This window comes from Chiloscyllium plagiosum, unplaced genomic scaffold (genome assembly GCF_037043375.1).
Source record: "Chiloscyllium plagiosum isolate Xiang-an unplaced genomic scaffold, Cpla_swu_hap1 HiC_scaffold_9, whole genome shotgun sequence".
NCBI lineage: Eukaryota > Metazoa > Chordata > Chondrichthyes > Orectolobiformes > Hemiscylliidae > Chiloscyllium > Chiloscyllium plagiosum.
In genome coordinates this window covers 34,004,569-34,076,657 of record NW_028270147.1, presented here as the reverse complement: position 1 = coordinate 34,076,657, position 72,089 = coordinate 34,004,569, and the positions used below count along the sequence as shown (strand labels likewise).

General features: G+C 42.0%; 1 protein-coding gene across 1 annotated transcript; it reads left to right on the top strand.

Annotated features, from left to right (window-relative positions):
- Window positions 1-16,993: 16,993 nt before the first annotated feature.
- Window positions 16,994-57,900, top strand: LOC122554261 (monocarboxylate transporter 13). The gene is made up of 6 exons (XM_043699000.2): window positions 16,994-17,078; window positions 41,697-41,854; window positions 43,266-43,532; window positions 46,433-46,576; window positions 51,086-51,889; window positions 54,250-57,900. Exons 3-6 carry the CDS (start codon window positions 43,283-43,285, stop codon window positions 54,468-54,470), a joined length of 1,419 nt encoding a protein of 472 aa, XP_043554935.2. The 5' UTR covers window positions 16,994-17,078; window positions 41,697-41,854; window positions 43,266-43,282; the 3' UTR covers window positions 54,471-57,900.
- Window positions 57,901-72,089: the final 14,189 nt, after the last annotated feature.

Here is a 72,089-nt window from a genome sequence, read left to right as displayed (position 1 = left end):
AATAGAAGTTAACACAGTTTCCAGCCTTAACACAAGAGTCTTCGAGAGCATTTTAAAGTGAATATTTAACAGTGAAATAGTCCTATATGAAGCACAGTCCTCTGGGACCTTCCCTTTTTTCAGAATAAGCAAAATATTGCCTTCCATTAGAGATGGCCAGAGATAATCATGACATTACGAGCCATTGAACATGTTAAGCACTGGGCCTGACAATATGTTTATAAATTCCTTATAGAATTCGCTGGTAAGTCCGTCAGGATCGGGTGCCATTCCACTCTGAAGCTGCTTCACAGCCTCCTGCACCTCTTGCTCTGATAAGGGGCATTGAGAAAAGACTCTTGTTCAGAGGTCACACCTGGGAGCTCCAGATCCTTGAAAAAGGATTGCATCTCGGTCTTCCCCTCCTCACAACCCTCAGATTGGTATAATTCAGAGTAAAATCACCGAAATGCGGCATTCGTCTTTTTGGAATCACATGTTAGGTTCCCAGCCCCTTCCCTAATCAACGTAATGGCTTGATGGGCACTCTTTTTCCTGGTGAGGTATGCTAGGTACTTGCCTGGCTTGTCATCATGCTCATATAACCTTTGTTTTGTGAAAGTAAGCTCCTTCTTTGCTGTCTGCATGGGCACAAAATTCAATGCAGACCGCAGCGCCGTAGTCCTCTGTAGCATGACCAATGAGGGCCTGTCAAAGTAAGCCTTCTCAGCCTCTTTCAACCGTGCTTCAAGGAGACATTGTGACTCACTCTTCTGGCACTTCCTACTGCCAGAGTAGGAAATAACTAAACTCCTCGCATAGGCTTTGGCAGTTTCCCAAATACAGACAGGCTACTAACCAAACCTGAGTTAATGTCTCGGGACACTCGAAATTGCCGAGAGAAGTACTCCACAAACTTATTAGCCTTAAGGATAAAGGGATCCATTTGCCAGTGCCTCAGGCCCCCTGTAAGGTCCTTAATCTTAACCAACAGAAGTGTGATCAGAGATGGTAATATTACCAATCGTACAAGATGCCACCAAGTCCAGGGTTGCCACCGAGTTCAGAAAAAAATCAATACTAGTATGACATCTGTGTGGATTGGAAAAAGATGTAATATCCCTGCCTGTAGGGTAGAGAGACCTCCAGACGTCCACCAACCCTAACTCCACACAACGATCCAATAATTGTTTAGTTTGTACAGAGGGTATTGAGGGGCCTTTGGGCAACCTGTCTACTGTGAGATCCATAAGACAATTAAATTCTCCCCCTGTAATGATATGCCAGGACTCAAGACTGATCAATTTAGAGAATGCATCTACCAGAAATTTGAGGTGATGAGCCAGAGGGCAGTAAACATTTAAAACACTATGTTCTTCCCCGTTTATCAGGGGTTTGAGAATTACAAGACTCCCGTGTGTGTTTTAAAACACTTTAGTAACTTAAATGGGAGATTCTTCCTAACAAATATAGCCACCCCCCTACTTCTGGTATTAAAAGCTGAAAAGTAAACCCAATCAAAACCATTCTGCTGTAGTTTCAAATGCACCCTATCTTCCAAGTGTGTCTCCTATAATAAATCAATATCCATCTTTTCTAAGACTCGCGAGTACCTTATTGCTCTTAATTGATGAGTGACTCCCCTTGATGTTCCAGGTGCACCATTTAATCAATTCACTTGCCATAACTTTCTGCAGTAACATTTAGATTCCAGAGAGGAGGAACTCGAATTACAAATCACCAAGCCTTAGTGTCACAAGATCCATCGAACATAAAAGCTACCTAAACTAAAACCACTACAGTTAACAAACCTACAAAACTATCAAAGACTATATACGACAAAAAACAAAAAGACCCAACATTTAAAGTGCCAATGGTGATGAATAGGGGAACTCACCCCCTGCCCAAAGGAGCCATCTACCCATCTCAAACCCCAACTTCCCACCCTGCTGGCAATACTGCAGCTCGGGCATTTAAATACCTGAACCGGGCATAAACTGCCTGTAAGTAGGCATTTAGCCATCACAACCATTTTTTCTCCTCCTAGCTACAGCGAACCACAAACACAAGCAGAAAAAAAAGAAAGTACACCATGGAATAACAATGTGAACAAAGAAATTATGAAAATAAAACTAAGTACCCTACTCATCCTTCGGTATAACTTAGAAATTGAAGATAAACATCCCAGCCGACCACAAGCATTGTTTAGATCAAATTATTACCAACTAAAAAAAAGGAAAAGCAAGTCCTGATCTGACTTCCTCTTTTTTTAAAGAAGAGACATACTCATACAACATGACTATTTGTACATACTAAATTGTTCAGATTAGGTTAATTTGTCCATAAAATCTTTTGCCTTCTCCAACGTGTCAAAGAGATGTCCAGATCCATCGAAGATGAACTGAAGCACCGCCAGATACCTCAGAGAGTACTGGATCCCAAGTGCCCACAGTCTTTTCTTGATGCTGTCATAGGAATTTATTTTCTGGATCACCACCGCTGAGAAGTCCTGGAAGAATATGATCTTACTAGGGCCTACTTTTACTTTTACTAGGGACTTCAGATCCTTCCCCTGGATTCTGGAAGCTGCCACAATTCTCTCCTTATCTCTAAAGTGATGAAACTGCACCAAGGGAGGACGAGGACTTTGATCCAGATCTGACCTCCGCGCCGTGACCCGGAGAGCTCTCTCAATTTTCAAACATCCCATTCCGGCCTCCAAGTTAAGGAATTTCAGCAACCAGTCCTCAATAAATTCCGCCAGCCACTTATCGTCCTTACTCTCCGGCAGAATACTCTCCAAATATTTTTTCCCCTGCCCCTGTTCTGGAGGTCATCAACCTGATCAAGCAAATGACAGACCTGCTTCTCCAGGGCTTGGACCCTATCCTTGGAGGAACCGGTATCAGCTTCCACCACTGTGACTCTGTGTTCTTTCTCATCCATCCTATTCTCGAGGTCTCCCAACTGCTGTTCATGCAACATGATAGAGACCAGGGCCAGCTTCTCCTCTATCTGCTTCCCCAACATCTCACGAGATTTCACGAGCTCCTCTACCAGGGACTGGTACAAAATCGAGTCCGAGGATCCTGCAGGCTCGGCCGCTGGCCAGGCCTTGAATGTACCTCCTCCCTTCTTCGCCATTCCTGGATGGCAAACAGCGAGGTAAGTTGCTCTCCCTCAGTTTCCTGGGAGTCCACAAACTTTTCAGAATCCTAGGATATTGCGGTGGTCCGGATAGGCCAGGTTAGGACTCTGTCCCGCTTGCGATGTATTGCGGAGCTCTGCAACACGATCTTTCTAGGTCGCCGACATCTTGGATCCTCTCAGGTACTTTTTTAACACTGCCAGTCATCCCTCGCTAATGGTTTTCTGTAACTCTTGCAGTTACACATCTTCTGCAGTTGCCAATTACAACGAGTTCTTGCAGGCTATGCCCAAAGTGTAACAGTTCAATCTTGAGAACATCTTCAGCTTCATAATCTACCACATACACACGTAGATTGGAAAGGCCATATCTTTTTTATTTTTCTGTGTTTTTGATTGTGGGCTGAAATGGAAAAATAACTGGTTTAAAAGTCAAGGATTATTGAAGGATTGCTGCACATTTTAAAGACATCAAATGTTAATACTGCTTTCTCTCCACAAATGCTGGCAGACCTGCTGGGTTTTTCTAGTAATTTCTATTTTTGATTCATTTGTAAGTGAAGTGATAATATGTTGGCACTAGTTCCTTTGTCAATATTAGCTTTTATTGTGTGTCATTCTGCTTTTTCAAGACATATGATGTTAATGATTGTAAAAGCTTCTGATTGCTTTAGAACACAACATGGTGCATAAAGTCAATAATATTGAAAGCTTAGTCATTTCCTACAATTTGTCGTTTGCTTGGTAGACTTTGAACCACACTGGTGTGTTTGCATCTCGGCACCTTCTTATTCCCTTTCCTGTTTGTCAATGTTGGTGACTTGTGCAATTCTGTTTATTATTTATGTTTTGTTGGTCACCAGGGACTTAGAGTAATAGAGTCACAGAGATGTACAGCAAGGAAACAGACCTTTCAGTCCAACCCATCCATGCCGACCAGATATCCCACCTCAATCTAGTCCGATCTGCCAGCACCTGGACCATATCCCTCCAAATCCTTCCTATTAATATCCCCATCCAGATGCCTTTTAAATGTTGCAATTGTGCTAGACTTCACCACTTCCTCTGGCAGCTCATTCCACACATGTGCCACCCTCTGTGTGAAAATGTTGCACCTTGGGTCTCTTTTATATCTTTCCCCTCTTACCTGATACCTATGCCCTCTAGTTCTGGACTCACCCAACCCCAGGGAAAAGATCTTGTCTATTTATCCTGTCCATGCCCATCATGGTTTTATAAACCTCTATAGGGTCACCTTTAGCCTCAGACACTCCAGGGAAAACAGCCCCAGCTTATTCAGCCTCTCCCTATAGCTCAAATCCACCAACCTTGGCATCCTCCTTGTAAATCTTTTCTGAACCCTTTCAAGTTTCACAACATCTTTCCGATAGGAAGGAGACCAGAATTGCATGCAATACTCCAAAAGTGGCCTAACCAATGTCCTGTACAGCCGCAACATGACCTCCCAACTCCTGTACTCAATACTCTGACCAGTAACGGAAAGCGTACCAAATGCCTTCTTCACTATCCTATCTACCTGCGACTCCACTTTCAAGGAGCTATGAACCACCCTCTGTGTGAAACGGTTGCCCCTTAGGTCTCTTTTATATCTTTTCCCTCTCACCGTAAACCTATGCCCTCTAGTTCTGGACTCCCCAACCCAAGGAAAAGACTTTGTCTATTTATCCTATCCACGCCTCTCATGATTTTGTAAACTACTATAAGGTCATCCCTCAACCTCCGACACTCCAGGGAAAACAGCCCCAGCCTGTTCAGCCTCTCCCTATAGCTCAAATCCTCTAACCCTGGCAACATCCTTGTAAATCTTTTCTGAACCCTTTCAAGTTTCACAACATCTTTCCAATAGGAAGGAGACCAGAATTACATGCAATATTCCAACAGTGGCCTAACTAATGTCCTGTACGGCCGCAACATGACCTCCCAATTCCTGTACTCAATACCCTGACCAATAAAGGAATGCATACTAAACGCCTTCTTCACTATCCTATCTACCTGCGACTCCACTTTCAAGGAGCTATGAACCTGCACTCCAAGGTCTCTTTGTTCAGCAACACTCCCTAGGACCTTACCATTAAGTGTATAAGTCCTGCTAAGATTTGCTTTCCCAAAATGCAGCACCTCGCATTTATCTGAATTAAACTCCATCTGCCACTTCTCAGCCCATTGGCCCATCTGGTAAAGATCATGTTGTAATCTGAGGTAACCCTCTTCGCTGTCCACTACACCTCCAATTTTGGTGTCATCTACAAACTTACTAACTGTAACTCTTATGCTTGCATCCAAATCATTTATGTAAATGACAAAAAGTATAGGACCCAGCACCGATCCTTGTGGCACTCCACTGGTCACTGGCCTCCAGTATGAAAAACAATCCTCCACCACCACCCTCTGTCTTCTACCTTTGAGCCAGTTCTGTATCCAAATGGCTAGTTCTCCATGTATTCCATGAGATCTAACCTTGCTAACCAGTCTCCCATGGGGAACCTTGTTGAATGCCTTACTGAAGTCCATATAGATCACATCCACCACTCTTCCCTCATGAATCCTCTGTTTCTTCCTCAAAAAACTCAATCAAGTTTGTGAGACATGATTTCCCACGCACAAAGCCATGTTGACTATCCCTAAGCAGTCCTTGACTTTCCAAATACATATACATCCTGTCCCTCAGGATTGCCTCCAACAACTTGCCCACCACTGAGGTCAGGCTCACCGGTCTATAGTTCCCTGGCTTGTCTTTACCACCCTTCTTAAACAGTGGCACACGTTTGCCAATCTCCAGTCTTCCGGCACCTCACCTGTGACTATAAATGATACAAATATCTCAGCAAGAGGCCCAGCAATCACTTCTGAACCTTCCCACAGAGTTCTCGGGTACAACTGATTAGGTCCTGGGGATTTATCCACCTTTACCCGTTTCAAGACATCCAGCATTTCCTCCTCTGTAATATGGACATTTTGCCAGGAATCACCATCTATTTCCCTACATTCTATATCTTACATATCCTCTTCCACAGTAAATACTGATGCAAAATATTCATTTAGTATCTCGCCCATTTTATGCTGCTCCGCACAAAAGCTGCCTTGCTGATCTTTGAGGGGCCCTATTGTCTCCCTAGTTACCCTTTTGTCCTTAATGTATTTGTAAAACCCCTTTGGATTCTCCTTAATTCTATTTGCCAAAGCTATCTCATGTCCCCCATGTTGCCCTCCTGATTTCCCTCTTAAGTATACTCCCACTTCCTTTATACTCTTCTAAGGATTCACTTGACCTATCCTGTCTATTCCTTACATATGCTTCCTTCTTTTTCTTAACCAAACCCTCAATTTCTTTAGTCATCCAGCATTCCCTATACCTACCAGCCTTTTCTTTCACCCTGACAGGAATATACTTTTTCTGGATTTTTGTTATCTCATTTCTGAAGGCTTCCCATTTTCCAGCCGTCCCTTTACCTGCGAACATCTGCCCCCAGTCAGTGTTTGAAAGTTCTTGCCAGATACCGTCAAAATTAGCCTTCCTCCAATTTAGAACTTCAACTGTTAGATCTTGTCTGTCCTTTTCCATCACTATTTTAAAACGAATAGAATTATGGTCCCTGGCCCCAAAGTGCTTCACCACTGACACCTCAATCACCTGCCCTCCCTTATTTCCTAAGAGTAGGTCAAGATTTGCAACTTTTCTAGTAGGTACATCCACATCCTGTATCAGAAAATTTTCTTGTACATACTTAACAAAATCCTCTCCATCTAAACCCTTAACACTATGGCAGCCCCACACTATTATTCTTACAGATAACTAAATCTCCTTACAAATTTGTTTTTCAATTTCCCCCTGACTGTTAGGCAGTCTGTATGTTTTTTTGGTGGGTTATTATCCTATCCATAGATCTATGCTGCTGATTGTACTCACAGGAACTTAAATGAGGAAAGAACACAGAAAGCTGCAGTAGGGTGTGATGTGTGGGTCTTAGTGCTTAAATCATAATAAAAAAAACTAGCTTCCAAGTTCAGTGGGTAATTAGGAAGGCAAATAGAATGTTGGCCTTAATACAAAATGAATGGGATATAAAAATAGGGAGATCTTGCTAAAACTATACAAGTTTCTAATCAGACCACATTTAGAATACTGTGAACAGTTTTGGTCCCTTTACCCAAGGAAAGGCAGTCCAGTGAAGGTTCATTTGGGTTGAATCTGAATATGGAGGGATTTTCTAATGAGGAGAGGATGAATATGTTGGGCTTGTTACTGCGGTTTAGAAGTATCAGAGAAGACCTTTTTGAAACATATAAGATTCTTCAGGGACTTGACAAGATAGATGAAGACAGGTTGTTTCCTCTTGTGAGAGAGTCTGAGATTAGAAAGCATAATCTCAGAGTAAGGAGTTGCCCATTTAAGACAGGGATGAGGAAGAATTTCCTCTCTCAGAAGGTGGTGAATTTGTGGAGTTCCAAAGGCTGTTGAGGCTGGGTCATTAAATATCTTCCAGGCTGAGATATCTAATCATTAAGGAAATCAAAAAGAGATAAAACAGGAGAACAGAGTTGATGAATGTCAAAGCAGCCATAATCTCATTGAATGACAGAGTGGATTTATTTGATGGGTTGAATACCCTATTTCTGCTCCAATGTCTTACGTTCTTATCAAAGGCAACACAATATCTGTGGCTTCTTTCTACTAGCAACATGGTACTAAACGTAGAGGTGAGGAGCAGTTCAAAATACATGGTATATAGAAACATGAACGAGGAGCAGACGTAGACCACTTACCTGCTCTGACATTTAATAAAGTCACGGCTGACCTGATTCACATTCCTTCTCACCCATCTCTGCTAACATCTCACTCTGTTGCTTATTAAGAATATTACACCCCTGCCTTAAAAATATTCAAAGACTCTGCTTCCACTGCCCTTTGAGTAAGGATCACAAGAGACCTCGCAGCCTAAAACTTCACCTTATCAAGGTTTCTCTGCAGTTCTGCTATCTCAGTTTGCCTTGAATACCAACACAATTACACATCACTGGAGTTGGCCATTTATCATCTGTAATTGCATACTCTAGACAATTGTTCTTTCTATATTATCAAGAACTGTGTTTGGCAGTAAAAAGAAAAGTGAAGTTTCATTTCAAGCATTTTTGGAATTGTCACCTTTGTATTTCCGGGATGGAATTATTTAATTCAGTTGGTTTGGAATGAAATTACTTATTTATGGTGAGAGAAAAAAAATCAAATTTTACTTCTAATACATGTATTTGTAGGGTTTTCTGGGATCTTCTGATGTTTTGAAATTGATGTTCCATACTTCTAATTTTCTGTCAGCAGTTTCCATTGTGCATGATGTAATAAATAGGATACTTTTATATGTGCAAAAATTATAACAACTTGCATTTGTTTGAAGATTTTAACAGAGGAAAACGTCCCATGGAATATGCATATTGCTAATTAGAGAGAGGCTGGGAAGGAAAGTTCTGATAAAGAGATCTGAAAAAGTGTCATGTCAGACTTGAAATATTGTTTCTCTCTCCAGAGATGCTGCCTGCAGAGCCGTTGGGTGAGGCTGGGGTTATTTTCTCTGGAGTGTTGGTGTGACCTTATAGAAGTTTATGAAATCATGAGGGGCAAAGATAGGGTGAGTAGCCAAGGTCTTTTCCCTGGGGTGGGGTGTCCAAAACTAGAGGGCATAGATTTAAAATGAGAGAGGAAAGATTTAAAAGGGACCAAAGGGGTAAATCTTTCACGCAGAGGGTAATGCGTGTATGGAATGAGCTGCCAGAGGAAGTGGTAGAGTCTGGTAAAATTACAACATTTAAAAGGCATCATGATGGATATATGATTAGGAAGGGTTTAGAGGGATATGGGCCAAGTATTGGCAAATGGGACTAGATTCATTTCGGATATCTGGTTAACATGAACGAGACCATAGAGTCTGTTTTCATGCTGCACAGCTCTATGATTCTATGACTCTCAAAATCATTGTTTAGACTAGGTGCATAATGTTCAATACATTCTAAGTTTCAATATCTTTTGAATTGTTTACAGTGTATGAATTAGTGTGAATGTTTTACAAGTAACAGATGTACATCAAAACTCAGCTCAAAGTGAGGAAGAAATCAGTTGTCGATTACAATGAATAATATAGTGATTCACAAGGGAAGTGACTTTGAGATTACTCAATATGTGTGACAGTTTACAGGATTGGGTAAGTTATGGAGGAGGAAGATGGTGATTTAACAGTAATGTCACTGGTCTAGTATCCCAAGACGCTCTGGAATCATGAGTTTAAGTTCAATCCATCACTCTTAATTACCGTTTGAAATAATTGAAAAAATATTCAGCTATAGAAATTAGGGAAAGACAATAAATGCTAGCCATGCCAGTGACACCCCACATTCTACTAAAGAATGAAAAGAAAGTTCCACATCAATTTAAATTATGGTTGATTCATTAAAGAAATGTTATGTTAGACAACACCATAAGTGAAATTATCAGGATCAAGACTATTTTTGAACTGTACCAAATGGTGATAATACTTTTTATGTTTCTCATAATTGGATTCTGCTAATTGCCTATTTCATATAGAGAACTTACTTGAGCTAAAATTTTAAATTGCATAATTTATTTCTAAGTATTTCAAATGGAATTCACATCAAATTTTGTTCTATGATCTTTAAATTGAAAGCATATGTGAACTTTGCAAGCAGTCAGTAGTGATTAATTGAGGCGAAGTGAAGAATTATTTAAATAGTTTAGTTGAGAATTATTTTCCCTGGTACTAAATGGAGCCCGTACTAACCAAATGGCCCTTTAATACTGCTTTATATTTCATTATTAAGGATAATTTACATGTTAATTTTTAAATTTGATGGCTGTATGTACAACATATTCATGTTGTTCACCACATAAGGCTAAATATCCTGAAGTGGCTAATTGCATTTCTAAGCAGTAAATAAACAAGAAGTTAAAATTCCTACTGTACAGTTTGTATTCCCAATTCTCATATTTGCATACTACATGCATGTGTACTTTAATATTTCTGTGCATTTGTGGCAAAATGGTAAAGCAAAATACATATGCTTTTTAATCGTTGTGATTGCTTTCCTTCTTTTGTTATTGAATGCAGGTAAATATTTGATAAGCAAATATACGGATGTATAGTATATTTACTTGTATGCAGTGAGGCTATGTAAGGTGTTTTCTTCTGAGGTTAATGACATGTATTGAAATATTGCTAATAGCCACACCTGCAACTACTAAGCAATTTCTATTACTCAACACTATCATTTATTAAGTGATAAACTGTACAATGCATTTTTCCACTACTGCTGAACTACATGCTTTCATTGTTATAACATATTGAAAAATGGATGCTTAAAGAATCAGATTTAAGGGCATTGTTAGGGACTTACAGGTTAGTGCAACAATTCAAAAATTTTGTGGTCACCATCACTTGTATCAAATTTTACGTGCAGGAATTGAATTTGAATTCTGCAATTGCTAAGGTGGGATTTGAACTCATGTGTGAAATATTCATCTGTCTTTCGATTAGCAAGAAGTAAAACCATTGCCCTCAAGCACCTTCGATTGGTGACAATTATTAATGTTGAATATATCGACTATTTTAACAGGAATCATCACATGATTTTTCGAAAACATATATGTGTTATCACCCATAGATTATGTAATTTATTTCTCTCAAAGGAAATTGTACAATTGTATACTTCAGAGAATTAATTCTGCACAGAGTACAAAAAGGTTCCTTACTTATTGGCATACTGAGCTGAACAAATAGCTTGACCAAGAACATGCAATGCTAAGAGATTGATACTGTGTGTCACTGAGCATTGAATCAATTATATAATCTGATCAGAATAATCCTGGTAGAGTTAGCATTTGTTAAACAGTGCTTGCTTTACTAAATTCACCTGAGAACTTGACTTGTTGAAAAAATTCTCTATCTCAAAGACTGACTTGTCAAAAGACACAAATTATTTTAGAGAGTTTTTACTTTAAGAATGTAAGAATTGAATAGAATGGCTAAATGAGTTATGGCTGTGACATAACCATCGGAGACAAAATGGATGGGAATATCATGTCAGCCAAATAAATTCGATGTATGGAAGAATCCAGCAGCCCATTTGAAAAGTGTTTTTCATATTTTCCAGAAGATCTTCAATCAAAGGGTCAGTAGGTCTGTCTTTTTAATCCTTTGGTTAGCTATTTCAAAGATGGTGTATCATTTGGACAGACTTCAATAATTGTTATTGTTTTATTTTTTAAGACAAAGCTTGTTGTTTACAGAAGTGTCAGATCTAGGTACTATTAATTACCTTCTGAATTGATATTTCTTAAAGTAAACTTTCCCTGTACAAATTGAGCAACAATAAACAGATCAATTGCTTGCTCATGATCGACTCTCAGATTTTCTTCGTGCACGTTCTACTTTAGGTTATAGAAAGTTTAGGTATTTTATGATGAAAGTTAAGAAAAAAAAGAGCTGAAGTCACCTAAATAATGTCATTGTCAGTGTGATTTTGTTCTTGCTACACAGGTCCAGACCAGGGAGCCACCTAATAAGAATCAAAAATAGGAACTCTAACCAATTTTCCCCTCCTGAACCGAGACTACTGCAGTAAATCATGGCAAAATCGACATAATTCATTCAAAACCAAGGTTTCAATTGACTGTATGGCTCAAAGATCATGAGGCCAAATCACCTGGCCTCTGGGTGACTGGGCTAGCATGTGTACTTATATTGTAATTGAGAAGGAACTTTAAACTTCTGAAGGAGAATCCCACCCCTCCCCCCCAACCTCTTAAGGAATGTGTGCTAAGTCTCTCCTTCTGAATTAGAGTTAAAACTTAGGAATCTCCATGGTATTTACCAGGATAGGTCTCCAAGAAATGTGAGACAGATTAAAACCTGCTCTAACACAGACCACCACTAGTCTCCCTGAACTACCTTCATTAATCTTTTGTCTACCCTCTCCAACTCAACTAACATGCTTCCAACTATCACCCCAACAATCTGATTACTCTCCTGACTTGACAAAAACCACTAGACCTCACCCTCCGACCCAGCTCAACAATCTCCCAATCACATATTCAAAACCAACTCAGATCCACCTGAATGCCTAATCAGACCCAACCACCACTCAACCTGACCACATACACACCTCTCCCATCTCACCCACATCACCACTTAATCACTCACTACCCACCTCACCAACATTACCACCTACCCACTCACACTACCCACCTCACTCACATTGCCATCTACCCACCCACATTACCACCTACCTACTCACTCTCTACCCACCTGACCAACATTACCATCTACCCACTCACTCACTAACCACCTCACCAACATTACCACTTACCCATTTACTCACTACCTATCCCACCCCAGATCGCCACCTACCATTCACTCACTGCCCACCTCACCAACATTACCACCGACCCACACACTACCCACCTCATCAACATTACTACTTACCCATTCACTCACCACCTACCTGACCAACATTACCACTTACCCATTTAACTCACTACCCATGCCACCCCAGATCACCACCTACCATTCACCCATTACCCACCTCACCAACATTACCACCTACCCACTCACTCCCTACACACCACACCAACATTACCACCTACCATTTACTCAGTACGCATCCCACCCCAGATCACCACCCACCATTCACTCACTACCCACCTCACCAACATTACCACCTTCCTACACACTACCCACCTCACCAACATTACCACCTACCCACTCACTACCCACATTACCACTTACTCACTCACTTCTCTCACCCCACCCAGATCAATGTCTACCCACTGAATCATTACCCACCTGACCACTATTACCACCTACCCACTCACTCACCATCCACCTCACCAACATTACCGCCTACGCATTCACTCACTACCCATCCCACCCCAGATCACCACCTACCATTCACTCACTACCCACCTCACCAACATTACCACCTACCCATTCACTCACTACCCATCTCACCAACATTACCACCTATGCTTTAACTCACTATCCACCTCACCAATATTACCGCCAATCCATTCACCTACCAACACACTCAGCCAAATATCCATTTCAGCCATGTATCCACCTGCCCAGCTAATACACTTCACCCACTTATCCATTCATTAACCTACTCTTATTCAGAGGAAGACAGTACCTTTGAATACATTTCACAAAATAGCAGCTAATGTCAAACTGGGGCTTATGTTGTGTGCTGATCTTCTTGGCAGGTGTCTGTGTTGATCACTGATCTGAGGGAGGTTTTCTGCATCCGAGATCAGAGGTCTAGCCTGTTTAAACGTAACCAGGGAAGTGGCTAGTTTTCTCCCTGCCCAGGGTTGTTTGCAGTGACTCCAAGACTGATCACAAGACATGGGCTCGTATCTTCTGCAATAATTCAAAACATGATTGTGTTTGTCCTAAGCTGAACGAAGCTTGGAATTTTGATATCAACTAGGAATAGTCCATGAATTGGTTGGTGGCTGCATGTGGATTGTAAATTGTTGGGATGGAGGAGATTACACTGAGTATGAAGGGCATGTCCTTGAAGATAGTTTTAAAGCAATGATAAGAATTTTAAAATGACACCTGGCCGGAAAAGGAACTGGTTAACACACTGATGTGGCTCCACAGGCTGCCTCGGCAGATTAGATTCCCTACTGTATGGAAACAGGCCCTTCGGCCCAACAAGTCCACACCGACCGTCAGAAGAGCAACCCATCCAGACCCATTCCCCTACATTCACCCCAACTAATGCACCTAGCAAATTAACATGGCCAATTCACCTAACTTGTACATCTTTGGACTGTGGGAGGAAACCAGAGCACCCGAAGGAAACCCACACAGACACAGGGAGAATGTGCAAACTCCACAGACAGTTGCCCGAAGCAGGAATTGAAACCGGGTCCCTGGTGCTGTGAGGCAGCAGTGCTAATCACTGGGCCACCCCATGTGAACGTGTTTCCTACAACAGTGACTACATTCCAAAATATGGAGGTGCCAGTGTTGGACTGGGGTGGACAAAGTTAAAGATCACACAACACCAGGTTATAGTCCAACAGGTTTATTTGAAAGTGCGAGATTTTGGAGTGTTGCTCCTTCGTCAGGTAGCTAGTAGGGCAGGTACGTCGGACACAGAATTTATAAGTAAAAGATCAAATTGTCATACAGCTGATGTGATGTATTAGACAAACCTAGATGGCTAAGTCTTTAATCACTTAAAATCATAGAATCACAGAGATGTACAGTACGGAAACAGACCCTTCGGTTCAACTCATCCATGCCGACAAGATATCCCAACCTAATCTAGTCCTATTTGCCAGCAGTTGGCCCATATACCTCTCAACCCTTCCTAGTCATATACCCATCCAGATGTCTTTTAAACAGTGCAATTTTATCAGCGTCCACCACTTCCTCTGGCAGCTCATTCCATACACGTACCACCCTCTGTGTGAAACAGTTGCCCTTTAGGTCTCTTTTATATCTTGCCCCTTTCACCCTAAACCTATGCCCTCTCGTTCTGGACTCCCTCATTCCAGGGAAAAGACTTTGTCTAATTATTCTATCCATGGCCCTCTTGATTTTATAAACATCTATGAGGTCACCCCTCAGCCTCCGACACTCCAGGGAATCTTTTCTGAACCCTTTCAAGTTTCACAACATCCTTCTAATAGGAAGGAGACCAGAAATACACGCAATATTCCAAAATTGGCTTAACCAATGTCCTGTACAGCCACACCATGACCTCTGAACTCCTATACTCAATACTCTGACCAATAAATGAAAGCATACCAAATGTCTTTTTCATTATCCTATCTACCTGCGATTCTACTTTCAAGGAGCTATGAACCAGCACTCCAAGATCTCTTTGTTCAGCAACACTCTCTAGGACTTTACCATTAAGTGTATAAGCCCTGCTAAGATTTGCTTTCCCAAAATGCAGCACCTCGCATTTATCTAAATTAAACTCCCATCTGCCACTCCTCAGCCCATTGGCCCATCTGATCAAGATCTCATTGTAATCGGAGGTAACTTTCTTTGCTGTCCACTACACCTCCAATTTTGGTGTCATCTGCAAACTTACTAACTATACCTCTTATACTCACATCCAAATCATTTACATAAAAGATGAACAGTAGTGGACCTAGCACCGATCCTTGTGGCACTCCACTGGTCACAGGCCTCCAGACTGAAAAACAACCCTCCACCACCACCCTCTGTCTTCTACCTTCGAGCTAGTTCTGTATCCAAATGGCTAGTTCTCCCTGTATTCCATGAGATCTAACCTTGCTAACCAGTCTCCCATGGGGAACCTTGTTGAATGCCTTACTGAAGTCCATATAGATCATGTCCACTGCTCTGCCCCCATCAATCCTCTTTGTTACTTTTTCAAACATCTCAATCAAGTTAGAATGTCGACGCAGGTTTTGACTGATTAATATGTAAATCCCAGAATTTCTTTCAAGTCACAGCCCTGAGATAATTTAAGGTTTCATCAGTGGATTAAAAAAAGGTGACATTTCAGCTCTGACAATGCACTAAAGGTGTGAGGTTAGACTCTGTCTTGCATCCCAACTGGAGTCAGACTGGTTTTATTTCCAAAGCAGAAAATTACAAGATGTCACATTGACTGACTGGCTACAGATTGGACTATAATCTGGTGTTGTGTGATTTTTTTACATTCCAAAAGTACTTCCTTGGCTGTAAGGAGCTTTAGAACAGCCTGAGATTGCAATAGGTGCTATCTAAATGCAATTATTTCTTTATGCATTATATACTTATGATTTTAAAAATAGAAGAAAGAAAAAGAAGAAAAACTGTTAAAATACAATATACAAAGAGTTATGTGGTTCAGTGGGATTCTCTTGAGCAGTAATCATTAAGGAAATTTAGCATGAAAATGGCTCTGAAAGAGATTAAATGCCAAATGGTATGAACTGCAGGATGGGTTGCCAGGGTTAGATTCATCTAATACACAAAGGAATCACAGAATAATAGGACTGTTATGGTGTGTAGCAGGAGGCCATTCGACCCACCATGCTGGTACTAGCTCTCAAACCATTTTGATTTAATGTCAATCTGGGTCTTTCCTCCGTAACCCTGCATATTGCTTCTATTTACATAATCATCTTAACGCCCTTCTGAATGCTTCAATTGAACTTACCTCCACCACATTGTCTGACCCTAACTAATTGCTGCGTGAAAAAGTTTTTTTTTAATCTTGTAATTGCCTCCTTTGCAAAACAGCTTAAATGTCGACGACCTGAAGATGGGCTCATGCCCGAAACGTCGATTCTCCTGCTCCTTGGATGCTGCCTGACCTGCTGCGCTTTTCCAGCAACACATTTTCAGCTCTGATCTCCAGTATCTGCAGTCCTCACTTTCTCCCCCTAAATGTAGACGACCTCTTAAAACATTTACTTCCTTATACTCTGTGCAGACCCCTTAATGATTTTAACAACGTCAATCCAATCTCTTTTCAGTCTGTCCCTACTTCTCTAACCTATCCTCACAGCAGAAATTTCTCACTCTTGCAGACCTCTTTCAGGCACTGTTCAATACATGTAGCACTCGGAACTGCACACAATGTTCCAGCTGAACCCTGACAAGAATTAGGCAAGAATGATGAATGTCTTCACACAGCCAGTTGTTACTATCTGTCTGAGATGATGCTGGAAACAGCTTCAGCAGTAACCTTCAACAGGAAATGTGATATGCAGAGGCAGGGAAAGCTATGAGGAGAGAAGAGAGGGGAGGGGAGGGGTGAGGAGAGGAGAGGAAAGGGGAGGGGAGGGAGTGGGGTCGTGTGACTTGTTTTTTTTCTCCTGAAACTGACTAAATTCAGCAAAGAAACCATTGTGTCAACGCCATGTGAAATGATAAGGAATTTTCAAGCTGGTAAGGCGCTGTGCTGTTGAGATTCGGACGAGAAATAAAAGCAAGCTTTAACTGAATTCGTTCGGGCCGCTAGAATTTGGCACTTTTACAATTAGCCGGCTGATTTTTTTGAAAGAAAGATCTTTTTAGTGCAGGAACAAAATGCTTGCTTCACTGGGGTTGAAATGTCAGAGAGATTGAAGAGTGAGCGAATCTTGGAGAACCAGCTCAGAGGAGTATTTTCTTGTTTAATTACAAACAGCTTGAATTTAAAACCACGCCCTGCAGATGTTGATCATACTCTCAGAGAGAGAAAGAGAGAGAGACACCCGAATCTGTATATATACCAAGAATGGAGAGGACTGAGTCAGAGGGAGTGAGTGAGTGAGTGTATATATATATATACACACACACACACACACACACACAGGATGTAGGCTGCAGGAAATGAATCAACGAGATACAGAGATATCGCAGACCATGGGGGATAGTATCCTCTCTGGGCTGAACAGAGAGACAGAGAAACATTTGTCCAAACTACGAGCAATGGAAAGCTATTTTTATTCCACCACTTTGTTTAAAAAGACTATTTATGAAATGTGGGCATGGGTGACCGTGCCAGTATTTATCGCCTAATCTCTAGTTGCTCAGAAGGTGGTCTGAGCTGCTGCCTTGAACCTGTGCAGTTCATGTGTTCTCAGAGGGGATTTTCCAAGATTTTGACACAGCCATACTGAAAGAATGGTGATATAGTTCCAAGTTAGAGTGGTGTGTGAATTACAGGTGGTGTTCAGCTGCACTTCCAGTTTAATAGAGTGTACAGGTTTGGAGGGTGCTGTCAGAGAAATCTTGGGGAAATGAATGTACTGGTGTTCATCTCAAAGTATGTAAGATGATTTGTTATTGTGGTGCATGCTCCGACCTTTTCTTTGAACAGTAAAGGAATGAAGGGTTATAGTGAGAGGGTGGATAAGTAGACCTTAGGCCATGAAAAGATCAGCCATGATCTTATTGAATGGCAGAGCAGGCTGGAAGGGCCAGACGGGCCTACTCCTGCTCCTGGTTCTTATGTTCTCTGGGCCAGAAGGTCGAGGTTCAGGTCCCACCTGCTGCTAAGGTGTTTCATAACATGTCCAAACAGGTTGGTTAAAAAGAACTACTACAATTCTACTCAAAATGACCTGAACCCAAAATTACAACTCATGCGAGATGACTCAGACCATAATGTGTCGTTTGGAAGTCTTATCAGGTTTTTCCTTGTGGAGTGTTGTTGCAGTACATTTTGTAGATAGTATGTATTGCTGCTACTGTATGTCAGTGGTGAAGGGAGTGATTGATAAAGATAATGGATGGGTGTAATTAAATGGGGGGCTTTGTCTTGGATGACATTGAGCTTCTTGTGTGTATCTTCACCCACCCAGACAAGTGAGGAGATCTCCATCACACTCTTGATCTGTGCCTCGCAGATAGCGGACAAGCATAGTGGAGACAGGAAGTGAGTGCTCATTACTGAATTATTAGCCTCTGACCTTCTTGTAGCCACATTATTTATATCACTGGCCCAGTTCAGCTTCTGGTCATTGGTTTCCCCAGATGTTGACAGTGCTGCTAGTTCTGAAGAATAAGTCTTTTGTACTATTGCTGAAATGTGGTTGGTGCCTATAGTTTTTGCAGTATCCAGTGCTAATTGGTATTATTGTGGAGTGAATTGAGTTGCCTGAAGAGTGGCATCTGTGAGACTGGGATCTTAGGAGGAAACCAAGATGGTTTCATTCACTCAGCACTTCAGACTGAAGATGCTTGCATATGCTTCATTCAGCCTTGTTTGTTTGCTGGGCTGTTCATCGATGAGGATGCTGATATTAGTTTTGGTTATTTAATTTTCCAACACCATTCATGAATAGATGCGAAGCTTGGATCTGTTGGTTGTGGGATCACTCGGCTCTGTCTAATTCACACTGCTTCTTCTGTCTGACACACAAGTAGTCCTGTGTTGTACTTTCATATGATACTTCATGTCTAGATATACCTGATGTTGATTCTGGTGTGGCCTCTTGCATGATTGTTGTACCAGGGTTGATTATAATGTAGAATAGAGTCCTGCGGTTGAATACAATATTGCTTATGTTGATGGCCCACAATATCTCGTGGATGTCTAGGCTTCAGATGCTGGATCTGTTTAAAACGTCTATTCACAGTGGCAGTGTCAGGCATCATGATAGAGGTTCAGAAGTTCATAAGATATAGGAGCAGAGTTAGGCCATTTGGCTCATTGAGTTTGCTCTGCCATTCAATCATAGCTGATATGCTCCTCACCCCCATTTTCCTGTCTTCTCCCCATAACCCATGGAAGCTTTGCCTTACTTACAGAGTGGAAAAAAAGCCATCTGGTTATGGTACATCTTCCTCAGTGACTGAGACACTCATATTTACTGGTGGACATGTAATAGATTCATTGAAAAACACACAATGTAGATTTGCATTTAACACTTTTAAAATCTTACACGAGTGAACTCCAAGTCTGTTTTGTGTGCTTTCTTCATTAGTTTCCGATGGTGCTGCCCTTCACTGCCATCTGCAGTGGAAGCAGGCTGCTGGCCTCTTGGGTTGACCATCGTCTAGTTTTTTGAGGTGAAGAGGGTCCCTGTCAAGCTCATGTTACTACTGTCATGTGTAGGGATGGAAGGTAAAACAAAGTTAAAATTACCCAAGTCCAAATGGCCCAGAGGGCTGTTCTCTCATTAGGGAGCACGACTGGGCGGCAATGGTTTAACCAGAGGGTCAGCATGCCTCAAGAGAGGGGAGAGGCTGAGAAGGAGAATCCTTCATTGTAACCTCAGTCAGTGTGTGAATGTAACCCATGCTGTTGGCAGCACTCTGCATTGCAAACCAGCCATTCAGCCCACAGAGCTAACTGCTATATCAGGAGGGAAGGAGAGAGACAAATGAGTGTTGTTTGAGGTAAGTGGGGGAAGTGTAATGAAAGTTTATGATTGGGGAACTTTGATTCTAAGATAGAGTTAAATGGAGTTTTGGTTATAGTTCTGTGAAGATGACTTTTTTAAAAAATAGGTCATTTTGAACAGCGAGTTCAAAACAACATTTCCAGTCACATATCTGATTTAAGCTGCCCAGTCAGGTTATTGCTGAAGTTTTACTATCTTAGTTTTTTATGACCTACAGAAAGAGAAGCAAGGGAACACAATCAGATTCCATTCTGAAGAAGGAAAGGGTCTATACCACTAGAAGGGCAGTTTTGTTTCAGTATTTTCCGGGCCTTCCGAGCTGGAAAGAAACGAGTTTAACAGTCACAAGTCGAAAGACTGGAAATATCCCTGATCTTTTCTCCAAGCTCAGTGATGAATGGTCAGTGAGTTAACCTGTCTCTCCAAGTCTTTTGGAGAAATAGAGAGACCCGTTTCTGGCAACTTTGCATTAAAGTCATTGAAAGGCAGTGCTCGTGACTTCATCAGTTGAATAATACTATTTAAAGTAAAGACAGGGTGATACTTCACTGGAATTGAGTGTCTGAACAGAGTGCTCCTAAGCAATAGGTTTGCATCTTTTTGCAGTTTGATAAGATGTGTTGACATCATCTTGTGTGTATATTAACTTTTTTAAAAATGTAATGAGGGAATGGCCTAGTGGTATTATTGCTGGACAGTTAATCCAGAGATCCAGATAATGTTCTGGGATTTCAAATCCTGTCACAGCGAATGGTGGAATTTGAAAAAACCCATCTGATTCTCTAATGTCCTTTCGGAAGGAAACTGGCATCCTTACTTTGTCTGCCTACATGTGATTCCAGACCCAAAGCAATGTGGTTGGCTCTTAACTGGGCAATTAGGGATAGACAATTAATGCTGGCCTAGCCAGCGATGCCCCTATCCCATGAAAAAATAAAAACAAATTCAACTCATGAGATCAGGGAGTTGATAATGTCCTAATTGCTGATGTTAAAAGATTTCAAAGATTCTTATTCACTCTCCTGTTAATTGAGCAAGCTTCTCAAACCTGAGAATGTTAGATTTTTTTTGTTTAGATATTTGTTTCTTTCAAATCTCCTGTTTGAGGGAGATCAGGTTGCTGTCTATAGCTTCCCTCCAGGCCAACGAGCAGAAATTGTTGATGGTTTTGGTGTTGAGGCTTCTACTGCTGCTGCCTGGCTAGTTATGCCCAGAGAAAGTGTGTGGTGTCTCTCAACACTTTAAAAATAAAAATGTACAGACAGCAGGGTGTAAACATTTTCTTTGCTATGATTAAATTGAACTTAACAGAGTTGGCTGGCGGGGGGATCTAATGTTTAACATTATGCAAGAAGTTTACGTAATCTTCTGCACAGCTAAACGATGTGAACTGCCTGTACTGTCACTCCATTCTACAAATCAGGGTCAGGAGGAATCCGAGATCCTAATTTCAGATTTATGGCGCTTGTTTTCCATTAGTTCAAAGCTAAGGTCACTTTGCTGCTATGTATGAACATCCGAACATTGAATGGAATCAGTTTGTTTTTGAGGTGGAGCCTGGCATACAATCTTAACATAGGCATATTTGATTTATTACTGTCACGTTTACTGAGGTACAGCGAAAAGTTTTATCTTGCGTGCTTTAGCTGACAGCATTTGCATAAAGTTTAGGTTTACAAGTCCCGGTTCACAGGGTGATTACTATTTCGTATCTAATTTGTGTTTTGTTTCTCGTTCGATTTTTGAAAGCCAATCAAAACCATGAGTAGGCTGGGAGAACTGTCATGTCCTGGCGACACGAGTCTCCACAAGCCAAGTGAACAAGAGAGGGAATTCCAACTGCATTGGTTTGAATGAACTTCATGTTGTGTTGTGTGTTCAAATAGTGGTTTTTGCAAAATGAGCTCACTATTATATATCCTCCATCAGATGGTTAAAGAACCTACATCTCAGCACCCCATAAAATCCTCCTTCGATCACTAGTTGCAGTTCAAGCACTTGCAAACAAGCAAGCATTTAATTTGTCCTTCCTTACAGATTGAATTACTGGCTTTAGTGAGATGCATGGTATGTGGGTGGATGTGCAAGATTATGTTTGGGAAAATGTTCACCTATAGAGGATTTTGTGAACTGTTGAGGCTGATACTTGATCCCCAGTATTTCATATAAGATGTAATGTTGTGCTAGCAGCAGAATCCACAGGTTTCATGCTCAGAGTCATACAGCATAGAAGAGGCCATTTAACCTATCAAGTCTGCACTAATCCCACTTTCCAGCACTTGGCCCATAGCCTTGAATGTTAGACATTTCAAGTGCTCATCCAAGTATTTTAAAAAGTTGAGGTTTTCCGCCTCAACTACCCTCCAAGGCAGTGCCTTCCAGACTCCCACCGCCCTCTGGGTAAAATATGTTTTCCTCAAAGCCCCTGCCAACCTCCCGCCCTTCGCCTTAAAACGATGTCCCCTCATTATTGATCCTTCAAATATGGGGAACAGCTGCTTTCTATCTATCCTGCTGACACCCCTCAGTCTTGTACACCTCTATCAGTTCACCCCATCGGCCGCCTTTGTTCTAAAGAAAGCAATATGGCACGGTGGCTCAGTGGTTAGCGCTGCTGCCTCACAGCACCAAGAACCCGAATTCGATTCCAGCCTCAGGCAACTGTCTGTGGAGTTTGTATAAGTCTCCCCGTGTCTGTGTAGGTTCCCTCTGGGTGCACCGGTTTCCTTCCACAGTCCAAAGATGTGCAGGTCAGATGAATTGGCCATGCTAAATTGCCCATAGTCTTCAGGGATGTGTAGGTTAGGTGCATTAATCAGGGGCAATGTAGAATGGTAGGGTGGAGGAGTGGGTCTGCGTGGGTTGCTCTTTGGAGGGTTGGTGTGGACTCGCTGGGCCGAAGGGCCTGATCCCACACTATAGGGATTCTATGAATTAATTCAAACTGAGCCTATCTAGCCTAACCTCGCAACAAAAATGCAGCAATCCAGGTAACATCCTGAGGGGTCCTCTGTATTTCTTCCAGTGCAATCACATCCTTCTGCAGTGTGGTGACCAGAACTGCACACAGTACTTCAACTGGAGCATAATCAAAGTTTTGTACACCTTCAACATAACCTTCCTGCTCTTATGTTCCATTGCCACGACTGAGAAAGGCAAATGTGTAGTATGCCTTTTTAACTACTCTATTAACTTGTCCTTTGTGGACCTGTGAACAAGCACCCACGATTTCTCCTTTCTTCAGAGCTTGTTGGTGTCCTGCCATTTTGTGAGTACGTTCTTGCCTTGTCCCTTCTTCCAAAATGCATCAGCTCTCACTTTTGAGGATTAAATGCTGCTGATCTGCCCATCATGCATACCCAACTACACCTTCCTGTAACCTAAGACCTTTGTCCTAACTAATAAGCACCTGGCCAATATTTGTATCATCCACCAATGTACTTATCCTCTCTTCTCCCCAACACCACCACTAATACCCTCCCCCACCCCCCCCCCAAAAAAAAAAACCCAAAACATTCTCATCTATATTGTTTAGACGGGACCATCATCCCTGCAACAATCCCTGTGGACGCCAGCCTTGAGTTTCACAAGCTGCCTTCCACCACCGCCCTTTGACTCCTATCAGTAAGCCAATTTTGGATCTAGCTTGCCAAGTTCTCCTGGGCCCCATGTGCCTTAACCATCTTTATCAGTCTCTCACATGTGACCTTGTCAAAAGCTTTGCTGAAAACCGTATAAACGGATTAACCTTGCCGCCCTCACCTACGTACTGTATGCAAAATTCTATCAATTTTGTTAGGCATGACCTCCCGCTGACAAAGCTATGCTGATTATCCCTGTTCAAACCTCGCCTATCAAAGTGCAGATAAATTCTCTCCTTCAGAATTTTCTCCAGCGGTTTCCCTACCATTGAAGTGAGACTCCCTGGTCTGAAATTCCTTGGCTTAACTCTATCACCCTTCTTAAAATGTGGAACCGCATTATCTGTCCTCCAGACCTCTGACACCTCCCCTGAGGCCAAAGAAGAATTAAAAATTTGTGTTAGGGCCCTGTAACCTCCTCTCTCACTCTCACAGCAGTCCGGGATTTAATTCACCTGGACATGTTCACTTTTCAGCCCACCAAAACCTCCAATACTTGGTGACTCCACTCACTGTTGATCTGCTCAAGAATCACACAGTCCCTCTTCCCAAATTCGGAACCTATGTTACAGATTTGAGATTAGATTAGATTCCCTACAGTGTGGAAATAGGCCCTTTGACCCAACAAGTGCACACCGACCCTCTGATGAGTAACCCACCCAGATCCATTTCCCTCTAACAAATGCACTTTACACTATGGGCAATTGAGCATGGCCAATCTACTTGACCTGCACATCTTTGGACTGTGGGAAGAAATATGAACACCTGGAGGAAACCCCCACAGACACGGGGAGAATGTGCGAACTCTACACAGACAGTTGCCCGAGGCTGGAATCGAACCCGTGTCCCTGGTGCTGTGAGACTGCAGTGCTAACCACTGAGCCACTGTGCTGCCCTATGGTTTATTATTTTCACATGTACTGAGATACAGTGAAAAGTATTGTTTTGTGTGCTATCCAGGCAAGCATAAGTACTTCAGGGTAATGATACAATGCAGAATATAGTGTCACAGCTACAGAGAAGGTGTCGAGAAAGATGACCTGTCCTATGCAGAGGAACCTCGATTATCCGAAAATTGGATTATCCAAAGGAGCTCTCAAGGTCCCGATTGAAGCATTACATCAAAGATGTGTTTCCAACAGTGATCGTGTCTTTTGCTTACAGTGATTAAACAGGCACCCTTATCCAAATGACTGTGTCTCTCTCTCTCTCTCTCTCTCTCTCTCTTCCCCCCCCCCCCCCACACACTTTTCCCTGGAGTTCTACAGAGGTGTGTACCCTAAACCCCCCTTCCCCTGATAATCTCTCTAACATTGTCCTGTACAGGGCAAACGTGGAACCTGTCAAAAAGTTGTGTGTGCGCGCGCGCTATTTGGAGACTTACCCCTCAAAAGCAGCAGCTGCTTATTGTTGATGTCCAGTCCAGCTGCCCTGGGGGGGGGGGGCAGCGTTGGATAGGGTTGGAAGGTGAGCTTGAGGGGGGTGGGGGGGCAGAGTTGGACGGGGTTGGGAGCGGTGTTGGACCTGGTTTTTTGGGGGGGGGGGTGCAGGCAGGCAATGTTGGGGGCAAGGTTTCGTGTGCTGTGTCCTGACAGAATTTGATTTGATTTATTGTTGTCACATGTACCTAAGTACAGTGAAAAACTTTGTTTTGCATGCCATCCAGGCAGATCATAATGAACAAAGATATACAGATTGTAGGGTGATAGAACAAGGCATACAAGTGGGTGGGAGGGGTGTTTGATTATAAGACCATAAGACACAGGAGCAGAAATTAGGCCATTCAGCCCATCGAGTATGCTCCACCATTCAATCATGGCTGATAAATTTCTCAACCTCGTTCTCCTGCTTTCTCCCTGTAACCCTTGATAATCAAGAACCTATCTATATCAGTCTTAAACATACTGAATGACCTGGCCTCCACAGCCTTCTGTGGCAGTGAATTCCATAGATTCTCCATTCTTTAGCTGAAGTTTCTCCTTATCTCCATTCTAAAAGGTCTTCCCTTTACTCGAAGGCTGTGCCCTCAGGTCCTAGTCTCTCCTACCAATGGAAACACTTTCCCAGCGTCTACTCTGTCCAGGCCATTCACTATTCTGTAAGTTTCAATTAGATCCACCCTCATCCTTCTAACCTCCATCACATATAGACCCAGACTCCTCAGACATCACACGTAGAATCCCTACACTGTAGAAACAGACCGTTAGGTCAGTCAAGTCCACACCGACACTCCGAAGAGTAACCCACCCAAACCTATTCCCCTACCCTATTACTCTATATTTACCCCTGAGTAATGCACCTAACCTTCACATGGTAAGGTGGTAGTGCAATTTAGCTTGGCCAATTCACCTAGCCTGCACATCTTTGGATTGTGGGTGAAAACCGGATCAGCTGGAGGAAACCCACGCAGACACTGGGAGAATGTGCAAACTCCATACAGTCGCCCTAAGCTGGAATGGAACCTGGGTCCCTGGCGCTGTGAGGCAGCAGTGCTAACCACTGTGTCACCGGGAGTGGGGGAGTCCAGAATTAGAGGGCATAGGTTTAGGGCAAGAGGGGAAAGATATAAAAGGGACCTAAGGGGCAACTTTTTCACACAAAGGGTGGTGCATGTGTGGAATGCGCTGCAGCGCAAGTGGTGGAGGATGGTTCAATTACAGCATTTAATAGGCATCTGGATTGGCATTTGAATAGGAAGGTTTTAGAGGGATATGAGCCAAGTACTAGCAAATAGAACTAGGTTAGGTTTGGATATCTGGTCAGCATGGGCGAGTTGGACTGAAGGGTCTGTTTCCGTGCAGTACATCTCTATGACCATATGTTGTCTGACCAGAGCCTTATAGCGGCCTCAGACATACATCTCTGGGAGATTCAAGATGGTGGCAACCCAGTATGTTTGCCTTGCTGAGCTCTGCACCAGCACCCAGACAATGTGGGACACCCCACCCCAATCCCAAACCCCACCCCCATCACCTAATGTGCTGGAAATAACTTTTTTTTGACCCCTAGAATTGTCTAGTATTAGTTTGAAATTATTAAGAAATGATCAAAGGGAAGGGAACGCGAGGATCACATCAAGCAGGGAACTCCCCCACCTCACAACATCAGACGCACCCATGGCCGCAGCATCAGCCTCCGCGATTGCCCAGGGGACTCCCCCATGGAGCACAACCTGATCTCGGAATTCGTGAAACTCCGAGAGGTGATTGATTCGTCAATGGAGGAGACCCGGGCCAAGCTTGAATTGATCTCCGAGGCATGACCAGGAGATCCAGAGGCTCAGGCAGCGTGTCGGTGGCGGGGGGGAGGGGGCAGAGCAATAGGCCGCGGCAGAATCCTTGGCAGGTCGGGATCCAGGCCTTGAAATGGCAGGTACGGACCTTGGAGGATTAGGTCGATGACCCAAAAATTGAGGTCGTCGGAAGAATATCCATTTGGTGGAGCTTCCTGAACAGGAGGAGGAAGGCCTGCTTGTCAGCTTCTTGGAGCAATGGCTCTCGCAGGTTTTGAAGCTGGAAGTCAAGGTAGGCCGGGTGCAAGTCAAGTGGGCCCACTGGGTCACAGTGTGCAGGCCCGCATCAGACCAGTGCCCCCGCCCAGTCCTAGTATGACCCCAGACATAAACAAGATTTGGACATGCTGGTGTTGGGCTGGGGTGTACAAAGTTAAAAATCACACAGCACCAGGTTATAGTACAACTAGCTTTCTGAGCGCTGCTCCTTCATCAAGTGGTTGTGGAGTATAAGGTCGTAAGACACAGAGTTTATAGCAAAGGTTTACAGTGTGATGTAACTGAAATTATATATTGAAAAAGACTTGGATTGTTTGTTAAGTGTCTCATCTTTTAGAATGACCACGTTGGTTTCAGTTCTTTCATATGTAAGTTGCAAAACCTTTCTTAAAAGTTACATTCTCAAGTGAACTTTAACGATTGGTGTCATGTCAGCCCAGATAATGTATTGAAGGTGTGAGGTGCCCTGTGTGAGGCTGTCTGACTGATCCTAATCTAAAAAACAGATTTACAGAATCTTACGTGGATTCATGCAGTTTTTAAGCAAAGTAAAATGCAATTCTGCAAGTACAAATTCACCCCGCAAACTTATATGTGTGTCGGGGGGTGGGGGAGTTGTGAGTGTCTGTGTGTGTAAAGGGGTATAAGTCTGTGAGAGGGTGTGTGTGGGAGTTTATGTGTGAGCTTATGAAAGAGGGTCTGTAGGAGTGTGTGCGTGTGTGTATATAGTGCAATGAGGTCACCTGTAGTGTTGCCATCATTGTGGGGAATGCTGGTGTAGAGTGCTGAAATGTCCATTGTGATAAAGAGAGGTTCTCACACAGGGCCCCATTACCTGTTATGATGGGGCATTCTGGTGTGTTGCTTTGTGTATCTTCGGAAGGCAGTCGAAGTCGCTAACTTTAGAAGTATGTGGGATGCGGGCACACAGGGAACTCTGAAGGACTGGATCCAAAGTGCTAATCAATGTGTTTAGTTCATGGGTGTGCTCTTGGGTTGGATGGGTTGGTAGTTACATGTAGTGTTCCGGGTTGTTGTCGGTATACTTCCTTGCAGTGGTCCGATCTGTTCTGAATGACGATGGCTCCTACTTTGTCTGTTGGTTTGGTGACAATGTTATGGATGGCATTGCATTGTGATCAGGTGATGTTTTGCTCTACCCTGTGGGTGCGGCTGGCATTTATATATTTCCTGACGATTTGAACATGCATGTCAAGCCCAGGGCAGCGGCCGTCCGGTGGGGTCCAAGTTGACACCTTCTTTGGTCGCTCCTCTATGGATCTCTGTGAATCTCTGTGATGACTGTTCTAGTTCCTCAGTGGGCTCATTGGGATCACTGCTGGCATCTTGAAAGAATTCCCGGAGTCTCATTCATCTGATGAATTCCTCAGTGTCTGCTGCAAGGCCAGTGGCATCCATTTTGATGGTGGGGCAGAAATTGAGACCCTGCTAAGAACCTCAAACTCTTCCGGTTGAAGGATGTGGCCTGATAAGTTGATGATCGACTTCCCCGCAGTGATAATGTTTTCCACTGTCGTGCCAGGGTGGGCCTGGCTACTGCTGGTGATGATGCCAAGTTTCTCCAGTTTCTTGTTCTTGGTGTGCATATACATGGTGTCGTTTTGTTACCTTGCCTGTTTGGCAATGTTCCATAACTGTGCTGCTGTATCATGAGTGCAGGCTGAGAGTGTAGACACCATATTAATTACAAGGTTGTGGCGCCTGCTGTAGAGTTGGTGCACGAGATGATAGGAGTTTCTCTCCATGTAGTGGCAGTCTCTCCACGTAGTCTGTGTCGTAGGTTCATGATGCGCAATCCTTTTGGATCTTTCCTGCGTTTCTGTAGAAACTTGATGTCTGTGTCGATATGTGCGATCTTCTTGGAGATCCTCTCCGCTTTAAGCCGGCACTTAGTGGTATCGATGGTAGTCATGATGTGGATGTGCTGGTGTTGGACTGGGGTGTACAAAGTTTAAAAATCACACAACACCAGGTTATAGTCCAACAGGCTTATTTGGAAGCACTAGCTTTTGGAGTGCTGCTCCTTCAGGTGGTTGTGCAGTTGGACAAGAAGTGGAACCATGGTATTCTCTGCTGATTGAACAAAGAATAGCTGCAGTGGTCACTTGCATGTTTTGCTACAGCATGGTGCAATGATCTAAGCCTCAGCAAAGCCTTGCGTCAGGAGTGCATTGAGATAAAGCCACATCCCAGTGTTGAATAGAATAGCCTTTATTATCATGTGTACCCCTCAATGAGTATAGTGAAAAGTTTATATGTCACCAGTCACAGCGCCGATTTAGATATCTGGGCACTTCTTCTTTTGTTACAAGATTTTGATACAGAAATAAAATGTCCAACATTACAGAAAAGAGTTTGGTGCAGCAGACCACGTTGGCACTTAGCTTCCAGGTCCTGGATCCACACCATGCCAGTTACACAGCATGCTTGGGAGGTCATTGCAGGAGGCCGGGAAGCCGCCATGCCAATGCTGGAAGGTCCCTACAGGAGGAGGCCGTTCCAACAGGCCGGGAGGTCGCTACGCCAATGCTGGTAGGCCACCGTGGAAGGAAGGCTGGGAGAGCACGATTCCAGACTAGGGGTTGTTGCTAAAGGCTGTGGATCGTCACTTGACCGTGGTTGTTTCCAGCTGAAGATACACCCTTTTATTATCACAGCTTAAATATAGCTGTGTTCTATCATGATTTTAAATAAGCTTATAAAGCCCCTTGACACTTAATACTTGGACATGTAATTCATTGTTAAACCTTTAAAAATGATCAACTTTTAAATCATTTTAAATTCTTGCATTTTTAAAAAGACATTTCAATAATTTAACGTTGAATTCCCAGTGATTGTCCCTGGGAAACATTATGATCAAACTAGCTTTAGTTTGGCACCTCCTGCAGGTTGTGTGCAGGCAGTCAGTCCATGTGACATTTTATAAATTCCTTCTTTGGGAATAGAACCAACTTGACTGAAGATTGGGATACAGACAGACTCTAACTTCACCTTTAATGCATTGTCTGAGCTGAGAGGTTACCTGTTTTTAATAAAACCTTAAGTTATCTTGAGAATGTGACTTGAATGAAGTTCTGAGATTTACATATTAATGAATCGAAACCTGCAGTCCATTCTAAAAGATGAAAGACTTAACAGCAGTCTAGGTTTGTTCCATATGTCATATCAGTTGCATGACACTGTGATTTTTTACTATAAATTCTGTGTCTTATGAGCCTGCTCCATAGCTACATGATAAAGGAGCAGCACTCCAAAAGCTAGTACTTCAAAATAAACCTGTTGGACTATAACCTGATATTGTGATTTTTAACTTCAACCACAAGTTGCAAGTGTTCAGTACAAAATAAAGATGCCACACAAGTTAATAATGGGAAGCAGTTTTATGGAGCACTCCCTGGCCTCAGTTTCCCCAGCCTGGTTGAAGCGATCAAAATGAGGTCAATGGATGACAATCTGCACTTAGCAACAGTGCAGATTTGATTGGTGGGCATCATTACGAGCCTCCTAGTTAACAAGGAGGATATCTTCACTACCAATCCCATCGACAGCCCTACAATGCAAATGTAAATGTGTAGTTAAGTTTTATAATTGTATCATTTTTCTCCTTTGGTGTCGCATTTGCTCCCAAGGTGAGATGCTGACTCAGTTGCTGCTGAATACATCCAACATTTCCTGTCTTCATTTCAAATCCTTGACTTGATCAGGTTGGCTCAATTGAAGTGTGTAAGATCTTAAATACTCTTGAGAAGGGGAGACCTGCAAAGGACGCTTCGTCTTTGTCAATCCAAAACTGGGGGAAGGCCGCTGCTTTAAAATTAGGGGTTTTCCTTTTGGATCGGAGATAGGGAAAGAGTTTCGTTGTGAGGACTGTGCAAGTTTGGACCTCTGGCTCAAGGTTGTGGAGGTCATTGATTACCTCTAAGACAAAGGTGGGCAGATTTTTGGTAGGAAATGGAATCCGAGGTTATTGGGGTCAGGTAGGAATGTGTGGTTTGAAACTCAGACAGATGAGTCATGATCTTATTGAATGACAGAGCAGGTTCAAGAGCTAGAATGATCTACAACTTATTGTGTATATTTGCATATGTTGGTAAATATCCAATATTCACACATTCTATTTTTTCGATTAATTAAAAACCTTAGCACAGGTTCCTGAAGATACGTCCTGAACATGCGTAAAGTATTGTTTTTGGAGTTGAATTTCTGACATTCATCTTTTGAAGAAAGAATGTGTGCTGTGAGTTTGTCATTTTGTTTGGGATTGAATTGTTAATGTTGACTTATTTTAATGATTAGGAGAAAGTGAGGACTGCAGATGCTGGAGAGCAGAGTCGCAAGTGTAGTGCTGGAAAAGCACAGCATGTCAGGCAGCATCCGAGGAACAGGAGCATCGACGTTTCGGGCATAAGCCCTTCATCAGAATGTTCATCAACATTCCTAATGAAGGGCTTATGCCCGAAATGTCACTTCTCACTACTTTTTATGATTGGGTATAGTGTAATGAGGTCAGAGAATTCTAGTGCAATTTGTGTTCAAGAGAATGGCATGGCAATGAGCATTTTGAACATATTGAAGGATAATCAAGTCCTGGAAGTTTTGTACAATGGTGTGTATCATTAGTTTCTTTGGTGGGGTAACTCATAAATTCATTGGTAAGTGATTTTAATCAAAGTATTGTTAGAGTTATAAAGCACTTGGAAACAAAGAACTAAGAAAAGAAAGCTTTATATTCATAAATGCATTTCACAACCTCAGACGGATTAATGTAATCTGTAGTTCACAGCCTGAAGCATGCTTACTGGTCCTGAAAATCTTGTCACATTCTCTGAGATGCCCGATCCCGCCAACATGTTCCCGCCTTAACCCTTGGGAGAACTTTACTATAAGCAAAAAGCACTGCCCTGAATATAGCTGTGTCTAGTTCCTGTTTCTTCATCCTTGTCCATATATTTGTGGTTTATGCACCTGAGGCTAAGGAGATTCAGAACTGCTGTTGCTTAAAATGTTATTTTCTAGATATACCCCCTAAGCTAACATTAATTCTTCTGCATCATTGTAATTGTCCTTTTTCAGATCTCCACGTTTCAACCATTAACATTAATGTGCTGGTTGTTGATGATCTTCGAAGGACTGTGTCGTTTTCTCCTACTGATTGTACCTGACAATCATATTGCAGTTCTATGTCTCAAAGCACGAACAGTCCTGGAACAGAGAGCCTCGCCTTACATCATGTCCACTTGGCCAGTCTTTCAATAGTTACTGTTTGTTCAAGCAAACAGCTATCTCTGGTGAGGAAGGGTCCACCTCATCCTTCCACTGAAAGATTGCATTGGCAATCCACCAACACAGTAAATATTCTTTGATTTGATTGAAATGTGCTGGTCTTCCATTGCAAAAGGTTGTCACACAATTGTACAGCACAGAAACAGGCCCTTTGGTCCAACTCATCCGTGCTGAGTAGATATCCTAAACTGATCTAGTACCATTTGCCAGCATTTGGCCCATATTCCTGTAAACCCTTTCTATTCATATACTCATCCAGATGCCTTTTCAATGTTGTAATTGTACCAGCCTCCACCACCTCTGGCAGCTCATTACATACGTGCACCACCCTCTTCATGAAAAAGTTGCCCCTAAGGTCCCTTTTAAATCTTTCTCCTGTCACCTTAAACCTATGCTGTCTAGTTTTGGACTCCCCTACCCTGGGAAAAAGACCTTTGGTTATTCACCCTATCCATGGCCCTCATGATTTTATAAACTTCTATGTGGTCACCCATTAGCCTTCAGTGCTCCAGGGAAAGTAATCCTATTCAGCCTCTCCCTATAACCCAAATCCTCCAATCATGGCAACATTCTTGTAAATCTTTTCTGAACCCTTTCAAGTTTCACAACATTCTTTTTGTATAGGAATTGTCATAGAGTCATTGTCCTTGACTAAGTGTTGCAGGCTCATTATAAGGTCCAGCACTACATACTAAGTGATATACTAAACCTTGGGGCAGCTGCCGCAGAGTCACAATTGGGAAATATTTCATCAGTAGGAGGAAAATACTAGAGTCTATTATATAAAAAAAATGATAACAGAGCACTTGGAAAGCATTAATGGCATTGTACAAAGCCACCTTTGCTTTATGAAAGACAAATCATGCTTAGATCTTCTAGAGTTCTTTGAGGATGTAGCTGGTGAAATAGACAAGGGAGAACCAGTTGATGTGATGTATTTGTATTTTCGGAAGGCTTTTTATAAGCTTCCTTTATAATGGCTAGTGGGGAAAGTTAAAGCATATGGTTTGGTTCAAGAATTGGTTGACAGACAGGAAACAGGGTGGGAGTCAATGAGTCTTTTTCCTAGTAGTAGGCAGTGATGAGTGAGGTACAGCAAAAATCACAACTTGAGCCTCAGCTGTTCATGATATGTAATTATAGACCTGGGTGAGGGAATCAAATGCAAAGTTTCCAAGTTTGCTGATGATGTAAAATTGGATGGGATTGTGAACTGAAAGGAGAAAGTAAGGAGGTTTCAAAGTGGCTTAGACAATTTGAGTGAGCAGATAAACGCATGGCAGGTGCAGCACTACGTGGTTAAAAATATTTTGATGTGAATACAGAAAGGAAGAGTATTATTTAAATTGTGCTGTATTGGGAAATATGAATGTATAAAAGGGATCTAATTGTCCTTGAACAACAGTTAATGCAAGTAGACAGGCAGGTGCAATAATAATTTGAGATGGTAAATGATATATTGGCCTTCATTGCAAGAGGGCTGGAGTTCAGAGGTAGTGATGCCTTACTGGAGTTACACAGTGCATTGGTAAGACCACATGTTGAATATTGCATGCAGTTTTGGTCTTCCTACCCAAGGAAGGATATTCTTTCCACTAAGAGAGTGCAAGGGAGCTTATTGGAACTGTCGTATGAGGAGAGATTGGTTTGATCATGCCTGCATTCACTAGAATTCAGAAAGATGAGTGAGGGTCTGTTAAAACTGTGCAAACTTCAAACAAAGAACTGCAGCTGCTGGAAATCTGGAACAAAAACAAAAATTGCTGGTGAAACTCACCTGGTCTGCCAGCATCTGTGGGGTGAAAGCAGAGTCTGGTGACTCTTCATTAGAACTTGATAGCAGGTTGGAAGAGGTAGTATTTATTGCTGCAGACTAGGTTGGAGGGTTGGGGGAGGGAGGGGGAAGGGAGAAATGTACAGATAGATGGAGTCCACGGAGAGAGATATGAAAGAGGTAAACGATGGGAATATGAATGGTAGGCCACGACTGAGGAGAAGCTGAATGTGTGATAATGAGAGCTGAGGGGAGCAGAGAATGGGTCACTGTGCTGAAAGCAACTCAGATCATAACAGGATTGGGTGTGGGGTGGTTTAAAACAAAAAGGAAGGATGGAATCGAGCTCTATTGAACTCCCATATTGAATCCAAGGGGTTGCAGGGTTCCTACGCGGAAAAGATGATGTCGCATTTTGAGCTTGTGCTACAGCTAGCTGGAACAGTGCAGCAAGCCCAAGACAGAAACGTTGGCACAGGAACATGATCTGTTGTCAGTTTTCATTGTACTCCTGTACCTTTGCACTTGAGTACAGGTGACAACAAAAATAAAAACCAACAAAATTGAGTAGTAAGCAACTGAAATCTTGGGGTCATTTTTGCAGAGAGAATGTAGATGTTCTGCAGAGTGGTTGTCCAACCTTTGTTTTATCTCCCCTGTGTGGAGGAGATAACAACATTGTGAACAGCGAATATAGTGGACTAGATTGAGTGAAGTATAGTTGCTGCTTCATCTGGAAGGTGTGTGTGGAGCCTTGGGTAGTGAGGAGGAAGGAAGTAAAGGGGCAAGTGTTATATCTTTGGTAATTGCATGAGAAGGTGCCATGGGGGTGTAGGGAGGTGTTGGGAATGGAAGAGAAGTGGACCAAGGTGTCCCGGAGGGAGCAGTTCCTGCAGAAGGCTGACAAGGGAAGGGGAATGGGGGATGCAGAACATGTGTCTGGTTGTGGCATCCTGTTGGAGATGAGGGGAAGGGTGATTTACAATACTTTGGATGTGGAGGTTGGTGTGATGGTAATTGAGGACGAGTAGATCCCTATCGTTGTGGGAGGAAAGAGAAAGGGCAAGAGCAGAACTGTGGGAGATGATTGCTTATCAGCTATGTGCGTGAAGGATGTTTTCCCTTGATTGCAGTCTTGGGATATGGTGTAAGCCATTTGGAACTGAGATAAGAGAGGACTTCTTCATTCAAAGAGTAGTGAATCTGTGGAATTCACTATTATAGAAAGGTGAGGAACCCCTCAGACTATATGCCTGACATTGAATATAACTCTAACTATCAAGTGTATTACAATTGAAGTGAGCCACCTAAGAGTAGAACGTGCTGTCTGCTTACAAGTTGAATTTTTATTGCACTTAACTGTAGTTTTCAGCCTGAAATATTTTGTAATGGACTGTCTCACATTTTACAAATAAAGTGCTTTGGAACAAAAGGAAAAGTAGTAAAAAGTTGGAACTCTTTCGCAAACAGCATGTGCATGTATAGATTTAAAATATTGACAGCAAAACCAGAGTGTGTCCCTGGCAGATTCAGCTCACCACTTGCTCCAAAACACCTCCCACTCCAAGACTGGCCACCAACACCTCCACTAGGAGAAAGTGAGGATTGCAGATGCGGGAGATCAGAGTCAAGAGTGTGGTGCTGGGAAAGTACAGGAGGTCAGGCAGCATCCAAGGAGCAGGAGAATCAACGTTTCAGACATAAGCCCTTCATCAGCCCCTTCAACATCTCAAAGCATGAGTCGCAGGCACCAGCTCTATGGGCATTTGCAACTGCCGTCCACCACCCAAAATGACCATTCTGGCACTTCTTCTATGCAACACATTGCACTCTGGAAGTACAGACCTGCACTGCAGTGGGAAAACTTTGTGTAAAGAGACTGGATTTTAGTACACCTCATAGCCTTTTGCTGGCTGCGTTAGCACATATCTGCTTGCTCATAAGCCTTGACTGGCCGTGCTAGATGTTGCAGTCATACAGCCGGGCATCTTGCTTTTCTGTTGAGCAGTCCTCTGTCTAGAGAGTACGCATCTAGCCACAGTGGTGTAATGTGCTATTCTCACATCCTGGTCCACGTTCCAGCAGCGTATGTGGCAAACACAGTGCATATGCAGCAAGCTAGCAGCCATGTAACCGGCTCAAAGTGGAGTATTCATAGATGGGTCCCTCCAGGGAATTCATCAGACAGAGAGGCTCTGACACGGTAAGTCAAGGAAGTCTACCATTCCAGTCCATTCCAGGGCATTGGTCTCAGTTGGATGTCCAATTGCAAATCTTGGTCTGGAGGTTCATTTTCTGCAGTCCAGGGAGTGGGCCATGGTCTGACCAGGGGCTCTGTAACAGTCAGTCTGCATGGCAGATGGGGAAATGAATAGGCATAAGTCAGAGAGCAGGCATTACTTGGCCAGGGTTGACAGATCCTATCAAGCGGGGGAGTGGTCCACTCTCCAGTCTATTAGGTCTGTCCACAAAACCCTATTGGTGGGGGTTGCTAGGGTGGGAGCAGATAAGGGGCAAGTGTAGCTAAAGCCACGATACTGAACCTCAGCAGTTTGAAAGTTAGTCTTTGGGACTGGGCACTGCAGACTCTGGGTAAGAGCACAATGCAATTGTGAAGGGCATGGGGTGCTGCAGGAATTTGTAGGGAACGCATGGGAAGGGTGTAATGCCTGGGTGGCAGAGGGGGTAGGGTGGGGTTCCATCCACCCTGGCTTTAAGAAGGTGGAAAGGTCCGTGACTATTCACCTGATATGCCAGCATCAGGGTGGGAACGGTAGGGCAAATCTCGGCAAATGTAACTGGGTTGGGTGTAGACATTGGGAATTATGAGCTGTATTGGGTTGGCAAGTTGATATGAAAGAGATGGAGTTTTTGACAATTTGAATGTGTATGGGTGGGGGATGGGGTTCAGTGAACAAAGGGGAGCCAGCTAATGTATTCTCCTGTTTCCAAAATGCATTTGATGGTTCACGTTGTTGTCTATGAAGGGATGCACTTCCCACTGAAGGCATTTCAGAGGAGGTTCAGTCCACTGATTCCTGGAAAGAACAGGTTGTTTTATGAGGAAAATGTCTGTGTTCATTTGAGTTTCTAGAATGACAGATTATTCTACTGAAATATATAAAATTCTGAGGAAACGTGATAGGATAGATTGAGAGGATTTATCCCTTCATAGGAGATTTTTGTTTTATGAACCGAGAAGATTCCAGAACTAAGTTTTAGAAAAAGGCTGAATTTTCCTGTCTTGACACAGGGCCCGTTTATATTGTGTGGGCTTTGAAAATGGTGTGTGAAACCCATTCAGGGATTTCCTCCACTGTTCGTTTTGCCAAAATTGTTCTGATGTCACATAAAGGAGTAAGAAAGCAGCTTGACCCAGATGATGTGACAGGTTGCATGGTGGAAGGTAGGAGTCCGGTTAGCATTGGGACTGCAGCAGTGTGGTATGTCAGTTTAGTGGGTTGGACGCCGGGTCAGCTGCTGACCGTTTACTTTTGAAAATTTGATTTAAAGTGAAAACTCAACTGGTATGTTGTTTTGAAGTTAAGTTTCCAGGTTGGGTAAATAAGTAAAATAGCTGAACAGTAATTGATGACTGATTCTGGCTAATCGAGTTCAACCACCTCGATTCCTTTGTCGAACTGAAGTGTTAAGTACTATGGTTCACCAGGTTCTCTAAGCGGACTTATATAAAGTACTCCTGCAGAGTTAGTCTTGAGGATGTAGCAGTATGACCTCAGCTGAGTTAGCCAAAGACAGAGTGAAGTTTTGACTGACTACAGTTGGAAATTTGATTTAAAATGGAAATTCGGTGCAAAGTAGGGAAGAGGTGCTTTAATTACGGTTTACTGCAAGAACTCATAAGACACAGAATTTATAGCAGAAGAAATATCACTGTATGACACTAATCTTCTGCTATAAATTCTGAGACTTTTGATCTTATACTGCACAACCACCTTTTGTGGGTGGCACGGTGGCACAGTGGTTAGCACTGCTGCCTCACAGCGCCAGAGACCCGGGTTCAATTCCTGCCTCAGGCGACTGACTGTGTGGAGTTTGCACGTTCTCCCTGTGTCTGCGTGGGTTTGCTCCGGTTTCCTCCCACAGTCCAAAGATGTGCAGGTCAGGTAAATTGGCCATGCTAAATTGCCCGTAGTGTTAGGTAAGGGGTAAATGTAGGGGTAGGGGTATGGGTGGGTTGCGCTTCGGCGGGGTGGTGTGGACTTGTTGGGCCGAAGGGCCTGTTTCCACACTGTAAGTAATCTAATCTAATCACCTGATGAAGGAGCAGCGCTCTGAAAGCTCGTGCTTCCAATTAAACCTGTTGGACTATAACCTAGTGTTGTGTGATTTTGAACCTGAAATGAGACTAGTAGCAGAGTAACACCACAAACCACAGTGAGGCACAACTGCAGGGAAGGAAGCTGACTGGTGAGTGGAAATCATCACTATTTCCAGTCATTAAAATAAATGTCAAATCTTCAATTTGTTTATATCTTCAATGTTTTATTTATTTTCTTCAAAAAAAGCTTGATACTGTTGATTTTTTTTAATTTTTATTTTTCATTATTAAAAACAAAATATCTGTATGGCCAAGTATAAACAGCAGGGAATCATGATTAGTAAATATTTAAGTTAAATCAAATATGACTGTGATGGCAGGACAGAGTGGACTCATCTGGGCAAGTGGAATGTATTCCATCACAGTCCTGACTTGTGTATTGTGGATGGTAGACTGTCCCTGGGGGAGTCAGGAGATGTGTTACTTGTTGTGGTATTCCTGGCCTCTGATCTGTTATTGTAGCCACTGTGTTCATGTGGCGAGACCAGTTGAGTTTCTGGTCAATGGTAACCACTGGGATGTTGATTGTGCTGGATTCAGTGATGGTGATACCATTTGGATGTCAAAGGGTGGTGGTTAGATTGATCTATATGGACTTCAGTAAGGCGTTTGACAAGGTTCCTCATGGTGGACTGGTTAGTAAGGTTACACCACATGGAATGCAGGGAGAACTAGCCATTTGGATACAGAACTGAATCGAAGGTAGAAGACAGAGGGTAGTGATGCAGGGCAGTTTTTTTCAGACTGGAGATCTGTGACCAGTGGTATGCCACAACAACTGGTGCTTTTGGTCCACTGCTTTTCATCATTTATAAATTATTGATATGAACATAGGAGGTATAGTTAGTAAGTTTTCAGTTGACACCAAAATTGGAGGAGTAGTGGACAGTGAAGAAGGCTTCCTCAGAGTACAACAAGATTTTGACCAGATGGGCCAATGGGCTGGAGAGTGGCAGATGGCGTTTAATTTAGATAAATATGAGGTGCTGCCTTTTGGAAAAGCAAATCAGGGCAAGCCTTATACACTTAATAGTAAGCTCCTGGGGAGTGTTGCTGAACAAAGAGACCTTGAAGAGCAGGTTCATAGCTCTTTGAAAGATGACTCCCAGGTAGACAGGATAGTGAAGGCAGCCATTTTTATGCTTGCTTTTATTGGTCGGTGCATTGAATATAGGGATTGGGATGTCATTTAGCTTTACAGGACATTGGTTAGGTCACTTTTGGAATGCTGGATCCAATTCTGGTCACCCTGCTATAGGAAGGATGTTGTGAAACTTGAAATGGTTTGAAAAGATTTACAAGGATGCTACCAGGGTTGGAGGGTTTGAGCTATAGGGAGAGGCTGAATAGGCTGGGGCTCTTTTCCCTGGAGTGATGGAGGCTGAGGGAGGACTAAATAGAGCTTTATAAAATCATGAGGGTGATTAGCCAAAGTATTTTCCTTGGGGTGGGGGAATCCAAAAGTAGAGGTTAGGGGACAAAGATTTAAAAGGAACTCAAGGGGGCAACCTTTTCACAGAGGGTGGTACATGAATGGAATGAATTGCCAGAGGAAGTGATGGAGGCAAACATCATTACAACATTTCAAAGGCATCTGAATGTTTATATGAACAGGAAAGGTTGAGAGGGATATGGGCTAAATGCTGGCAAATGGGATCAGATTAATTTAGGATATCTGGTTAGCATGGACAAGTTGGACCGAAAGACTTGTTTCCACGCTGTGCAGTTTTATGAATCTATGACTCCTAAGTAGTGGTAGGTCTTTGAACTTGGCTCTCATGCATGAACCCCTTTCAGGATTGGGTTAGGACTGCTTCAGGAGGTCGTAGCCCCCAAGTCCAGTCTCCTACCCACCCACCCAGTGCTGGGAATGGTCTGATGCCTGATTTCTCACCTCAAATATCCAACCCAGCAATTGGAAGGATTTCCTCTCTCAGAAGTTTGTGAAATTTGAAATTTTCTTTCCCAGGATCTGATTAATTGAATATATTTAAGATGAATCGGATTGGTTAATGAACTTTAGTGGAATCAAAGTTTATGGCATATACAATGCAATCAATACTGGAACAGGCTTAACTAGCATTGTGATGCAATCTTTCCGTTAGGCAGCAATTATTTCTATAGTGCTGGTTATCAATTACATTGACCATGAAGGGATAGTACAGGACAACAAAAGGTGGTGCTGTTACACAGGCCTGTATAGAGCTGGTTAGGTGCCACGTGACTGTTACAGTTTATAGCCACAATATATTTCTGCAGCTTGTAAAAGGAAATTGTACTGTGGAGGTGTTTTATTGAAATGATTTGACTCTAAAATAGACATTTTAATGACATTTGTATCTGGCTTCAGGCGAATGTTTGATGTTCTCACCCAATTATGGCAACTATAAACAGTTGATGGTGCTGCTAACAATGGTAAAATATTAACTTAAAGTGCTGTGGTAGATTACACTAATGAATCTGGTTTGAAAGCAGTATCAGGGTGCGGTATCGATTCATTATCAGTATAGTACCAGGAGCTGTTACCTGCTAGTAAACACAGTATAATTTTCTTGTGATTTGTTCTATGCTCCACCCATTACCTCCACCTCTCATTTCCTGTTTCCTACCAGTTTGAGAGGTTTCCACTGAATGTTGTTCATGAGTAGAACACACATCAGACGGACTCAACAGGTATTGAACAGGTTGTTGTCTATGAAGGGATGCACTTCCCACTGAAGACATTTCAGAGGAGGTTCAGTCCACTGATTCCTGGAAAGAACAGGTTGTATTATGAGGAAAATGTCTGTGTTCATTTGAGTTTCTAGAATGATAGACTATTCTATTGAAATATATAAAATTCTGAGGAAATGTGAGAGGATAGATCGAGAGGATCTATCCCTTCATCTGAGAATTTTTTTATAACCTGAGAAGGTTCCAGAACTAAGTTTTAGAAAAAGGTTGAATTTTCCTGTCTTGACACAGGGCTCGTTTATATTGTGTGGGCTTTGAAAATGGTGTGTGAAACCCATTCAGGGATATTGAACAGGCTTGGAACAGAGCCTGTATATAGGAAGTGTAGAATGTAATTTGTAACTATTTTTCTTTTGTGTTTGTTCCAGTGATGTAAATAAAACTGGTGTCACCTTCAGTTTAACAGTGATGACTCTTGACTCCGACTAATGCTCGAGGCTGACACTCCACTATTAAGGAATTATTTCATTCAGCGCTACCATCTTCAAGAAAAGACATTAAACCTTGTCTGCAGCCTCAGTTGGATGTAAGTGATTGCATGATCTTGTTTTGAGAAGAACAAGGAAACTTCTTCTGCTATGATGGTCAGTCCTTCAATTCTTCAGTCCACAGCATTAGAACATTAGAGATTTGGTTATTTATTTTGCTATTGTTTGTGGGCCTTTGTTACATCTAGATTGGCTGCTATCATTCCTATATTGCAATAGTGCCATTTGAAAAAAACACTTCATTGGTTTGGTTAGAAGAGATTTCACATTTTCAGGCTGTCTCAAACCTTGTCACAACCAATCTTTCCTGCAACATAGGCACTCTGCTTGAACCAGACGACCACTTCAATTTGAGTGACTGTTAACAACAGGTAGGTAAGGTGACTGGATACTGCAATGCAATGACTATTTGGGAATGAGTTTAGTTCAGTTGGGTGGATCGTTAGTTTGCAGACCAGTGTGATACCAACAGCATGGCTTCAATTCCCATCACCGGTTTGAGGTAATAATGAAGGACTGTCCTTCTCAACCTCTTCCCTCGCCTGAGATCTGGTGGCCCTCAGGTTAAATCACCACCAGTCACTTCTCTCTAATAAGTAGAGAGCAGCCCCTATGGTCTGGTAAGACTATGGTGACACAACAATGACTATTTAAAGTTATGATGTGGAGGAGCCGGTGTTGGATTGGGGTGGGCAAAGTTAAAAACACCAGGTTATAATCCAACAGGTGTATTTGGAAGCACTAGCTTTTGGAGCACTGCTCCTTCATCTGAAAGCTAGTGTTTCTAAATAAACCTGCTGGACTATAACCCGGTGTTGTGATTTTTAACTATTTAAAGTTAAGAACATGTTAGACTTAACCATTCAGTATATTTATGAAATATTAGTGGTTTTAGAATGTGTAGCTTAATTAAACTGTTGCTGATGTGATTCATGGATTTCTACATTTGGAAGATAGATTCTTGATCAGCTGGGGAGTCGAGGGTTATAGGAAAAGGCAGGAAAGTGGATAGTCATTAAAACCAATTATTTTCTGAATAACTAGCTGTTGGGCCACACTCTGCTCGGCATCTGAACAGGGCTTTTAAAGATTTAAATGTTGCACAGCAACTTGGCAAAATGGAAGGAGGATGTTCTTCAGCAGCATACAGAGTTTTTACATTCAACTTACAACGAAGAAGCAGCAAAACTATTTAAACTATCCAACCCCAGGGAACATGTGTAAATTTGTCGAGTAGCATAATATGATAGTTACGTCTCTGAAAGTCCAGATGATTATTATGTAATTGAAATAAAAGCAAAACAGTGCCTGTTAAAAATCAGTAAAAACCTACAAGATGAGCAGTACATGTGTTAGCAGCTAACAGAGAAATGAGTTTTGTTCGGTATTTCAGCAAAGCCAATTCAACAAAACTGAATAATTACCTTACAAATGTCTTTATTTTATTAGATTCAAAGCAAGCCACAATGTCAAAAGAGCTCGGAGCTGCTAACTCTGCTGTAAAGAAGCCTGTTGACAATCCTCACGCTCCAAAATATACAGATGGTGGCTATGGATGGGTTATATTAGCATCTTGCTTTGTAATAACTGGACTGTCGACATCCTTTGTGAAAACGTTTGGAATCTTTTTTCTTGACATCCAAGAATACTTTGATACACTTGCTTTTAAGGTTTCCTGGATCACTGCAATCACTGTGGCTGTGTTTCATGTGTGTTGTAAGTATCAGTCACTGTTCTTGATAATATAACTTCCCACATACAACCCTCACCTCCTGGATCAGCCACATTTCATTGTGCATATAACCACTCTTCTTAGTTCTGTCAAAGAAAGCGGTTATTCAGACTGTTGTTTCTGTGCCAGCTCTCTGTGAGAGAACTGAAAGAATTGCAGATGCTGGAAATCAGAAACAGAAACAAAAACAAAAATTGCTGGCAAGACTCAGCAGGTCAGGCAGCATCTGTGGAGAGGAATCCGAGTTAACATTTTGGGTTGTGTGACCTGAGGAAGGGTCTCTGTTGCCTAACATTTTAAATCAGCATCTTCTTTTCTAAGTCCTTCAACTTGTAACAGTTTCACCACATCTACTCTCTGCCCTAATGGTTTGGAGCATCTCTGTCAAATCTCCTATCAATCGTCTTCCACAAAGAGAACAATTCCAAGCTCTCCAATTTATCTACATGCCTGAAGCTCGCAGTAATCACCCACTCAGACCTCTCTGCACCTTCTGCAATGCCTTTAGATCCTTTCTAAAGTATGATGTCAATACTCCGGATAAGGCCAAGCCCCTTGTGTTTTGAAATGTTTCACCATAACTTATTTGCAATTGCATTCCATAAATATCGGCACAAAGTACAGGGTGTGCTTTATTATCTTTCTGAATCTGCTCTGCCAATATCAAACATATGTGCAGGTCAGATCACTCTGTTCCTATACCCTTTTTAGAATTGTCCTCTTTATTTTAGGTAGCCTTTCCTATCAAAATACAAACAGAGTTCTCTGCCTTACATTTTATTTTTCCTTTGCCTCATTCCATTATAAGCAATAGGAGTAGAATTAGGCCATTCGGCCCATTGAATGTCCAAATTGGATCATGGCTGATGTGTTTCTCAATGTGATTCCCCGACTAATCCAGAACCTGTCTATCTCTGTCTTAAAAATACACTTTGCCTCCACAGCCCTCTGAGGCCATGAGTTCCACAGATTCATCAGCCTCTGGCTGAAGCAGATCTGTGTTGTCTTGTATATTTATCATTCTCACAGTTCACTTTCCAAGTTCTGTGTCTTTTGCAGATGTTAAAATTGTGCCTGCACACTCAATTCTAGGCCATAGAGTCATACACTTAGAAACTGGTTAATCAGTCCACCATTTCTGTGCTGATCAGCAAACACCAAAATACATTAATCCCATTTACCTGCACTTGATCCATAGCCCACTCTCCCCTGGCATTTTAAGTGCTTGTCCAGATGCTTCTTAAATATTGAGAATACCTGGCTCCACCACCCAGTCAGGCAGCATGTTCCATATTTCTACCACCCTCTAAGAAAGAAAGCATTTCCTCAGCTCTCCTCTCAATCACTTGCTCCTTAGTGAACCTTATGTCCTCTGGTCTTAGACATGTCTGCCATGGGCATGAGATTCACACAATCTGCTCTGTTTATGCCACTCATACTTTTGCATTCCTCAATCAGAACCCTCCTCTGCCTCATGGGAAAGAAAATAATGGAACCCTATCCAGTCTCTCCTTTTAGCTGAGGCTTTCTAACTCAGGCAACCTCTTGGTGAACCTCTCTGCAGCCTCTCCAGTGCAATCACATCTTTCTAGTAATGTGATGACCAGAACTGCACATAGTACTCCATCTGTGGCCTAACCTGTGCTTTATAACATTGTAGCAAGACTTCATGTTCCTTTATTCATCCCATATGTCATCTTTGACAACTTACTTGCCTGTCCTGACACCTTCAGGGATCTATGGACTTGTGTACCAAGCTGCCTTTGTTCCTCCGTAGTCCCTGGGGACCTACCATTCATTGTATATACCCTTCCCTTATTAGACTTCCCAAAATGCATCATCTCATACTTATCATGATTAAATTCCATCTGCAGTCGCTCACCCCAATTTATCATCTAATCAATATTATATTAGCCTAAGACCATCCTCTGCATTAATAACAAGTCCTTCAATTTTCATATCATATGCAAATTTACTAATTATACCTTCTACATTTACATCTAAGTTATTAATGTGCATAACAAACAGCAAAGATCCCAGACCGATCCCTGTGGTGCGCCAATATCACAAGTTTCCGATTACAAAAACAATCCTCCTCCATCACCTTTTGCCTTCTATTTGTAAACTAGTTTTGGATCCAATTTGCCAACGTGCCTGGCCTCTTACCTTTTGGATCAACCTTCCGTATGGGTTATTTAAAATAGGTCAAGAAAAGCAGTGGTCCTTGACCTCTGGTGAACTTCACTATATACCGTCCTTGAACTTGGAAAGCCAATGCTCGCTGTTGCTATCCTTCTCCTGCAATTCAGCCAACTCCACATTTATGCTGCTGCTGTTCTTTTTAATTCTTAGGCCTTAAATTCACACTTAAGGAACATCAGTGATGTGTGAACAAAACTTGGAGCTACAGTTTTGAGTGAGGGCAGCGCGGAATCAATGCTCAGTCCTCTTTCAGTATGTTGGAGACCTTGCAATATTTTCTGGATTCTCAGGATTTTATTCATTGTTTGCTTCCTTGCTTGCATTTGTGCCCCCCAAGTTTCACAATCATTTAAAAATAATACATGTGTGTGCCAGAGAATCAGTGAATGTATGATTGTGATCTAAAAACACTCTTGGTCCTTTGAATTTTTTTTTATAACAGGTGAAGACCAAATTGGAGAGTAAGATTCAACTTTGTGGCTGATGTAGAGAAAAGCACTTTATTCATTCTATGACTATTATTTGATGGTTTCAATCTTGTACTGTCCATTAATTGACACTCAATTATGTTGTTTGCTACTTATGTTAAACTTTATCAATTCTAATCTTTGACCTTTTATTTAAAAAATTGAGGTCAGAAGAGAAGTTGCTGTTTAACTGTGTTTCCTTGTTGTATCTACAGCCCCAATAGCTAGTGCTCTCAGTCTCCTGCTGTCACATCGAGTTATTATCATCGTTGGTGGCATTCTGTCGTCACTGGGACTGCTGCTTGGATCCTTCGGCTTCAGTCTGTGGGCAATGTATCTCACAACAGGTTTTCTCATAGGTAAATAAGTGAGTTAAAGCTACACCTTTGGTACAAGTTGTGGATCCAGGGAGCGAAATTCTATAAAAGGGGCTAATCAGGTGATTAGAGGGAAACATTCAAATGAATCTTTTGGTGTCCTTGAGGTGATTTGGGTCATTGATCTGTAAGTTTGTGGTGACTGATAATTTATATTAATTAAAGTTTATCTTAATTGATCTTGATGAGTGTATTTTTAAATATGGTTGAGTTGTCTGGAATGTAGCTGTGTTTACCCTGCGAGCAATTTTCAGAGGATTCTTGGGTATAGATTAACAAAATTAAATGAAACCCGTGCTTTCAGGAACAAATTAAAAATTAACTTTATTTTCATGGATATGTACGATAGAAGACATGGAGATGATGCCAAACTGTACGAACCTTTGCATACACTGTAGCTAGAATGTTGCATGGGTTTCTTAAGTGAATGTTATGGAGAAAGTGCAGAAGTAATTCATTATGATGATATTAGGGATGAGAGACTTTTACAAAGAGGAATGAAACTTTGTGTCACCAGCTGTAGTGATTGCTAGCACCCAGTGGGGTTATGTATCAAAATAAAATACAGTGGGTGCTGCAAATCTGAAATAAAACAAAAGATGCTGGAAACACTTAGCAGGTCAGGCAGCATCTGTGGCGAGAAGAAGAGTTGATGTGTCAAGTAGCGATGACCTTTTGCCTGCATGATGAGCGGTTTGAAATGTTCATTCTCTTTCTCTCCACTGATATTACTTGACCTGCTGAGTTAAGTACTTTACCCAAAACCTTTGACAAGTTTCCACATAGTAGACTAATTAGTAAAGTTAGGTCACATGGGTTCAAAGTGAGCTTGTCAATTGGATACAAATTAAAGGCATGAGACAAAGAGTGGTGGTGGAGGGTTGCATTTCAGACTGGAAGCTTGTCACTGGCGGTGTTCCACAGGGATTAATTCTGGGTCCTCTTTTTGTTTGTCATTGATGTAAATCATTTGGATAAGAATATAGAAGGCATGGTTAGTAAGTTTGCGGACAACACAAAATTGGTGGCATAATAGACCATGAAGAAGGTTTTCTAAGATTACAATGGACTGAAAAATGGCAGATGGAGATCAATCTGAATAAGTGTGAGGTATTACATTGTGGTATAACAAACAGGGGCAGTATTTATACAAATAATGGTAGGGCGTTGGTTAGTGTTATTGAACAGAGGGACCTGAGGTTGCAGGTACATAATTCTTTGAAGTTTGCATCACATGTAGACAGGATGGTTTAAAAAGGCATGCCTTCATTGCTCAGTCCTTTTAGTATAGGCGTTGGGAAGTCATGTTGGGGTTGTACAGGATGAGGGTGAGGCCTCTTCTGAAATACTGTGTGTCCAGTTCTGGTTGCCTAGTTATAGGAAGGATATTATTAAGCTGGAGAAGGTTCAGAAGAGATATACTAGGATATTGCCTGGTATAGAAGATTTGAGTTATAAAGAAGGGCTGGATGGGATGGGACTTTTTTCACTAGAGCGTAAGAGTTGAAAAGTGACCTCATAGGTTATAAAATAATGAGGGATAGTTGTTTTTTTTCCCTAGGATGGGGGATTTCAAGACTTGGGGCATGTTTATAAGGTGTTACGACACTGGGTAAACCCTCCTGCTTAATTTAAACCGGCAACACAAAAGATTTATCCTGTGTAGTAATCTGTGAAAATTCGAGAGGCCAAGAACAATTTAAAGTGAAAATTAACAACTTTATTTTTTAAAGTATAATTTTATAATTAACTAGCAACTATTTGCAACTCCTTTCTCTAACCTATCTTTTACCTTCCCCTTCTATAATACTAGTCCGATAAAACCCCCGATTAAGATTTACCAAAAATTCAAATTTCAAAACCAGCCCACTGTCAAATCTTCTCTATTATCTTCCTCTGTCGTCTTTTCTTCCTAGGGATTTCTGTTTCACAAGTCACTAATAAAGGTACCTTTAAGAGAGCTATTCTTTGGGCAGTCTGCATGTGTTGGTCGCTTGGCAGTTCTCCCTCAACTGTGTTCACTTTACCCCAGTTTTATACCCCCCCCCCCCCCCTCAAAACATCAGATTGTGCCATTGGCTTTTAATATTGTTAATATACTAAATTCAAACTTGGTTGGAGTTTGGTATTTTTTGGGGTAAAATTTAAACTGATTGGCCTAATTCAAATTTGTTTTTGTCTCCAGGCAACCAGCTATCCTAGCTCCTGGACCAAAAGGTTACATTGTATTTTGTTCAGAACACTTGGTGCTGTCAGGTAGTTCTGCTAGCTTTTAACTCTTAAAGGTTCAGTACTTCATAACAAAGGTGAGCAGAGAGAGATTTTAAAAAGGCAAGAGGGACTTTTTTTTCCCCAGAGGGTGGTTTGCATGTGGTATGAACTTCCTGAGGAAATGGTGGATGTGGGTACAGTTACAACATTTAAAAGACATTTGAATAAGTACATGAATAGGAAAGGTTTGGAGGAATATGGGCCAGGAGCAGGCAAGCAGGACTGGTTTAGATTGGGATTGTGTTCAGCATATCTAATACAGCCATTACCCCGCAATTTAAAAAATTAACATGACGTCTTTTGTAAATAAAGCCAGAAATAACCAGTTCAATCATTCCGACTCCTCATTTCTTTGCAAAGGAGATTTTCATTGCATTCGACTGTGTGATCTTGAATCCCTGGAGCATGTCATGTGCTGCCCCACCCTGCAACTTATTATCAAATTCCACAAAGGCGATGTCATGGCGACCAGGTACAAGGCAGACTTCCCTAAATCTAAGGTTGGACCGAGGGGTCTGTTTCTGTGCTGTATAACCCTATACAGCAAAAAAAGTCCTTCCATCTTCATACTTAGCCATCTTTTCAGTCATACCAGGTCTTGTCACCCAATGATCCTCTGCCCTGCAGCCTCTTTCCTGATCCTTCAATTGTCTACACTGTTCCCACCCACCCCCACCCTGAATACCAATCTCTGTCTCTAGTCATGAGATTCTCTGCACATATTTCTGTCCACATCCCACCTTCGTTCACTAGGCCCCTGACTTGACAGGGTGGATGCTGAGAGGATGTTCCCCTTGTGGGAGAGACTAGAACTGGGCGACACAGTTTAAAGATAAGAAATCTCTCATTCAAGATGGCGATGAGGAGAAATGTTTTCTCTGTGGGTTGTTGGTCTTTGGGGTTCTCTTCCCCCAGAGAGCAACGGAGGCAGAATCATTGAACATTTTTTAAGGCTGAGTTATATTCTTGATTGACAAGAGAATCAAAAAATGTGTTGGGATTAGAAAGTGGAGTCGAGGCAATAACAGGTCAGCCATGATCATTTCAAATGGTAAAGCATGCTTGAGAAGCCAAATGGTCTACCCCGGCTCATAATTTTTATGTTTCTCTGTAGACTAATTAGATGCATTATCCTCATCAAACCTCCATGTTACCTCCTTGAAAACATTCAACCAAATTCATCGGTCATGATCTTCTGTTTACAAATCCATGCTGACAGCTCATGATTAATCTGTACATTTCTAATTGACAAAATGGAATTTTTTTCAACAGTTTTCCCACTACCAAAGTTAGGTTGGAATGGTCTATAATTCCTTCTGTTTTTCCTTTTTTTTGTTTTGGAGCAAGAACACAAAAATAGCAATCCTCCAATTTGCAATTCCATTCGACAAAGAAGATTAGAAAACGCTGGTTAAAATTTCACCTCTTGTTGCTCTTAGAACCCTGGGATATATTCATCGACACCTGGCTTTCAAGGATAATATTTCCTGTGTTGTTATATTTATACTAAGTAATATTTATACTTGAGGAGAAAGTGAGGTCTGCAGATGCTGGAGATCAGAGCTGAAAATGTGTTGCTGGAAAAGCGCAGCAGGTCAGGCAGCATCCAGGGAACAGATTCCTGAAGAAGGGCTTATGCCCGAAACGTCAATTCTCCTGTTCCCTGGATGCTGCCTGACCTGCTGCGCTTTTCCAGCAACACATTTTCAGCAATATTTATACTTGCCCTTAATTAGAATGTTTGAATCCTCCTCCTGTCTTTTGAAGCCAGACAGAAAGTGATTGAGAATCATGCTCACCTTTCACCATGCATATAATAGCTTTTTGATGATTTCTTTAGCATCCTGATAGTCATCATCGATTTGTAAAATATCATTGGAGTTCTCTCCGTTTTATTTGTCAATTTCTTTGCTTCGTTAATTTGTATCATTTCAGCTTCCTAGATAAAGAGGGGTCTAATTTAATGACTTACTTACACAATTAGGGGCGATCAGAAAGTTAGACACACAGGATAGAACAATACTAAAACTCAGATTTTTTCAAAGAGCAATTGGATGCTGTCATAGAAAATTGAAAGGTTTTGCTGAGTAGATGAGTTATGACCAAATCTTCTGTCCAAACTTGATTGATTAATTAACTTTTGAAACTATTTTAACTTTTCTTGATTCATTTCTTTTTCCACTCTAAAAGGTATTTAAAAATGTATTTCTGTTCCTTCAGGTTTGGGTAATGGATTTGCTTGGGTGCCCTCAGTCAGTTTGGTCACACAGTACTTCACAGAACGGAGGCCACTGGCTAATGCCCTTGCCAGTTGTGGAGAATGTGTCTTCACCTTCATCTTCACGCCATTCTACCAGTGGCTTGTTGACCAGATGTCATGGCGACAAGCAATGATGATCATCGCTGGTATCCAGCTGAATCTGTGTGTCTGTGGAGCTCTGATGAGACCGTTACAGTCACAAAAGAAATGTCAGAATAATACATCACCATCTGCTACCACGTCCGGGAACGATTTATGTAGCACAAGTGCAAAACAAAAGAAGGACCTTGCACATTTCTTTGATTTACCTCTTCTGAAACGACCAAAGTTTATCTGTATGATCTTCTTTGGGTTTTTCTCCGTTGTGGGTTTCTTTGTTCCTGCCATCTATTTAATTCCTCATGCTCAAAACATTGGGATTGATGATTTTCAAGCAGCTTTATTGATGTCATACTGGTCAGCCGGTGACTTAATTGGGAGACTTGGGTGTGGTTGGTTGGCCAACTTGCGCCTTATGAAATCAGTCCGCCTGACAGCAATCATGGTTACGATTTTAAGCCTTGCTCTAATGCTCTTCCCCGTTGCTAAGAGTTATCCCCTGCTCGTCACCTTCAGCTGTATTTGTGGGTTCTTCTTTGGGACCATGTTGGCCCTTATTGTCACTCTGCTGACTGATGTGATGGGGGTCGACAAACTGGACAACGCACTCGGGCTGATTATGTTCTTCAGGAGTATTGGGTGCCTTATTGGGCCACCACTGGCAGGTAATGTTCTCCATTAACCGATTCACTGTTTCAATATGTGTCATGATGGAAGGTTAAGTAGGGTGAATGGGAAGTTTCTTTATTGTAGGAAAGTGTGGAGTCATATAATACTAGGAAGGGTCCAAAGCAGATTATTATTTACGTGGAATGAGATTCCAGAAAAATGCAGCGCAGGTGGATCTGGATGCTCTTGTGCAAGAAACATGAAATGTTAGCACACAGGTGCAGCAGATAATCAAGTAAGCAAATGGAATTTTGGCCTTCAATGGAGTTTAAAAGTAGGAAGGTTTTGTTACAACATACAGGGTATTGATAAGGCCATATCCAGAGCACTGTGTACAGTTTTAGACCCTGTATTTAGGAAAGGGCGTACTGGCATGGTAGGCAGTTCAAAAGAAGTTGATACATAAACCAGGTTAGGTTTATTCATTTAGAGGTTTGACAAATGAGGTGATCTTATTGAAACATACAAGATTCCGAGGGATCTTGACAATATAGATGTTGAGAATATGTTTCCACTAGTGGGAGAATCTTGAACTAGGAAACATAAGGAAACACTTACTTGAAACTGAGATGAAAAGGATTTTTTTTCTCCCAGTGGGTAGTGAATTTCTGAAATGTTGTACCCCAGAGAGGCTTGGTCACTGAAAGCCTTTAAAGCAGAAGTGGATTGATTTTTGAAACTGGGGAGTTGAGGGCTCTGAGGAGCTGGCACGAGAGAGGAGTTGTGCCCTTTGGCAGAGCAGTGATGATTTATAGAATGGCGGACAGGTGATAGTGGCAGTGTGGTCTATTCTTGCTCCTGTTTCTTAACGGTCTTGCAGAACCCTGGTATTGACATTGTTAGTTTACACTCTTCTAACCTTTAGCATTCGGATTTTAGTTTTCACCTGGGTTTTAGACCATATTGTTTCAGTATCAACCAACATAGCACAAAATGGTCTTCATTGACCTAATTGGTAATCTTAACTCCATGCAGAGTATTGATGGCTAATATGGATGACTGAAATTGAACATGCTAAAGACCTCACTCGCACAGCTGAAGGGAATTGAGTATTATGGGCTTAGAAAGAGAGGCTTACTGTGATTGGACATGGTTTCTATTAGCTCATTAACAAAACATGTTACGTTGAGAACTTTGTCAAAAACTAATTCAAAAACACATTTTTAAGTGTCTACTCGATGCAATTAAAGTTTCCGTTTTGCGCCTGACAGAAATGAGCCACCATCATTTGAGAGTTGAAATTTTGATTTTCCTGGGCAATAAGACCTTCTGGAATTATGTGCCTGGGGAGGTCGTTCGCATCTGGCTAGAGTGAAAAGAAAATGAAGTCGCAGGTAGATACGATAGTGAAGAAGGTGTTTGGTATGCTTTTCTTTATTGGTCAGAGTATTGAGTACAGGAGTTGGGAGATCATGTTGCAGCTGTACAGGACATTGGTTAGGCCACTGTTGGAATATTGCGTGCAATTCTGGTCTCCTTCTTATCAGAAAGATGTTGTGAAACTTGAAAGGGTTCAGAAAAGATTTACAAGGATGTTGCCAGGGTTGGACGATTTGAGCTACAGGAAGACGCTGAACAGGCTGGGGCTGTTTTCTCTGGAGCGTCGGAGGCTGGGGCTGTTTTCCCTGGAGCGTCGAAGGCTGAGGAGTGACCTTAAAGAGGTTTATAAAATCATGAGGGGCGTGGATAGAATAAATAGACAAAGTCTTTTCCCTGGGATGGGGGAGTCCAGAACCAGAGGGCATAGGTTTAGGGTGAGAGAGGAAAGATATAAAAGAGACCTAAGAGGCAATCTTTTCACGTAGAGGGTGGTACATGTATGGAATGAGCTGCCAGAGGAAGTAATGAAGACTAGTACAATTGCAACATTTAAAAGGCATTTGGATAGATATTTGAATAGGAAGAGTTTGGAGGAATATGGGCCAGGTGCTGGCAGGTGGGACTAGATTTGGTTGGGATATCTGGTCGGCATGGATGAGTTGTACTGAAGGGTCTGTTTCCATGCTGTACATCTCTACGACTCTCAATAGTTGTAATACTTCATAGCGTAAGGTGTAAAATAAAATGGCAGAATGTAAGAAGTTACTTATTACATTTAAAATGTATATCATTTAAATGGCGAGAAACTTCATCATTCTTCAGTGCAGAGTGTACTGGGTATCCAGATGCTTTTTTTAGTTTATATCATCGGGATTTTTGTGCTTTTGATTTATAATGAGCGAGATCTTTAAAAGAATTAGTTCTGTAATTGAGATTGAGATAGATCTAAACAATAATGTTGTCTGCTATAGCTGGTCAAACACAAAGTGGTTTGTTTCAGGTTGGGAGTGACCATATGTGTTTTCTTTTGTTACAGGGTTTCTGGTGGACATTACAGGAGACTATGGTATTGGGTTCTATGTTGCTGGAGGAGGGCTGTTCATTGCAGCTGCCTTCCTCATTTTAGCTGACTACTTCTTGAGTCGTGAGCAGAAATACAACCAAAACACAGTGAAGGAGATGGAAAAGTTTATTTCTGAATGTCGACCCCCAGAAGATGCAGAGAAAGGGAAGCTTGACACCAACCGAACAGAATGAGATCCGGTGAATGAAGTATCTGAAAATAAACTTTTGCAGTGTTTAGAGTTTCCCTTCGGGTGAATCCCTTCATTCGTGGATCTTGCAGGCATGGTGACTGTGTGAAACATTCTTTGTATTAGCACACTTAAGGATGCAAGTTTAGTGCACTGTGACCAATATCAAACGTTCAGATCACTGCAGTGTGTCACTGTTCTTCAGTGAGTGCCAAGCAGGCCAGTTGAAGAAGTCAGGCATTATATTTTCACTAAATTCACGATTAAAGCAAAATATAATTTATTTTAAAAAGATTTGGAGTGAGTTTTTTAAATGCTTTTTGAAAACATTTGAGTAGGCCTGAATACGATGCAGCTACGTTTTTACCACAGAGGCTCTTCTCGTGGTCTAGTTTGTCAGGTGTTTCCAATTCCCACATCATTTCTTAAGTACCTTTTGTTAGTTTATCACTGTCAAACCTTCATATCCTAATAATTGCAAACTCTCAGTAGCTGCAGTAGCCTCTGCAACTAGCACCAGCAGCACTCGTTGAAAGGTAAATTATACAAGTATATTAAGAGCAAAAGAGAGAGAATAGGGCCCCTTAAAGATCAACAAGGTTGTTTATGTGTTGAATCTCAAGAGTTGGGAGAGATACAAAATGAATAGTTTGCATCAGTTTTTACTGTGGAGAAAGAAATGGAGACTAGAACTTGGGGAAATAAATACTGATGTTTTGAAAACGGTTCACATGACAAAAGAAGGAGGTCTTAGAAAACAAAACGGTTGATAAAACTCTGGGACTTGATCAAGTGAATCAAAGGACATTGTGGGAAGATAGGGAAGAAATTCCAGGACCCCTAGCAGAGATATTTGTATCATCTATAACCACGGGTGAGGTGCTGGAGAACTGGAGGGGGGCTACTGTTGTGCCTTTATTTAAGAAAGGATGTAAGGGGAAGCCTGGGCATAGATAAGCTGAATAGCAAGGATCAGTTCCCTGAGGTGGGTGAGTTCAAATCTGGGGGTCTTTTTTAAGGTGAGAGAAGAAAAATTTGAAAAGGACACAAAATATATTATTTTTATATATACACATACACACACACACACACACACACACACACACACACACACATACATATATATGTGGAATGAACTGCCAGTGGAATTGGTAGATCCATGTATAACTATGTTTAACAGACATTTGGATAACAACATGAATAGGGAAGGTTTGGAGGGCTATGGACCAGACTCAGGCACGTGGGACTAATTTTGTTTGGGAACATGTTCGACATGGACGAGTTTGCCCAGGCTGGATGACTCTGACTCTATATCTGATAAGGGTTGTAGTGAGCTGGCAATTCATGTTAAAATTGTACAAGACATTGGTTCGGCCACATTTAGAATACTGTGTACAGTTCTGGTCGCCACATTACCAAAAGGATGGGGATACTTTGGAGAGGGTGCAGAGAAGGTTTAAGAGGATGTTGCCTGATATAGAAGGTGCTAGCTATGAAGAGAGGTTGAGTAGGTTAGGTTTGTTTTCATTAGAAAAAAGGAGATTGAGAGGGGACCTGATTGAGGTTTACAAAATCATGAAGGGTATAGACAGGGTGGATAGAGACAAGCTTTTTCCCAGGGTGAAGGATTGAATAATGAGAGATCACGCTTTCAGGGTGAGAGGTGGAAAGTTTAAGGGGGATACATGTGGCAAGTACTTCACACAGAGAGTGGTGGGCGTTTGGAACGCATTGCCAGAAGAGGTGGTAGAGGCAGGCACGGTAGATTCATTTAAGATGTGTCTGGACAGATGCATGAGTAGGTGGGGAGAAGAGGGATACAGATCCTTAGTAGTTGGGCAACAGGTTTAGACAGTGGATTTGGATCAGCTCGGGCTTGGAAGGCCGAAGGGCCTGTTCCTGGGCTGTACATTTTATTTGTTTGTTTTGTTTTTCTTTGGTTGAGATAGGGATGGGAGGGTTACATTTTACAGGAAAACAAAATCCAGCAATTAGTGCATACAAACCAAGTCATGGAGATGTACAGCACAGAAACAGACCTTTCGTTCTAACTCGTCCATGCCAATCAGATATCCTAAATTAATCTAGTTCTATTTGCCAATATTTGGCCCATATCCCTCTTAAACCCTTCTTACTCATATGCCCATCCAGGTGCCTTTTAAATATTGCAATCGTACTAACCTCCACCACTTACCTGGCAGCTCATTCCATACAGGCACCACCTTCTACATGAAAATGTTGCCTCTTAGGTTCCTTTTAAAAATCTTTCCTCTCTCACCCTAAACCTATACCTGCTGGTTCTGGACTGCCCCACCCCAGGAAAAAGACTATTTACCCTATCCATGTCCCTCATGATTTTATAAACCTCTATAAGGTCACCCCTCGGCCTCTGATGATCCAGGGAAAACAGCCCCAGCCTATTCAGCCTCTCCCTATAGCTCAAACCTTCCAACCTTGGCAACATCCTCGTAAATCGTTTCTGAACCCTTTCAAGTTTCACAATATCCTTCTGATAGGAGGGAGACCAGAAATGCACGTAATATTCCGAAAGTGGCCCAACCAATGTCCTGTACACCCACAACATGGCCTCCCAACTCCTGTACTCAATACTCTGACCAATAAAGGCAAGCATACCAAATGCCTTCACTATCCTATCTACCTGCAACTCCACTTGCAAGGAACTATGAAGCTGCACTCCAAGGTCTCTGTATTCAGCAACACTCCCCAGGACCTTACCATTAATTGTAGAATTCCTACCTTGATTTGTTTTAACTTCGTGGATAAAACCAGAAACCTGAGTTCTGAAGAAGAGTCATCCTGGACTCGAAAGGTTAACTCTGTTTCTGTCCCTACAAATGTTGTCAAGATGTGTTGAGTTTCTCCAGCACTTTGTTTTCATTTCAGCTTTCTAGCATCTGCATTATATTGTCAGATCTTTTGTTTTCAGTTTGCTACAGCAAACACCAAATGCATTGTCCAGTCTGCAACACGCAGTTGCATTAAATAGGTATCAAATACTACCTTACATCATCTTCCCATTGACCTCAATAGTCAACACAGGTTAGTTCAGTACATTGCAGCAATAATTAGTTTCCCTTGAATGCAAGGAGGGCATCATTGACTCTGCATATGACGCCATCAGGACATGGCCTCCAGCTAACCACATTTGTTTGTAGAAAAGGTTACCATAATCACATGATGAGCCCATACATTTATTTCCCCGATGGCAAGTCCTGTTCGAGGGCATGGCACAGGAACAGACCTGCTGAGACTTTAAAAGTGAGAATGTTGTGTTGTCTTCCATGGTGAGTGTGTCTTTAAAAGTCAAATCATTTTTTTCTTGTACCTTGTGACCTGAGTATAAAGGTCTCATAGTTCATCTTGCTCTGAGAATGGAATTTTTGTACTTTTAAAATAAACTGTTAATGTCAGAATATCTATGCCCTTTTTTTATATATTGCAGAAGCTAATGTAATTATAGCTGCATTCAGGTAAAGTGTCCTGCCGGTGGCCAAACTCCCACCATGTTTAGCAGCAGGGGCCATCTGTATATAAAAAATCTCTAATAGCTTGGGGCAGATATTTGAAAAGAAAAACTAATTCAATGCCAACTAAACAATCAGCCATATCCATTCTGGGGAGTACCTATACAGACAGCTGTGGTAAATGTCTCAGGTGAAGGTTGAGCACTTCATGGTAACCTCAGTTATGTGGGAGTTGAACCCACAATGTTGGTATCACTGTGTTGCAGACCAGCCAAGTGAGCCAATGGACCATCCTTTGTGCATTGCCCAGGTCATAGGGATTAATGAGCAAGAAGATAGAGCTAATTCCTTTTGATAAGAATAGAAGTTCTTGTAGACTAAGTATGATTGCCTTAATTTAGAAAAAAATGGTTGGAGTTACAAATACCAGCAAAGTTAAAGTCTATAAGCCCAAATTTAAGCACAGTGAAACCTCTACAGCTTTCTCTTTTTCTGAAAAAAAGACGGCTGATTTCATTTTAAAGAAATGTCAATTGGTTCCAAAAACAGAGCTGAAAGTTTAAAGGCACTTAGAAAAATGTCTCCTACATGTAAAATGCCTTATCTGTGTCCAGACTTCAGTTGGTTCTGCTGCGTTATTTGTTCAAATTAGCCCAAAATTTATAAATGCCCACATGACAACAGCATTCCTTTTTGGCTGTGGATAGGACCTACAAGTGCTATCTGCAAAGGAACAACAGAGAAAAAGACATTGGAAACAAAGCAGAAAAAGGAACACATGTAAAAACAAAACTAGTAAAAGAAGTAAACAAACACAGGGTGGCAAGTTGCTGCCTCACAGGGCAAGGTACACAATGTTTAATTCCAGCCTTGTGCAACTTGTCTGTGTAGAGTTTGCTCATTCTCCCAGTGTTTGCATGGGTTTCCTCTGGATGGGCCAGTTTCCTCCCACGTTCCTGTGCAGGGTAGGTGGATTAGCCATTGGAAATGTAGGGTTACAGGGATAGGATAGGAGGGGTGTCTGGGAGGGATGCCCTTGGAGTGTGTGGACCTATTAGGCCAAATGGCCTACTTCCATACTGTAGGGATTCTACGAGATATGCAAGTCAATTATGGATTGGCTGCATTATTTGGCACCTTCATTGAAATATACTGTTCAAACATCGCTTGCAGTTCTAGTTTACAGAATGGGGAATGAACTTTAAAAATCTTGCTTGACATTGGCAAAGAGGGGTTTCACAAAATGTAATGCATTTTCAGAAAATCTGATTCCAAAGGCCAAGAACCCCAGAACCAAATACAGATGGCCAACAGGCTGGTGTGGCACAACAACACTGGAAGCAAGGAGAGTATTAAAGAGGTGCACATATCAATGAGATTCAGAGCGAAGCAAGCAAAAGGAAATTTTCAGATGATAAACCATCTTTTGAATATTGCCAACTTTACATAATGTCATTGGTGTAAAGCAATAAAAAGCTTCTACAATCATTAATATGCCTTGAAAAGGAGGAATGATACACATTTATTCTAAAATTGACACAGGAGCTAGTGGCAACATGCTACCTCCTTGCAACCTGAAAGACATGTACCTTAGTCCATGGTATAGACTATGAAAGAGTGTATCATAGCATATAATAGATCATCAAGGCCATGCATTGACAGAATCCCACTGCAACTCATCTTGGTGACTCGAAATCCTCTACTTGTTAGGTGTTGATGGTTTAGCAGTGTCAGGACCTCTAGTGTGCACAGACCTTGGTTGTAGTTGCATTCATGAGATTCAAAATATATCCACTCTGGTGGAACAGGCCACTCGTGACAAAATAGAATCAGTCAAGATCTCAAATGCCCATAGACAGATGGATTTGGCCATTAGTAATTTAATGGATTTTTTTCTTAGGATACAGGGACATAATACTTAGCACTGCTCTTTGAAGAGTTAGTATGGAGGAGAAGCTTTGATCAGAACCAGCTAAGATTAGATGAAATACAGGTAATTAGGGGAAATTCTGTAGGTTGACCACCAGAGAGATTGATGTATGTCCTTCGTCTTTTTCAAAAAAAGGCACCAAGTAATCTTAACTACAAAATAATCTGACACTTAAAGTCATAGAGCCATAGAGATGTACAGCATGGAAACAGACCCTTCGGTCCAACCTGTCCATGCCGACCAGATATCCCGACCTGATCTAGTCCCACCTGCCAGCACCCAGCCCACATCCCTCCAAATCCTTCCTATTCATATACCCATCCAAATGCCTCTTAAATGTTACAATTGTACCAATCTCCACCACTTCCTCTGGCAGTCTAGATTAGATTGGTGCTGGAAAAGCACAGCAGGTCAGGCAGCATCCGAGGAGCAGGAAAATTGATGTTTCGGGCAAAAGCCCTTCATTAGGAATAGCTCTATTCCTGATGAAGGGCTTTTGCCCAAAACATCGATTTTTCTGCTCCTTGGATGCTGCCTGACCTGCTGTGCTTTTCCAGTACCACTCTAAATTAGAGTCTGGTTTCCAGCATCTGCAGTTCTTGTTTTTACCCACTTCCTCTGGCAGCTCATTCCATACCCATACCACCTTCTGTGTGAAAAAGTTGCCTCTGAGGTCTCTTTTATATCTTTCCCCTCTAACCCTAAACCTATGCCCTCTAGTTCTGGACTCCCCAACCCCAGGGAAAAGACTTTGCCTATTTACCCTATCCATGTCCCTCATAATTTTATAAACCTCTATAATTAATTCATAATTTTCTGGAACAAGACTTTTTTCAAAGTTAGATGTGAAGCACAGTTACTGACCTAAGTATTTAACAGAAGAATCCCCAACAGTCTACAACATTTAGGACACCATCTGGATGGTACTGTTTCCAATGGTTGATATTTGGACTCTTTGTGAACAAGAATCTATCCCAGCAGCAAATGCATAAAATTGTTGAGAATTGTTGTACCTAATTGTATTTGCATTGCTGATAATGTCACAGAAATGGGGAGGACAGAAGTATTATATGACTAGAACCTTCACCCTCTGATGATAAAAATACAATGACAAGGATTCATATTTGACAGTATGATGTGCCAGGTCAATGTCAGTCAGATGAACCACTTTGTATCCATATATTCTGTCCCATCCACGTAAGTTTGAGGACGTTAAACAAATGTCAACCCCACAAGATAAGAGGATTTGTGGCATGGTCTCAAATTTTTCAGTCTCCTTTGGTCATATATTGAAAACTTCATGAATAAGGTCTCTCCATTGAGATATTTTCTCAAGAAGGATGTTTCCTATGTGTAGCAAAGCAGCCACAAATATGTCGTTGATTCAAATAGGTTCTGTCGTCAAAGTCTTGTATACCTCACTGCATGGTTGAATTTTCCTGAAATGGAAATAGAAATTGAATTATCATTGCCTTTTACACTCTTACACTCAGAAGGAACATTTGAAAAATCTTGCTCAGTAACCAATTCTTTAACCATTCTGAGATACAGAATATTCTTCTTCAAAGACAGATATGATGATCAGGTACAGAACTGTCAAAACTGTGCACTTGACAGAGTGAAAGTTTGAAATCCAGGTGCAAATACTTGAATATAAACAAAGATATCTAAAATAAGCAGCCAGCCCTGATCATACAGAGTCATTGCTAATCACAGAGCTACGTTGCAAAGAAGCAGAAGCCAGATGAGACCAATGTATGGCACACCAGTCATGTACAAAGAGAATAATGAAGAATATTTTGATTGTGCGGTGATATTGAATGACAGCAGCAAAAGAACCAAAATTTCAAACAAATGCAACACCCAATAACATATATCTATCCATACAAGTAGATGATCAGGCTAAGTTTTCAAACATTCAGAGCATCATATTGAAGTCTGAAATGCTGATTTTTTAAATTCTATTTTACCCGAATGTATAATTGTTGAATTGACAATATGCACATATGTACAACCATGGGATAAGTTTTTTAAAGTCTTTAGAAAAAGTGATGTGAATTATATTCCATGATCAGTATGTAAGTATATCTTTAAGAGACATGCCCATGATAACTTCACGGCATCATAGCATGTGACCTGAGGGCATAAATATATCATACTCCATATTATCCCAGGATATCTTGAAGCATGCCACAGTGTTAAAAGCACGCTGCTCAGTTGTAATCTAATAGCTTAATATTAGCCCATCCACTTTTGTGATTGTGAATGTAATTTTTGTGCATAATAACTAACTGTAATAAATATTTATTGTATTGTTCAATACCATGCTGTCCACATCAAATTTCTTGTGTTATAAGAGCCAACATAAGCATTGCTGCATTTTCATCTTTGGATGTTCCCAGGTCAGTGTACCTTTAAGAGGTATGTTCGTGAAATCATCACTGTATCATTGCATGTGATCTGAAAGTATGAGAACCTCAGATTGTACACCCAAGGTCATTTGAAGCCTGACACTATGTGTTAGCAAAAGACTTTATAAAAATCAGAATCATTGTTGGCCTTTTCAAAGTAGGTATTTTGCTTACAGCCTGACACGCAATTTGATAAAGGAGGACTTCACAATGTTTATTAAAGTCTTTAAATTGAGTGACTAACACAATGCATAATATTATGACTATTTGAATTAAAGTGCACTTTGGACTTAACACTGCATATATTTGGCAAAGATGTTGGTCGTGATTCTGAGGGCGTGACTTAGTAAAGGTAATGCTGAGATGATTCATATATTTTTACACTTGCAAAACAACTATTTCTAAGGTTTGACCTGAGAGGAATGTCTCCATCTCTCAATCCTACTTCCTGGTGTTATCTTCAGCTCTTCATCTAAACAGTTGATCTCACAGGAGGCAACAGAGAAATAAATGGTAATTTTATTTATTAACAACTCAATGCAAATAGAACATAGAACATAGAACATAGAAGAATACAGGGCAGTACAGGCCCTTTGGCCCTCGATGTTGCGCCGATCCAAGCCCACCTAACCTATACTAACCCACTATCCTCCATATACCTATCCAATGCCCGCTTAAATGCCCATAAAGAGGGAGAGTCCATCACTGCTACTGGCAGGGCATTCCATGAACTTACGACTCGCTGAGTGAAGAACCTACCCCTAACTTCAGTCCTATATCTACCCCCCCCTTAATTTAAAGCTATGCCCCCTTGTAATACCCGACTCCATACGCGGGAAAAGGTTCACACTGTCAACCCTATCTAACCCCCTAATCATCTTGTACACCTCTATCAAGTCACCCCTAAACCTTCTTTTCTCTAATGAAAACAGCCCCAAGTGTCTCAGTCTTTCCTCATACGATCTTCCTTCCATACCAGGCAACATCCTGGTAAACCTCCTCTGCACCCGTTCCAGTGCCTCCACATCCTTCCTATAGTATGGCGACCAAAACTGCACACAATATTCCAGATGCGGCCGCACCAGAGTCTTATACAACTGCATCATGACCTCAGGACTCCGGAACTCAATTCCTCTACCAATAAAAGCCAGTACGCCATATGCCTTCCTCACCGCACTATTTACCTGGGTGGCAACTTTCAGAGATCTGTGTACATGGACACCAAGATCCCTCTGCTCATCCACACTACCAAGTATCCGACCATTAGCCCAGTACCCCATCTTTTTGTTATTCTTCCCAAAGTGAATCACCTCACACTTAGCTACATTGAATTCCATTTGCCACCTTTCTGCCCAGCTCTGCAGCTTCTCTATTACCTGCTGTAACCTGCCACATCCTTCCTCACTGTCAACAACTCCTCCGACTTTCGTATCATCCGCAAACTTGCTCACCCAACCTTCTAACCCCTCTTCCAGGTCATTTATAAAAATGACAAACAGCAATGGTCCCAAAACAGATCCTTGCGGAACACCGCTAGTGACGGCACTCCATGAAGAAACTTTGCCATCAACTACTACCCTCTGTCTTCTTCCATCCAGCCAATTCCTAATCCAAACCTCCAACTCACCCTCAATGCCATATCTCCGTATTTTCTGCAGTAGCCTACCATGGGGAACCTTATCAAATGCTTTACTAAAATCCATATATACCACATCTACCGCTATCCCCTCATCAATCTCCTTCGTCACCTTTTCAAAGAATTCAATAAGGTTTGTGAGGCACGACCTGCCCTTCACAAAACCATGCTGACTAACCTTGATCACATTATTCCTATCCAGATGTGCATACATCCTATCCCTTACAATTCTCTCTAAGACTTTGCCCACAACAGAAGTGAGACTCACCGGCCTATAGTTACTAGGGTTATCCCTACTCCCCTTTTTGAACAAGGGAACCACATTTGCTATCCTCCAGTCTTCTGGCACTACTCCTGTAGACAAAGAGGACATAAAAATCAAGGCCAATGGCTCTGCAATCTCCTCCCTTGCTTCCCAGAGAATCCTAGGATAAATGCCATCAGGCCCGGGGGACTTATCTATTTTCACCAAATAAAAATATGTTTTATTAGTTGCTCTGGTGGTTGATTTATCTGGTCATTGCATTATTTTATAGAAGTTTATAAGTTAAGATTACTGTTGCAGATAATAAAAGAAACAAATGATCAATGCATTTCCAAGACAAACTTTTGCTCACTAAGGAAACTGAGATAATGCCTTCAATAAAATAAGGAATGAACAATGTTCTTCAAATGCTTTAAGCATTTATCAGCAACATCAGTCTCTGCTCTTATTCAATTTTGTTGCATTTTTCACAGAATGAATTTATGAATAACTCAATCATAATAGCCGGTTGTTTGAATGTGTATTAAGGAATGGATAGGAGTTCACGGTCATTTGATTTTTGGAGTTTACTCTCATGTTAATTGAGGTTGCAGCATGGACAGTTATGTCAATGAGTACAAGCCAGTCAGATGCAGATATTTTTAATCAAATTATGCACAAATGTAATGGACACTTATGGAGCTGTTTGGACTTGAACCCAGACCTTCTAGTCTAGAAGTAGAGTAACAATCACTACACCAGAGAGGCCTTAGTAGGATGTATCATGGACATCATTTGCCCAGTTCTACCTCCTTCCCAAGCCCTACTGCCCCCTCGACCATGACCCCACCCCCCATCACCAAACCATCATCTCCCAGACCATACAGAACCTCATCACCTCAGGAGATCTCCCACCCACAGCTTCCAACCTCATAGTCCGGGAACCCCGCACTGCCGGTTCTACCTCCTTCCCAAGATCCACAAGCCTGACCAATCTGGCCGACCCATTGTCTCAGCATGCTCCTGCCCCACCGAACTCATCTCTACCTACCTCAACACTATCCTATCCCCTCCATTCCAGGAACTCCCCACATACGTTCGAGACACCACCCACGCCCTCCACCTCCTCCAAGACTTCCATTTCCCCGGCCCCCAACACCTCATCTTCACCATGGATATCCAATCCCTCTACACCTCCATTCGCCATGACCAGGGCCTCCAAACCCTCCGTCTTTTCCTCTCCAGACGTCCCCAACAGTACCCTTCCACCAACACTCTCATTCGTTTGGCCGAACTGGTCCTCACCCTTAACAATTACTCCTTTGAATCTTCCCACTTCCTCCAGACCAAAGGGGTAGCCATGGGCACACGTATGGGCCCCAGCTATGCCTGTCTCTTTGTTGGCTACGTAGAGCAGTTGATCTTCCGTAATTACACTGGCACCACTCCCCACCTCTTCCTCTGCTACATTGATGACTGCATTGGCGCCACCTCGTGCTCCCGCGAGGAGGTTGAGCAATTCATCAACTTCACCAACACATTCCACCCTGACCTTAAATTTACCTGGACATCTCTGACACCTCCCTCCCCTTCCTGGACCTCTCCATCTCCATCAGTGACGACCGACTTGACACTGACATTTTTTCAAACCCACCGACTCTCACAGCTACCTGGATTACACCTCTTCCCACCCTACCTCTTGTAAAAATGCCATCCCGTATTCCCAATTCCTCCGCCTCCGCCGTAACTGCTCCCAGGAGGACCATTTCCATCACAGAACACACCAGATGACCTCCTTCTTTAGAGACCGCAATTTCCGTTCCCACGTGGTTAAAGATGCCCTCCAACGCATCTCGTCTACATCCCGCACCTCCGCCCTCAAACCCCACCCTTCCAACCGTAACAAGGACAGAACGCCCCGGGTGCTCACCTTCCACCCTACCAACCTTCGTATAAACCAAATCATCCACCGACATTTCCGCCACCTCCAAACAGACCCCACCACCAGGAATATATTTCCCTCCCCAGCCCTTTCTACCTTCTGCAAAGACCGTTCCCTCCGTGACTACCTGGTCAGGCCCACGCCCCCCTACAACCCATCCTCCCATCCTGGCACTTTCCCCTACCACCGCAGGAACTGTAAAACCTGTGCCCACAACTCCTCGCTCACCTCTATCCAAGGCCCTAAAGGAGCCTTCCACATCCATCAAAGTTTTACTTGCACATCCACTAATATCATTTATTGTATCCGTTGCTCCCGATGTGGTCTCCTCTACATTGGGGAGACTGGGCACCTCCTAGCAGTGCGCTTTAGGGAACATCTCCGGGACACCCGCACCAATCAACCACACCGCCCCGTGGCCCAACATTTCAACTCCCCCTCCCACTCTGCCGAGGACATGGAGGTCCTGGGCCTCCTTCACCGCTGCTCCCTCACCACCAGACGCCTGGAGGAAGAACGCCTCATCTTCCGTCTCGGAACACTTCAACCCCAGGGCATCAATGTGGACTTCAACACAGTTTCCTCATTTCTCCTTCCCCCACCTCACCCTAGTTTCAAACTTCCAGCTCAGCACTGTCCCCATGACTTGTCCGGATTTGTCCTACCTGCCTATCTCCTTTTCCACCGATCCACTCCACCCTCTCCTCCCTGTCCTATTACCTTCATCCCCTCCCCCAGTCACCCATTGTACTCTATGCTACTTTCTCCCCACCCCCACCCTCCTCTAGCTTATCTCTCCACGCTTCAGGCTCACTGCCTTTATTCCTGATGAAGGGCTTTTGCCCGAAACGTCGATTTCGAAGCTCCTTGGATGCTGCCTGAACTGCTGTGCTCTTCCAGCACCACTAATCCAGAATCTGGTTTCCAGCATCCGCAGTCATTGTTTTTACCTGTATCATGGACAGTTGATTCCCGAACATTTTTTGTGATCCTGTGAAAAGTAATTTTCAGAAGTAAATATTAACTTATTTGCTTTGTATTGATAATGCTGCTGAATTGTCAAATGTTTAACAACGCGAAGAATCTCAGTACGAGTTGCCTCCAGGTTGAGATTGACTATTGTATGCCTTATCAGGAGTAGAAATGACCTGACAAGAAGAATGGATTGTACCTAAATTGGAAGGGGACTAATATACTGGCAGGGAGATTTGCTAGAGCTGCTCAGGAGGATTTAAACTAATAAGGTTGGGCGGGTGGGACCCAGGGAGATAGTGAGGAAAGAGATCAATCTGAGACTGGTACAGTTGAGAACAGAAGCAAGTCAAACAGTCAGGGCAGGCATGGACAATGCAGAGAACAAGGTAGGACTGATAAATTAAACTGCATTCAGGGAATGATGAAGGGCTTATGCCCGAAACATTGATTCTGCTGCTCCTCGGATGCAGCCTGACCTGCTGTGCTTTCCCAGCAACACTCTCTCGACTCTGATCTCCAGCATCTGCAGTCTTCACTTTCTCCTCGTACTTTGATGAACTCACCTTCAAAGTTTCCTGGATCATTGTGATTACTGTGGCTGTGATTCATATGTGTTGTAAGTCTCAGTCACTGATTTTTTTGTATTGTAACTTTCCAAATCTAGATCATACACCCCTAAAGTACCCACAGTTCATTAAGTTCTTGTTATAGTGGCACTAATGTTATGAAGAATGGGAACATGATGTTACTATTTTGGGTGTGTGTTGGTTTGAATAAATACTCAAGTCTCTTGTAGCATTTGAGGTGTCATTAGAATTTTACTCATCACTTGCTTCCTTGTGCAATCTTCCTTCCAAATTGCTAAATGGAGAATTTAGATTAGATTACATTACAGTGTGAAAACAGGCCCTTCGGCCCAACAAGTCCACACCGACCCGCCGAAGCGCAGCCCACCCATACCCCTAAATTTACCACTTACCTAACACTACAGGCAATTTAGCATGGCCAATTCACCTGACCTGCACATCTTTGGACTGTGGGAGGAAACCCATGCAGACACGGGGAGAACATGCAAAGTCCACACAGTCAGTCGCCTGAGGCGGGAATTGAACCCGGGTCTCTGGCGCTGTGAGGCAGCAGTGCTAACCACTGTGCCACAGTGCCGCCCACATTTGTGCATCCAATACCCATGATCTCAAAACTTTGTGCACGTTTTAATAAAACAAAGGGAAATTATGAAGGAAAACTAGCACAAAATATAAAAATAGATAGCAAAAGCTCCTACAAGTACATAAAAAGAGAGTGTAGGGAATGTTGGTCCCTTGGAAGATGGAATTGGGGAGTTACAGAGAAAGGGTGGAGGCAATAATTCAATGTTTTGCTTCAGTTTTAATGGTGGAGGATACCAATAGAGGGAGGCACTTAAAGCAGCCATTATCTCTAAGGTACAAGTACTGAACAAACTATTGGGATTCTGGCAGACAACTTCCCAGGGCCTGATGGCAGCAGAGATAGTGGATCCATTGGTCAGAATATTCCAAAATTCCGCGGACGCAGGAAAAGTTCCAGGGGTTTGGAAATATTCTAATATGACACCCTTACTCAAAGTGGAGAGGGAGGCGGAGAGTACAGAGCAATTAATTTAACATGTGGTGTTGGGAAATTGTTAGAATCCATTATTAAGGAAGTAATAACAATACATTTGGAAAGTCAAAATACAATCCCTCAGATTTATAGTTTTATGAAGGATAAATCATGTTTGACTAATTTGCAAGAGTTCCTTGAAGATGTAACAAAAATACGGTAATGGAGATCCTGTATATCTGTTATATTTGGACTTTCAGAAGCCATTTGATAAGGTGCCACCCATAAGGTTATTGTATAAATTAAAATAACTTGAAGTTAGGGGTAATTTATTAGCTTAGGTAAAGGATTGTTTAACCAATAGAAAACAGAGAGTCAGGATAAACAAGTCTTTTTCTGCTCGGCAAAATACAATTAGTAGTGTGCCACAGGGTTCAGTTCTTGAGCTCCAACCATCTACAATCTATATTAATGCTTTGGATGCAGATGAGGAGAAGTTACTTCTCTGAAAGGATTGTGAATCTGTGGAATTCATTACCCAGAGTGTGATGGATACTGGCACATTGAGTAAATTTAAGGGGGAGATAAATTATTAATTTGTAATGAATTGAAGGATTGTGAAGAGTAGGCAGGAAAGTGGAGTTGAGGTCAAGATCAGTTCAGCTATAATTGTACTAAATGGCAGACCAGTCTCAAGGGGCTGAATTGCCTACTCCTGCACTTAGTTCTTATATGCTTTACGATATGAAAACAGATGGAGAATGAATGGAAGAATAAGATTAATAATATGGAGAAAAGCTTCAGCAAGACCCAACAGCCAAAATAATGAAAATTGCATGATAGTTACATCATGTTCCAATGTTTTATTAGCCACTAATTCTGCAATTCTGTGAATTCACAACAATTTAATCGTTCAATCTAGTTATACTAAACTGACTTCATTCAAATTTAATACTTTATATACAAGAGTGACTGAGATGAGAATAAATATGGCTGTATAATTTCATTATTATTCCTGCAGCTCCAATAGCTAGTGGTCTCAGTTTCCGTCTGTCACACAGACTTATCATCATCATCAGTGGCATTCTGTTAATGTTAGGACTGCTGCTTGGATCCTTCAGCATCAGCCTGTTGTGGATGTATCTTCTGCAAGCTTTCTTGCAAGTAATAGGTTTCGTAGGTGCATGCAATTTACTTGACAGTGAATTTCTGTTGTTTATTCAGAAAAATTCAAACTAAATTGTCATATTTCAAAACAATCATAGAATCGTAGAATCCCCTGCAGTGTGGAAACAGGCCCTTCAGCTCAACAAGTCCACATCGACGCTTTGAAGAGCATCCCACCCAAACCCATTCCCCCACCCCACTACTCTACATTTGACCTAACCTACAGATGCCTGAACATTATGGGCAATTTAGCATGGCCAATGTCATCTGAACTCCTTGATCTATAAAAACGTTTTGATACTTGTTTTTCCTGATAAAATGTAGTTATAATTCAATTCTATCTGAAATCTTCAAGCAGGTTAATGATATTGATGGGTGGAAGATTAGGAATGCTTCAGCTTAGTACAGAGCACTGTAGCTATGATTATGTCCATTTACTTGAACTCATTACTTCTGGCTACATGTAGTGCAACAATTAATAATTCAAAATCAAAGATGACTTCCTTGGTCACTCCAATTAACCTGAAGGTGATACAGGTATAGTGGACTGTTAGGTTGGATTTAAGAAAAATATTGAACTTCATTCCTGCTAATGCAAATTAAAAACCAGTGTATTATTTTATAAACAGATGCATAAAATTTAAAGAATAACATTGATAATAAACCATATAAATCTTTGTTTAAGCTGCATTAAAATACCTAATGCTATTTTTAAAGTCTTTATTTAAATCACTATTTAGGAAAATGGGAATTGTAATGTAATGGTTATATCAGTACGAGTCTGATAGAGCCCGGATCTAGTAGTCTACTGACAAAAATTAATTCTACCACAGCAGTTGCAGAATTTAAATTCAATTAAATAGACCTGTACATATATGGAATCAAGTTCCTGTGGGTTTTTGAAATCTGAAATAAAAGACAGAAATGCCTCAATTGCTTAACAGGTCTGGCAGCATCTGTGGAGAGAGAAATATATTAATTGCATCATGTGAGACTTCTTTGCAGTGGAAAGGGATTTCTGTCTTTTTCAGATTTCCAAAACCTACAGGATCTTGATTCCATTTAAGTGCAAGTCTATTGCAGCATTGTCTATAAAATGCTTTGGGACATCCTGCAGTCGTGAAAAGTACTTATAAGTACAATAAAAACAAACAGTGGAGCATTTTTGAAGTAGTTACTCCTGGCGTAATGGAACAAAGCAGCAAATTTGGATTTGCCAATCTCCTACAAACATTAATGTCATAATAACTGGTTAATCGTTTTAGTGATTTGATTGATTGAGTGACCCTCTTTATCAAGACCCTACTGCTCTTCTTCAAAAGAACAAGAGAGGAAAAGAAGGGAGGTGGAATATAAAACACTCTGAAACAATTAGATCTATCAGAGTTAATTATTTGATGTTACTGCAATATACAATGCTTTATCATCTTAATTTGTGAAAAGAAACGTTACAGAGTAACTTAAACTTAAGTACAGTGGCTCAGTTCTTAACATTACTGGCTGACGGCACCAGGGACCCAGTTCAATTCCATCCTTGGTTGACTGTCTCTGTAGAGTTTGCACGTTCTCCCTGTGCCTGTGTGGGTTTTCTTCAGGTGCTCTGATTCCCTCCCACAGTCCAAAGATTTCAGGTTAGGTGGATTGGTCATGGGAAGTGAGGGATGCAGGGCTAGGGTAAGGGGGCTGGGTCTGGGTGGGACGTTCTTTGGAAGTTGGTTTGGACTTGGTGGGCCGAATGGCCTCATTCTGCACTGTAGGGACTCTATGGTTCTATGACTAGGCTGATAGTGTCAAATTCAGTCAGCAACACAATGATAAAATTAAATTGTTAACCCAGTCATTGCTTCTCCTCTTTAATTTTAAAGGAAGTAGCCAGAAAACATTTATCGACTTAATCACTGGCCTTAATAGTCAATTTTATCTGAAGTATTTTGTGACACCTCTGAGGGTTTGTGTGCCTGTGCCATTTTCCTTTCTTTCCTCTCCTGTTCTTTCCACATCTCTCTATCTTTTCCTTGAAGTAAATATATTTGAAATAAATGCTAACTTAGGGGGATTATTTCCTCGGTGTGCGAGAGGAAACTGGAGCACCCAGAGGAAACCTACGCAGAGATGGGGGGAAAGCGCAAACTCCACAGGCAGTCATCCGAGGCTCGAATAGATCCCGGGTCCCTGGCGCTGTGAGGCAGCGGTGCTAGCCACTGAATCACTGTGCTGCCCAGTTTTGAGACTAGTGAGACTGGCTCAGA

Coding starts and splice junctions, on each gene's coding strand:
- LOC122554261 (XM_043699000.2), top strand. CDS start 43,283: ATGTCAAAAGAGCTCGGAGCTGCTAACTCTGCTGTAAAGAAGCCTGTT. Junction 46,577..51,085: donor CACAACAGGTTTTCTCATAG/GTAAATAAGTGA, acceptor CTGTTCCTTCAG/GTTTGGGTAATGGATTTGCT. Junction 51,890..54,249: donor TATTGGGCCACCACTGGCAG/GTAATGTTCTCC, acceptor CTTTTGTTACAG/GGTTTCTGGTGGACATTACA.